The following is a 71,483-nucleotide window of genomic DNA, read 5'->3' on the forward strand; positions in this document are numbered from 1 at the left end:
GGTGTTGTTTCCTTCCAGACACAAGTACACATCTAACTATGGTCTCTTTTTCATGCTGAGGTGCACTCCCTTGATACACCAAAGCACTCATCACCTCCCAGACAGGAGGCTGGGGGTCTGGAGATGCCCACCAGCTCTCTGCCCTGGGAAACCCTCCTGCTGGGCAGACAGGGAGGGTGGTTGCAGAGTTGCCTGTGTCCAGCAGGTGGGAGCCTGCCTGCACTGCTGCCTGCCTATATTTCTGCCTGCTCAACCCAAAAAACACTTGCCTGCACCGCTGGAAACCAGCGCTGCTCCGGCTGCAGGGAGCTGGCAACACTGGCAGGGAAAAAAAGTACCAAGTTGGTGTTCTGGATGGAAAAGCACAGGAAAAATAGAGTGAACAATATTACAAATTCCCTCTTTTGTTTTGTTTTGTTTTGTTTTGTTTTGTTTTGTTTTGTTTCCTTCTCTATTATGCATTTATACCCCAATGGAAATGAAAATTGCAGATGATCCTGACTGTGATTATAGGAACAGTCAAAAGGTTTGGTGCTGGGTGTAAGAGCCATATCCCATCCCCAGGACCAGTGCCATAGGGGAGCAAGCAGCCAGCACTGCTGGCAGAAGTGGGGTGACTTCAATGCAGACATGTCCTGGGGGTTGCAGTGGAGATTGCTACTCAGGGCTGCATTGTCTTAAAACTGAGATGGTAAAGAGAGGACAGACACAGGAAGAGGACAAATGAGCAGAAAGCAACGATGTGAGATCGCACAAAACCCATATTCATTATTTTAGGGCATTAGTTGAGGCTTTCCTCTTTTATGGGTGTGCCTAATAAGTCTTAGCTCCACCATTCTGCTAGTGTGCTTGAGAGGAAGGGAACATCCAGTTCTCTATTTTATGTGGCAATTGAGCAATGCGAGATAAACACTGCCTGACAGACCTTTTGTGCCCCAGTTCCCCCAGCACTGCTCTCTCATACACTCCAGTGGCTCTGCAGTGGCTTCAGCATGTGACTGCTTTAGTCGGGTGTGTATAGATTCATATGACTGGCATTGACCTGGTTTGGAAGGGAAAATAAGAAACAGTGGTGAAAACACGTGGGTCAGTAGAAAGAAAAAAAAAAAAAAAAGAGTGTTTTTTCTGCAACACAGCTCATCTACCACATTACAATCCCAACACCGCAGCTCCTTCCATTTCAACATCTGGCACTCTATTTTTCTGTGCAGCTTTTGCTCGTGGCAGGTCAAGGCCTCTCTGCCCTTGCTGAGCTGGCTGTCCCCTGCTGAATCACTGCTCCCTGATCAGCATGGGAAGCGCTGCTTCGCCCAGTAATGGTGACAGAACATGGAGAAGGCTTTTGGAAAAGGCTTTTTTGCTTTCCATGAGGGACAGACCCACTCTCAGTGATGCTCAGCAAGAGGCAACAGTCGTAAGATGCAGCAAAGGAAATTCCAGCAAAATACAAGGAAAAAGCTGCTCACGGAGGCTGTGGAAATGCCACCCTTGGAGGTGAAATTCAACTGTACAGGGCCCTGAGAATCCTGGTGTAAGTTGAAACTCTCAGGTGTAAGAGCAGAAAGCATCCTCAAGACTTTCTTTTAGTAGATCATTCAGGAGAGCCTGTTGCTTGTATACTGATCAGAGAAGAAATGCAAACATTAATACTTCACCTTAAGACTCAGTTCATACTTGTATGAAGACTCAAATGTTCTTGCAGACCAAATGGAGAAATTAAAACCACAGCATGGGATAAATACATCTGCTCTAGACTGTGGTTACTTCAATAAATTATCTGACTCCAAACAGTTTCTTGGAATAGCAAGAAACCAGCTTCCAAGGCTGATGGTTTCACATCAAAGCCCCGCTGCTTTATGACATTGATGTCATATCAAAAAAAAAATCTGACTAAAACCACAATATTTTGTGCTGCAAAATGAATGTCAAAATTCTACTGATAAAAAATTGTAAATGAGATGAAGACCAAAATTAATAAAAGTTCTGTTCCAAGCACAACTCCGTGACACCACAGAGGCCTGAAGTGAATAGCTGCTTCTGGTCATGCAGAAATGACAGGATTAAAAATCCTGACTTGTGAGGTCAGCTGAACCCCTGAAAATCCCTGAGTTTCTCCTGAGAAAACTCAGCAGCCTCCATGGAGGCCCTGGGTGAAGAGGAGGCTGAGCCAGGCAAAGGATCCTTACATTTAATAGGGTTGTGTGCTCCTCTCCCTTACTAACAGGACACTGAAAAATTAAAGAAAGAAAAAAAAAAAAAGATTCTAAAGAGAATAAATGATATACCAGCAGGTACCAAGTGTCTTCCTTGGTAAAAGTAGGAAATATTATCACCAGGTCTAGAGCATTTGGTAAGACCTCACTTCCAACATTTTGTACAATTCTGGTTAGTTATGTTGAAGAAATATGTATGTGAACAGGTACAGGGATAGGGAAGGACTTCTAGGATGGTTAGGGAAATGGAAAGGCTGTCTAACAAGGAGAGAATTAAAGAGCTTTTCTTGTTGAGCCTTGCAAAATCACAGCTGTGAAGGCATATGATTTCTGTCGGTGAACACTTCAGGGAGGATAATTGCCAGACAAGGAGAATTATCGGTGTCAAAGGGTAAGCTGGTACAGGTTTATATGAATTGAGCTCATCATGAATAATGCAAAACTGGAAACTAGAAAGCTTCTGACCATCAGTAATATTGAAGACCTGCATTACCCACCAAGGAGTGAGATCAGAGAAGCTGAAGTGTTCCAAGATGGGGCTCGATGAGTTTATGGAGAAGAGCTTGCAGGCTTTGGGCATCCATTCTCTTGGTTTCTGTACAAGGATGCTGCAAGGAGGGCTGGTGCAAGGGAAGCTGATGGGTGTAAATTGTTTGGATCACATGGATTTAAGACACACACTTCAGTATTGAGCTTGTCACCTTCAAAGTCTGGGACACTGCCGCACTTGCTCTTCTTCACAGGTGTCACTTGGGTGACAGAAGGGGCAGTGGGTCTTTGTCTTCTGATGGTGCTGGCCCCTGAGGAACCCCCTCATTCTGCAGAGGGACAAGCAGGATGCTCTAGTACTCCAGAAGCTCTACAGATATACTAAGCTTGCTCATTTGCAATGGCACTGATCTCTGTGCTACATAATTGTCTGCTGATTCCTGCACTCTTGCAGTCTCTTGCTGCGAAACAAGACCTCTCATTAATATTTTATTTCAGTTAATTATTATGATCAGACTGATGTTTTACTAATTACAGTCTTCTGTCTTCCCGTATTACACCATATGCTATCTGCAGACAAGGAGATACAGGAGCAGAAGCTAAGCTGGAGGAAATACACAGTGTGTTTCACTGAAGATCCAGCCCACCAGTCATATAGAGACATTAACAAGAGCTGGAAGCCAAACTGGGCAAATGAATGCTTCACTAAACTGAGGTTGTGGGAGACAACAAAGCAGGCAATTCGTTCAGTTAAAATAAATAATAATAAATCTAAGCTCAAATCCAAGCGATATCTGGCATAAGCATTTCTGACAGGAAATATATTGGTTGAGAAAATAACTCCGGGACAGAGCCATGGCACTGCAGTGGGGTTACGCTTCTTGGCAGCAGGCTAAAGGGAGACACAGCTGGGCACGTCTGCTGTGGCATTTCTGTTTCGTTACACATCTGAAGACCGAGGACTGTTGGTACCTTGAGTGCCAGAGGCAGGAACCAGCTGTGGTGGTGAAACTATCAGACAACTTTATCTGTGCAATTTGGTAGAGTCTTTGCATCTGCAATAGCACATCCAGAAGCTTTTAGAAGGTGGCCATAGAAATCAGAATGGTGTGATATAGATTTGTGGTTCCTATTTGCTGTTCTCCTCCTATTTATGCCATGCTGGTGTGTTTCTGTGCAGTTTATAATACACTTCACTTCTTCATTTTTTTTTAATTGCTGCTTTGAGACATCAATGTTATGGTGATGAAGATCGGTAGCAGAGGAGAAGGAGCCAACTGGTAATTTTCCAAATGACTGTATAATTCACAGAGCTTCAGTACATCCAAGTGTCAGACTAAAGCCATTTCAGCACAGAAATTCAAGGAATATTGCTGTTAGAGCTGCCCAGATCTGCAGTCATACTCCAACGTCAGTCCAAAACCATGAAATACCTCAGAATTGACAGAGCTGGAAATGTTGCAGCACATTCACAGTGGAGAACAAAAGCTGCTGGATTTCTTTGTGCCAAGAGCAAAAGTCTGCAGTGACTCCAGAGAGGGGAAACACGTAGGAAGCCGCTGGGACGTATTATCCGTGGACATTCAACATCTGAGACTCCATGAGAACAAAGCAAGAATAGAAGTATGTGACTTGCTAATGTTAACCACACACGTCATAGACTCTGCCCATTCAGAAAATAAAAAAAATAATAATAATAAAATAAAATAATAAAAAGAGTAAATAAAATCTTTGCCTAGCTGTTAGAATATCCAAGCCTGTCTTAGGCTTGCAGGTTTTTGGGTTCAGGCTGGCTCTTACAAGTGCCCGAGGAGGAACCCATGGTGCAAATATTTGTGTGGCAGCCAGCTGCACCTGGCTGATGTCAGACAGCCACCTCCTGATACAACGTGCCGTTTCCTGGAAACTCTTCCCCCTCAGCCCTTGATGGTTGGCTTGGATGTAGCTATCAGCACTGCAGATAGGTAATTTGGACAGATGAGCCACTCCATGGTACAGGCTGGGAGGTGCAGAGTGCTTTGGATGCAGTCCAGAGGCTGCCAGTTGACTCTGTCGCTCAGAAGTGTCTCTCTCAGTTGTCCCATTCATGTGCTCATGGCTGATGTTATGCAGACGGCTAGTGTTCGACTGAAAAAGTTAAAACTGATGCTGAAGCTGCAAGTGAAATGAGGGAATGCTAGGAGTGATGGCCAGGCAGATTTGTGGCTGGTTGGTGGGTCTGTCAGATGGATGTCCATGAAGTGGGTGATTCCAAGGTGATGGTGACCCCAAGGGAAGTCCTCTTGAGACCAGATGTTTAGACAGAAACTTTACATTGACTAAGGAAAATGATTGCAAAGATTTTAGAAAAAGAAACCATACAGAAGCAGATGGGAATGTATGTGAAAAGCTGGTGGATTTTGGTAAAAACAGAGAGCTGAAAGTTATGTTATGAAGTCCAGGCAGCACTGAATGAATTACTTCAAAACCAAACAGGTTTCCTATAAGCACACAGACTGTGTAGAGAGTGTGTTCTTCTAAGGCTATATTCAGGTCATATAAGAGTATTTTTGACAGAGCAATTGTAGTAAAATTACCTAGTTATGTTCTGCACAAAGCAACAGAAAGCCATGGAACTGGCAAGGTGCTCAAAGCTTGCTGGGGATGTTGGTAACAACACCGAGTTATCCAAGAGGTTTCACACAGGGCACATTTCAGGACACAGCTCTAGATCATGAGAGCCAGCAATGGAGAGAACTTCTGTGCAGGCTTTCAACAATTATCACTACCAAATTCAGCAAAGATTGTCAGATCCGAACAAATTTGTCTTTGAAAAGCATTGCTATGATTTGCCACATTAGCTGGTGCCAGTAAAGAATTGTTCTGAGCCTGGCTCGGTGACTGCTTGAGCACCCAACCTGCTCGTTGCTGCATTGCCTGCTGGACTTCCCTAGATTTATCCCTGCCTGAGAAGCAGCCCATGTCCTTCAGAAAAGTGTACCATCTTCAGTTAAAGAACAAACTGGAAAAAGGGGGGAGTTTTCCAACAAATTCTCCATTGATTTTCAGAATTTCTCCTCCCCGTGCTGAAATGATAAGCCACATTCTTGTCTTCTAGATGCATAGATCAGGAGGCTGTAGCCAATGACACCACCAGTTTCTGGACTCCTTCAGTTTTTCTGGTCTGCTTTCTGGTACTGTAGGCTTAGTCAGGAAGCAGTCCACATTTTATTCTTGCTCATTGACAAGAACAGAATAGGATAAAGAGCCAAATATGAAGATATTAACTTTCCTTGATGAAGATTTGCCATTTACAATCACATTCAATACGTATTTTTATCCGGTTCTAAAGTATTTTCATTATTTTATGAATAACCTAATATTGATACTGTATTATTGTTGTTCTTTAATCAAAATGCCATATGGTGCAACATCAAATGCCTTACAGAAGCATGTTGCATAGATTCATTTCCTCCAGCAAATACATTTTAAATTAATTGAAAGAGAACTAGCTTGGAAAGATCTATTTTCTTTAAAGCCATGCTAATTGGCATTAATTAAATTGCCCTCTAACTCTTTATTTATTGAGTGTCATATCGGCCATTCCAATATTTTGGGATCAGTGTCAGGCTGAGAGCTGTAATTACTCTGGTTGTTCACTTAATCCCCTCCGAATATTGGCAGAACAACTCTTATTAAGCACTTCTGCCTCCTCTGAACTGCTGCCGATGGTTCTGTTGCTGTTATTTACACCTGCATTAGCTTCTGCCTTGAGATTGCTCTGTCAGTGCCTGTGTTTGTGGTATAAGGATTTCTGATGCCTCTTGTTTTTAATTCCATTTCATTGCTGTCTAAAGCACTTTGAATTATTTCATGATGGAAAAGCAGGTGCACTGAGCATAATGCTGAATAAATTCTGGATGGAGGTGATGCAGATGGGCTGTGAGTAGAGCAGAGGAAATTGAGAAACCCTTTTAGCTAGAAATGTACGTACTGAAAAAAAAATAAATAAATAAAAATAAAAATAAAAAGGGGGAATGGTGTGGCCTCCATAGAAGAGCTGAAGACCAGAATCTAGCAGTCAGAGCAAAATTAGTCCCTACCCAGGTTGTGCAGAGCATAGCTTCAATCCAGTCTGAACACTTTCATCTCTTTTAGTTCTGGATCTTCCAAGGGAGCAAATCTGGCACCCTTTAAGGGTACTGACCCTCCTGGTAAATGAGTGTGTTGTACACTCCGGGGATGAGGATGTATGGGAAGTGCTGGGGGAATCCTTAACACTCAGCATCTCACCTCTGCCTCCTCCTAGCATATCAGAAAATATCACTTTCCAATGGGCTGTGTTAGGCAATGAAGTGCCTATTTCACTATTTTAATTCAGCCCCTTAAAACTGCTCAGAGCAAAATATCTTTTTAAAAGTCTCTTTTATCTATCTTTTACCTCTTAAAGAGCCTTCCCCCAGTTTGAGCAGCAGAATCTCTGTATGAAAGGCCCGGTGCCCACTGCCAAGCGCTCACGCAGCCGCCTAATCCAGCTCCAGGAAATCACAGGACGGCCTGAAACAAAAGGGCACGGCTCGGCACGCAACGCACATAATCTCTCCAACAGAGTGTAGGACCACAGAAAGACACTTGTGAACTCCAGCGGGTCTCCCCAGGCACAAAACCACACCGTGAGGGGAGAAAAGAAAAGCATTGGGTGGACAAAGACCTCCCCGAGCAAGGAGCTGCAGTGAAGCGGGAGCGGTATGAAGGGTTTGCCTCGCTGTGGTGCTGTAGCATCGTTATTTGTTGAGCAGTGAGGAACAGCAGCCAGAGGCATTAGTCCCAGAGCACTGCAATTCACTCAAGCACATTGTTTGCTGTAGCCTTTCAGGTTTCTGCCCAGTGCAGGCTTGGCCTATTTCCCTTTCCTTTTACACAGTGCACAATCCATTTAGGGATTTATAGCGGCTTAGAGGCACATGTACAGTGCCTTGCCTCTATCTGATTTTTATTCTGTGATAAGAAGGCCTTGGGGTCATGGGTTCATTGGCACTTCTTTCCTCCCTGCCATTCACATCGTGTTGAAACCTAATTATTCATTAGCGTTATGATTTCTTGAGGTCCACCAATGTCCTCACCACTCCCTGCAGAAGTCCCAGTGTTGGCTATGAGGGACATGGGAGCCTGCTCTGATGTGTTATAAGCAAGGTGCAAGAGAGACAGGAGCATAAAGACAAATGCGATAATAAAGTGCAAAAGCTATTCATGGTGAAATCCTTTGCGTCTATACAATGTGTCATGATCCCAACCTGGTGAACTCCTATGCTATCTCATTTACTGCTCTTTAACACTAAAAAGCAAAATCTTCCTCTTAGGACATTCCCAATGCACCACTCTGCCCAGCAGCTCCTGGTCTCTGCTCCCCACAAACACAGCCCATCCAGTTACAGATTGGAAAAGAGTGCATTTGCCTCCTGTGCCTGCAAAGGAAATATTATCTTCTTTCCCTTTCTGCACAGGCTCCTTTGGTTTTAGTCACCTCAGTGTACACAGGTGTATTCATACTCCTCTCATCCTCTCAGCTGTCTGGAGAGTGTGATTTCAAGTCGTGCAGAGAGCACACTAATGCTGGGAGCACTGTGGATAACCAGCACCTCTGCTGACACCACCATAGTGAGATGCACTGTGGATACACTACCTCATCCCCAGGTTGTCCAAATTTTGTTTGGTGTCTGTGCTTATATCCTCTTGGAGCTGGTCCTGTATCCAACAAGTACGAAGTATCCAGCTGATGTATTTCAGCTTAGGCAGGGTGAGCACATATCTCTTGTGAGGGACCCGAAGGATGGAATACACTTGTTAGGAAGAGGCAAGGGTAATGGCTGCAGAAACCCCACTAACCTCGTATTAAGCCTGATTTTGAGAGTCTCTGACAACATCCATGACTGAATCCGCTGAAGAAGTAACAAACAGTACTCTGGCAGTGTGCCCTGGAGACACAGAGTGCTGTCTCTGAAAGAAACAGAGCTGCACAGGGTAAATAGCTTCCCAGAAGTCAAACAGCATCCTATCAATCACTCTGGTACCCTCCTGCTCCTCCGGCTATTGCAAAAGTGAATCACAACAGAGGTACCACGACACATCCACCCGTGTTTGCTTTAAAAGCTCTTCGATAAAGGCAAGCGCCCATTAGGAAGAGGTAAGAAAATGTAAATGTGATGGGGTCTTTTACGTGTGGCTGTTGCAGTCTGGTTATAGCTCCAGGGATGTTGTACACTGCGTATTCTGTGCATCACTGTGCAATTTGAAGCTCTGTGTAATTAAAGACGAGAAGGCCGGGTTCATGATTTGGGTAGAGCTGTCACTGTGTCAGACACTTACATCGTGTAGTTCCTTGACCTCTTGGGCACTGAAAGCATTTCTGGTTTCCAGTGGTGGCTGCTGGCTCACAAGACTGCTCTTCAGACTGGATTCCTACTCCTGGCAAGGTCAGGATCTCGGTATGCAGCTGAGTCAAAGGAAAAAGGAAAAAAAAAAAAAGCTCATTTTTTTGGTCTGACTACACTCTTGTTTTGAAGATAGGCTGGTTATAAATAGAATCAGGCAAAGAGTTGGCTTTTCTTTGACCAAATGGAAAAAGTGGGTAGTGCTAAGCATCTTTAGTTGGCCCACAACTTGTTGATTTAACAAACCGGAATAATGTAGTTGGGTCAAACAGAATGAAATATTTACTTTTCTGACATTTCTTATCATTTGTTTGCGAAAACCCAGGAAACACAGGATTAGAGTCCCAAACAGCCTGTGAGGCCTGCACTTAGAGGCCTCAGTAACTAAGTAAAAGCCCAAGGTCCCACTGAACCCCTTTGAGGACTGAAGGTACTGAAGTGATAAAGCCCCCGAGCAGGGGCTGCGAGTGTCGAGCTGGTCCCTGAGCTCCACAGGAGCTTGAGGCTGCATCCCCATGGAGGCCAAGCCTCCATCCATGGCACGGCTGCTGGGATCTGCCCTTCCCTTGGGCTGGGGATGGGCCTGCAGGGCTGCATTGCTCTGGAGGCAACGAGAAAAATAGGAGCAATGCATTTTCTGCTGCTTCATCCCTCTGGCCTGGCTCAACACTCAGCCCCGTGGGGAAAGGGAGGCAGAGCACAGCCACGTGAGGACATCAGCACCCAGCAGCACCCACCGACGTGGAGCTGGGCCTTGGGCAGCCCAGGGCTAGGGTGGGAGCCAACACCAAGTATTCAAACCATATTCATTTCTGCTTAGGCAAGAACTCTACATTTTTTTAACCTCTCCTGTTCAGTTTCATTTCTTTCAGCTGCCTGAGATTTTTTTTTTTTCTAGTAGATTAGCATTTGCATTCAGCTCCTACTCTAACCCAGATAAAGTGCTGAAGTATCCAACTTCAAGCACAAAAGTATTCCAGGAAAGATGCCTTAAAAAGGGAATAAATGGCCTTTCCTGTTGTCAACCTCAACTTTGCTCACTTTTCTTCATCTCTACAGTCCGCTCTCATTCCTTGATTTGCTCCTGGATCAGCTACTGACTGTCTACAAGGGATTTGGTGCAATCAAAGTCAAGGGCATTGCAGTTTTCATATGACATTTAAAAAATTTCCAGTCAATGTTGTCAGACGTGGGTAGATGTTTAGTTCTTGTACTCACGCTACTACGAACTGGGAATCTGGAATGCAGAGGATGTGTTTAATTTTATATTTGTGAAGTCATTTGATGGGTGAACTGGAAAAAATGCATGGGATTATCAAACCAAGTAAAACTAAGCAGTGGTTCGCGTTTACAAGGTTTTGTTAGGAATCCCTAGGAACCACTCCCCTCCCCAAACACATCAGATGATAAACCTAAATAATAAAGTCTTTTGAGGAAACTGCATTCAGTTCACAGATAATCTACATGTTGTAAAGACAGATTAATTTGCTGAAAATAACTGTTCATTGAAAATTATACATTCGTTTCTGGTTCAGTATTCACGGGATTTCTAACTACTGAATGAAAATAGTGCTGTATCTTTCATTTTTTTCTTAGTCTCATAAAGAAAGCAGGCAACATTAACTCTTCATCTACTGAAGCTCAAGGTTGAGCAAAATTTAAGGATAATATTTAAAAATATATTTCATTTGAACACATTTTTTGGCTTTCTCGATATCTTCTCTTAGTAAATTCCCCCTGTTAATCAGAGGATGAAGGTTTCCCTGTAGCACCAGGTAACCTCAGTGGATTCCTGGTTCCTGAATCTCGGTTGATGGAAAGAAACTATAGTGGCTTTCGATGTGTTGTTTCTGTGGATCCCATGGCAGTGTAAATGCTCACTGGAGTCAATAAAGCCACAGCAGCTAAGATCAGGTAGAAATCTCCCCAGGGTTTTTGGAGAAGGATTTTCATGAAAAGAGATGGGTGACTTGACAAACTGCTCTACAAGAGAAATCCTTGGTTAACAAGCAGAGGAAGAAGTGCCTTGTCAGCACGGGGATGGATGGGACAAGGCTGGTGGTGTTTGCAGAGTTCAGGGCAACATCTGTGAAGAGCAACCAACATGAACATTGTGACAAGGCACAAGTGGGACTGGGGTTGTAAAGCCTTGCAGGGAGACACAGAGGAGAAGGAGAGAAAACACGAAGCTGTGGGCTATACAGCAAGGGGGTGAGCTCCAAAGGAATGGACAATGTGGCTGGCTCAACCATGTGTTCCTGCCCATGCCATTTGATTTTCGGTAGCAAAAATGAGAATTTTGTTAGCCACATGGGACCCAGCACATCAGCCCTGGAGCTCTCCTGTGGCTCAGGCATAAAGCAGCTCTGCTTTGACAGGATCCTCCCAAACAGCCCTGTGCTCAGGCTGTCCTTCTGTCCCTCTGTGTCCCCAGATGCTTTCCACAGACCCTGCTCAGCAGTGAGATACCTGGCACAAGCCCTGAGGGCACTGACCACTCCAGCCACGGTACCACTGTTTATTAAAGTAATTAGAAAACCACAGAGGATCAAAGCTCGCTCTTGCAGAGCTAAATGGAAACGAAGACTTCTTGCTGCAAACCCATATGTCTATTAACACTTTATAAATCTGTGGAACGCCTGTAACAAATGTCACCACAATGCAGATAAGTTCAGGGATTACAAAATGACTTATGACACCTGTCTGATCAGCTGCACCCCCGCGGTTAACCAGACAGAAATGCGTATCTGCCACTTCTGGGAGGCACCAGAAGAGGGTTCAATTTAAACCAATTAATAAAATAGCCTGTTTGGGCAAAAAAAAAAATAAATAATTGTTCTCTGAGAATACATGCATTCAACACTGCTAGAAAATCCCTGCCATCTGACGTAGAGGGATTTATAGGTTTAGTGGAAATTGCTTTCCCCACTGTCCAGATTAAATACTGCAGGATGATTTTTTGTATGAGTAAACATCCTTCCAATAACGATCAGACCGATAATGTCTTAAAAAGAGAAACAGGATCTACGTTTTGCTTTTCTTCTTCTTGTATGGACTATTTCTGGATACAGAACATTCAGGTAACATGTTGACTGTCCATAAAATGCATTTTAGCATCTTCCTGCTGTTGTGGGGATGGGTTTTATCCACTGAATGCAGAGTCCACCGACAAGGAAAAGAAATACATGAGGCGTACAAAAAAGGCAGGTGAGTTTCTTTTTTTTTTTTTTACATTCAAATAGCTACAATGTGGAAAAATGTAATGCTTCAGATCAAGATAAATGTCTGTCAGACAATTAGTTTGCATTTGCAGAGTGTGATCTCTCAGTCAAAAATATTTTCTTGTCCTGTTTTTGCCGATGAATAATTCTTAATGCATTTTCTATAGTGAAAACCATTTTCCCCTCCCCCTCCAAAAAAGAAAGAAAAAAAAAGTGGGTTTGTGAGTTATCTCAAAGTTTGGAATGAAAAGAAGCATTTTATTATATTTATTGTGGTCGAAATATGCTGGAGTATTTACGTGAGAGTGGAGAGGAAAGTGAGGTCCTTGAGGACTGTTGTATGCTATGAGGATTAGATTGACTGGAGATGTGATTTGAAAAGATTCAGAATTTATTTTCTTATTCCTTTGCTGGTTGTTTATAGAGCTTCTGAGAGTAAAAAAAAAAAAAAAAAAGAGTGTCTCTGCAAGCCTCAAGGCTATGGTCAGTTAACAGAGGAAACAGGGAGAGCATGCAGGATATTGAATGGAGATATTCAAAGTGAATGGAAATTTTCAGTCTGTTCATCCCTTCCCTCTCTCCCTCTCTCAAGAAGGATATGTGATGTTTTTCTCCTTCTGTCTTGTAGACAGCCATTTTAGGAGGTTTTGAGTTGAGGAAGGTTTTTTTTGCTACAATTGGGCAATTGAGTTATGATTACTTCTATTCTGTTTGGAGACTATTTGGAATTTTGTAGGAGGATTTTTATATTTGGGCACATCACAAGGTACACCTGGAGGGAAACCCCTTTGTTTGTGTCTCTCTGTTTTTGCTCTGTTTTGAGGATATAGCTGACACATTTAGATCGCTGTTCAAATGTTGTGTACCTCTGCTTGTGACAGACCGAACCTATGCAATTTCTGCTTTGCTATAGTCACTGTTTCTGTTCTTTTAAGTGAGGAAAGCATGGTCCTTTTTAATTTTCCAGTGTTCCCTTCTGCCTACTGCCGAGGAAAGCAAGGCAGGGATACAATACAGAGTGATAGCAATGTCATGGTGGCACTTTTGGGTCCCTGAGACATCTAAAACATAGGAAATGTCTTTAGCAGAGACACCACATTCCTGGAGGTGTAAGTGGCAAAATGGATGCAGCCACTTTGCCTGTGGTCAGGGCATCCCCAGGGGATGCCCTGCCAGGGCCAGTCCGTGTGTGGGACAAGACACAAAACCCCTGTTTTCATAGAAGATTCATGGCAGTGGCAGTAGAGGTGACATGCTGACTGTTGCAAGGGGTGAGATGCAGTGGTGCAATTAAGTGGCAATGTAACAAACTACAGCAGAAGTGCTAAAATTATGTGAAAATGGGAAAGAAAAACCTGTTCAGTTCACGCAAGAGCTGCCTCTTTACCTGCTCTTTGTACATGCGGTGTCACTGTGCCAGGACAAGCCCCTGGGGCAGCCCTCTGAGGGCCTGGGAGGTCCCTTCTGGCCTATTTCTGTCTCAGCAGCACGGTGCTGATGCTGGGGAGGGCTGATGGGGAGAGAGGAGCAGCACTGGTGCGTGGCCAGAGGTTGTCCATTGGCAGTACACTGCTCACTTTCCCTGTGATGGGACAAGCCATGTCAGACCTCTGGTTTAACAGCCTTAGCTGCTGTCAGATCAGAAAGGATGATTCTGGCCACCCATCTGATTTGCTTCGAAGCTCAAGCTTAGATATCTCCTCTTAGATATGTTCAGCTCAAGCTTCTTAAAGTTCTCAGTGTAGGATGTTTCCCACACCTTGACTCTGCCCCTTCACTGCTTTCACAGGGCTGACAGCAGGACTGGGTGCAGTGTACATTAAAATGCTGATCAAATGAGAGAGCTTTGAAGAAGGCACGGTTCCTTTGCATTTCAAAGTCAGTGCCTTTTCCCATTGCAGAATTAGAGCCTGGGAGAAAAACAGGGTGAGGGGGGATCCTATATAACATCAGAAGAAAACTGTAGTGAAGATTGCTCCTGAACAGCTCTGCTTCCCTTCCCTTCAGGACTCAGCCCTGAGTATCCATTATGCAGAAGAAGTTATAGCAATGTATTTCCTTACTTCTCTTCAGGCACTGCTGCCTCTGGCTCATAAGGCTTGAGGCAAGCACCAGGATGGAAATCCATCCCTTCACTGCAGCCTTTGTCTTCTGCAGAGGCTCACTGGAGGCTGATGGAGGAAATCTATCTAAAGGCAGGCTCCACACGACCACAGACTGCTCAGGCTGTCTCGGTTTGCACCCATGGCCTTTCAAGCCTCCAGAAGCCCTCTGGGGGCGTGAGACCATCCACTTGCCCTCCTGCCAGAGCTCAGTGCCAGCCACCGGTGCTGGCAGGCAGAGTGGGCATCTGCTGTAGGGACCTGTCACCTCGGGTGTGCTGCCAGCTTCCTGCTGTCCTTGAGGGAGGCGTCCAGCTTTGCTCCTGAATCTCGTGGTGCAGCTGATGGAGGAGATGCACTCTTTTGGCTTGTCTATTTGGATGGAAGTGCTAGGTTCTTCCAGCGAGACTCTCTGTTTTCAAATAAAAGCTCACCATTTTCTCAGCAGTTGCAAGCCCCAGGGCTTCTCCTTTCATCTCCCCAAATCCAGTTGATCCCACAGTCCTTGTGCTCCTGCTGATAGGGTGAATGGGGTGGATGGGAGACACAGTGTCAGACACTGCCACAATTTTTGGCACTGCACATACCCCAAAGCAGCCATTCTAGCAAGAGACGGGACAGCCTTGAAGAAGGGTGGGGTCCAAAATAATTCTTTAAATATAGCTGATGAGGCTTTGGGACACAATTTGGAGTGTGACAAGAATATGGCAAATAAGAACAGGTGAAAGTATGCATACACAGTGAAAGCAGCAATGTTGAGAGCTTTATTGCATGGGACTTACTACAGAGCCTTCCGACCCTCTATTTCATTGTAAAAATGTCTGTGTGCCAGTCAAAGACTCGGCTACTGATTTTTGCTTATCTCCAGGACAAATCACCTCACAGGAATTTCACTTTAAAGAGCAGCAATACACAAACAAAACCTTTTGCACCTTGCAGACCTGCTCGCAGTTTGCAGTCAGCCATGTGCAAATCCTGTAGGGTTTGCAAAGCCAAATTCAGGCCCGCAAGGTGCACGGTGCCAAAACTCCTACAGGCCCAGGCTGCAACCCTGAGAGCCAGCACGAGGGCTGTCTGCTGCTTTCCCAACTGCTCTTGGAGAGCCACCAGGCTGCGCGGGGATCACGGCAAGGACAGCATAAAGGCCACAAAATCATTATGTCAACAAAATGGCCAAAGCCTGCCTTGCTAATTAGACTTGCAGAATCTGCTAGAGAGGATGAGCAAAAGGAAAAGAACTGGCCTGGAGCAGAGCCCAGGTTGCTTTGACAGAGCTAACTGCTGGGAAAAAAATCTCCTTTAACACTAAAATCTCCCTGGACAGCTTTATAACCACCTTTCAGACAAGTAACTCTCAGCAAAAGAGATTTCACTGTACAAGATTTACGGCTTGTGTTTGTTTAATCTTAGCTGAGAGACTGGCTTCACGTTTTTAGCCATGTCCCTGCCATTCCCTGCCTGCATTATAATCATTTTGCCTCCCTCTGGTCTCCAAATAGCAACTTGTTTCCCAGTCTTCCAGATCTATCTCTTTACATTTCTGCCAGTGAGAACTATCTGTTCCAGCAGTTGGTTGACATCCTCTACAACAAGCCCTCTGCTTGTCGTCACAGGGTCCCTCTCACGGCCAAGGATCTTTATGACATTTTCTGATGCTATTGCCATTAGTGGCACTCTTCCTAAGTGAGGGGAGCCACTCTGCATCGTTACAGCCATGGTTCCCTCCCAGTCCTTTCTCAAGGGCTCAGCATCAGTAAATCACACGTAGCTCTCCTGGTACCCTCACTACACCTAGGGCAGCTCCTACCTTCATGGCTTTCTCTGGCCTCATAAATTCATCCATCAGCCCTAACAGGATTCCTTTTCCTTAAGCTCTTCTCTTGTCCCAGAGTTTTGCCTTTGTATCTTATCTTCACAATTGATCCTGAAAGCATTTATTTGCATAAACAAAGCTTACTAACGCAAGCTGTCTTTAGATCAGATCTTGAGTGCATGATAAGCCTGTGAAATGCCCCATGAAAGCACTGACTATGCGAGCACTTTATCAGCAGCGAGCCAGGCCCAGCAGAGCTCCTGCAGCTCCCGAGGCACCGAGCTTTCAGGCCAGCAGGTTGGGCTGTGCCCTGACACCACAGGCACCGGCAGTGCCTTCAGAGCCCAGTGTGGGCTTCAGGCCAGCATGACTGAGTCTCTCCATCTCTGTTGGTAGCTTGCCTTTCCCTTTCCTCCTTTCACCTCCATCTCCTGTACTCCTTTTGCTTCCCCCATGCAAGCTTCCTATTCTTCAACTTCTCTTTTATTTTGCCGCTGACTTCCTCTGCCCTCCTCTTCACCTGCCTCAGCTATTTGCCCCAAGGCACGTCCAATTCCTGTCTCCCAGCTCTGCCAGGTTTGCTCCTGCTGCTTTGATCCAGCATTGTTCTCTAGCTTCCTCTTCTCCCTCAGCAGCCTGTCTTTCCTCTTCTTCCACTTGCCAGAAATTTTTTTCTTCTGTCCAACAGCACTCGTTTTCTTTATTTTAATATACATTATCTTTTTCTTCATTATTTCTTTGCTATTTCTCTCATTGTCCCTTTCCACACATTTCTCTTTCAAGTAACTGCAATCCTGCACGACAATTTTCTTGGAAGTCTTGTGTATTTTTCTCAAAACCCAGCCGAAAGTGTCTTCTCTCTGCTTATCATTGCAAACAGTGCTTCTATGCAAACGGTATTTTCTCCTTTCATCATTATCACCAGCCTCCTTTCATCCTTTCCAGTACTTATTTTGGGTCTGCACTTCACATAGCTTTCTATCTCTATTCAGGTGATTCGTGTCAGAAAACTTGTCTTTACCAGTGTTTCTGTAGCTACATTCACATACCCAGGTACTGTGTGCCTCTTTACTGAGTGATTAGTGATAAAATCTCCCATCAATGTTGCCACCGTGTTACTTGGTTAGGATCGGCAGCTTCATACTGACTTTTGGCCTACCATTACTCCAGTGGGTTTTATGACCTGGCGTGAGGAGACATAAGAGGCTCCAAAAGCATATCTGCAACCCAGCCTTACAATGAAAACCAAACCAAACCAAACAAAAATATAACAGCAAACCAACCCAGAGGTACTGCAAGGCAGTTTTATCCCTCCTGACTACACATAAATTGTTTGATTTTCCGATTCAGGGGTCGGATTCACATTAGAAATGATCCTTCTGGTCCTTTTCTGTGAACAGACACCTTTCCAACTCACTTCCATTTTTAGCATTCTCAGCCCCTGGTGAGAGTGAATTTCACAGTGACACGCTGTGCTTGTCTACTTCCTTTCAATTTTCTTCTTATTACGTGTTATGAAAAGCCGTCAGCAACAAATTCCTGTTCACCTTCACCATTCCACTCCTGATTTTATATAATTACGCCCTACTGCTTGTCAGTTGTCACCCTGCTGATCTGGAGAGCCCTGTTCAGGCTGCCTGGAAGCCCTCCACACCTTCCAGCTGCCTGGTCTCCTTCCTCTTCCTCCGTCTCTTTTTTTTCCCTGCTATGGGCATTGGGTATGTGAGATGTGGGTGTGCTTGATGTTGCTAACAGCACTGAAATGCTCAAATCATTTACAAATTTATTGAATGACACAGATCCTATCACAGATTCTCAAGAGACTATAATGACAACCTTTCTTCATGGTGAAAACTCTCTATTATTCCTTTCGTTTCTTATTTTGTAGTCATTCACGTCAGTCATTCCCTCTTCCTGAATTGCCAGTGTCTCTACCAGCCTCTGGGATGGTCCTGTCAACAGTTTTTTGGAAACTCAGGTGTACTGTGTCATCTTGATTGCAAGTACATTAACCTTTTGGAGAACTCTCTAAAAAGGACATAATATCCCTCAAGAAAAGTCAAACTGTCCCTAGCTCTTTTTCAATATATATTGTATTTCCCTGATGTCTACTATTGGTGGTTTTTACTACAATTGTAGGCAATCTGTCCGGTGGAGGTGCCCGTAGCTTCTCAGATTCTACTTGGAGCTCTTTTCCGAAGTGTAGAGTTGTCACTCTTGTGACACCAGGGTCAATTTAAATGCTAATTCAGCACTTTCTTACTTGGCTTTCTTCTGGGTGGAAGCCTGGTGCCCTCTTACTCTTCGGTCCATTTATTTTAAATCCTTCTCTGGTCCTATGCCTGTATGAATATTTCTTAACGCTGTCCCAATGATGGAATCATTACAGTCCTGTATTTTTTGTAGTGCAAACAAATCCCTTAACCATTGATGGTTTTGATTGCCCTTATGAAGACAGAGAGATTTCCCTGTATGGAGTTAAGACAAGCGTAGTACTGCTAATTGGCTGCTTACTCCCCAGCCTGAATTTGACCAATTAGTTTTCTGTATTCCACAGTTCTTTATATATATTTTTTCAAGCTGAAATTCATCTTATTGATGCTGGACTGCTTTGATGCTGGACTACTGTTGGTGGACTGATGTTGGGGCTGCTTTGGATTGCATTCATAGACCCCAAAGTGTCTGTATCCCTTTCAAGCATGCTGTCGTGCACAAGTTTTCTAGTTCTGTCATCTGAATTATGATTGCACATGCTGGCTAGTAGTTCCCAGGATGAAATCTGTGAGATGTCATCTAATACATCTCCCCAGCCTGACAGCAAGGTAACGCCAGTTGCTCTAACCACGGTCGTTCAACCACGCTCAAAGTCACAGTTTCATCTACACCGTACTTCTCAGGTCTAGTAATGAAATTTTAAAAACCTCCCTCAAATCTACTTTTCTTCTTACTCACGCTAAGGCGGCCAGTTACATTGTCAGAAGGACATTAGACTGCTTTGACGTCAATTATTGTAAAGATCTGCATTGAGTGATCTTTATAATCTCATTATCCCTGGGGGGGGCATACAAATGGATCATGAATTTGTCCCAGTTTCTTTCCAAACATCAGAACTCCAGCATCCTTATTTTCATCCCTGCTTAAAGCTGTGTTTTGTGTTTGTATTCACCTTCCCTCAGGGATATCTCCCGGGTGTGAGGAGTCCTCAGAGGTACCTGCTAATGGATTGGAGACTCCATCAGCTGGTACTCCTGGTGCTCCGGGGGAAGTGCCATTGGCATGAGTTGATTTAAATACCCCCAGCTTACCTACACGTTCCTTAACATGCCCTTCCCTGGTCTGCACTGTGCTCACAAGTCAAAAGAAGTCTTTTCTTCAAAGACTGGGGCGGATGTTGAACCTTTTGGCATTGCTCCCCTTCATCCTCTCCTCCTTTTCACCGAGCTGAGCCCTGGTGCTGTGTCTGCCATGAAACCCAACAATCGTACACCCACTGGATGCATGAGGGGAATTTCATTGCTGCAACCTCAGGCACAGTACCAGGATCTCAGGTGACATGACTTTGCTGTGAATAATCAATAGGTATAGGTTTTTTTTTATTTTTATTTCTTTTGCCATAGTTCATGACCAGGGAAAGAGCAAAGGAAGCACAAAATGTAATTAGTGCCTGTGTGTCTTCTGCCTCAGGACATTTTGAATCTTACAACTGATCTATATTCAAGAAATATTGCGTTAAAATGGCATTCTCATTGAATTTTCTATGTCATTCAAAAATAAGATGGTAGAACAGCTCTGAATCACACTATTTCTCAGACTTTGTGATGTGAATACAGAAAATAGCTCTCTCCCCCCATTTCTTTTCAAAGATTTAACCACCTGCAATAGCAAGAGGTGACCTTTCCGCACCACCTTTAAACCTACTAATCAGGACAAATGACCCAACATAATTACAGGCAAACAAGAGCTTGCCAAATGCCAAGCTGAAAATATTTGTTGTGATTACTTTTCCTCAGTTTTTGTGGCTTGTCTACAGCTCACAACTTTGTAACTCTCCCAGTTTAAGTAAAAAATTAGTGTGCTTTCATGACCATTTTATACATTTGTCCACACCTCCATCAGCCCCTCCTGCCTCTCCACCATGTCCTTGCCCAGCACCCCTTACCTGGTTTCTGCCTGTAACATGATGTGGAGATGTTGGTATGAATGAACCCTGGACATCTCATATATTTCAGCAACTTCCCTTCACATTTTTCTTGAGAAAAATACTCCAAATTTGTTTTTTTTCCTGAAGAATTGGAACTGGTTTTGTATTTTTTGTATTTAATTCCTCAAGGAAGAAATGTTCTCAGATCTTAATAAGATTATCATAATAAGAGTGTAAAATAGGTCACTGTGTATACGAGAGGTACAATATACAATACAATAGAGGTATATTGCCTCCTCTGGAGAAAACAGAGTATGATTTATAGGTGGGAAATATGTCCTGTGTAAGTAATTACAGACCAAAATGCTAAGATGCGTAGGGGCTTCTATCACTTGTGTTCCCTTTCAGAAGCTCTTATTTCAAAGCTGAAGAATATTGTGGGTCGTCTGGTGCACAGCGTGAACCTGACACTCCTCTGGCACATGTCCTGTGAAGCCAGGCATTTGGAAATGCTTGCTGTGTCCTTCATATGTTATGTTTGGACGTCTCTTCTGAAAATCAGACATGGTTATCCCTAACTCTGCAGCTTTCTTTGCTGAGCTGGAGGGACTATAAGTGCCATAGTAAATCTCAGACTTCTTTTAAAAAGAAGTAACTGCCTTTTGCCTTGTGTATGTAGCACTTTTCCTGAATGTTTTTTTCCCTGGAAGTCCTAAGGTTTAGTCACGTAGTGGGGGCAGCTGGTGGGACTTTGGAAAGGCTGCATCACCCAGGTGCCACCAGAGGCCTGAGAGCTGCTCTAGCAACGCACAGGGAGAAATGAATAAATGCCAGCCTGCTCCAGTGATGTTTTCTGCTTTTTCATAAAGCATCTCAGTGAGCTTCATGAGCCATGAAATGCCTTTTGGCACTATAACTGTTAGGAGTTAACTATTGACATTGGTAAAAAAATAAATAAATAAATAAAAATTGTTCTTTATTCTGTATATTTTACCTCCTGAGCGACTGATTAGTTTTGAAGACTGCCTGTCATCCAGACGGAGGCAGGAGCATTGCCATCACACTTTGTGGCCACGCTGGCAGGCAGCTGGGCTGAGCAATCTGTGAGCAATGTCTGGACTGAAACTCCTGAGTACAGTTATCTGCTGCAAAAGCTCAGGGACAGCAGATGTGCTAGAGGAAGGCACAGCACCTTTCAATTGATTCACAGCCCGAGCAGGAAGGCAAATTGGGTCTCATAATGTGGCCGCCACTGATCACTAAGCCAGCAGAGTATTCCCCAGAAACCAGAACAGAAAATATATGCAATGAGTAGAAAGAGATGGGGCTTCACATCACAGCAACTGGGGAATGGCTGGCAACAGGTACGAATGTTTTGCTGCTACAGGAGGAGGCAGAAAAGCTGGGGAAGCTCGGTAACCTCAGAGCTATGGACAAGGGGAATGAGATCGGTGTTAACAAGTGAAGGAGATGAACACAAATTAACCTGGTGTCCTGCAGTAACTGGAGCATGGGGGACATTTTATGCTGGTTTGTGATACAGAAATAAAGCTTAGTTTAGGGGCTGTGAAGAATCACCTGGAAGGAAGAGAAAAGAGGAACCATATGGGTTTGCCACTTGCAGAGGACGGGGAGTATTTGGCAACGAATCCTTGGTGGCCATGCCTTGAAGGCTCCCTTGGCAGCTGAGATAGGGTCAGGGCCAATGTGAAGCATTAGATAAACTCCATAATGAGTAATGGAAATTAGAAATAGCAAAAATATGGCTTGCTTCATCCCTGTTTGAACACCTACATTACTCCTAACCAGCCAGGAGTTTACTAGGGCACTTTAAAGTCATTTTAGTAGGTCAGCTCATCACCAGAATCTGCTTATGCCCAAAACATGTGAAATTACTTCCTGACAGCCAGCAAACAAGAAGCAGACAGCAGCAAGACACGTCAGCAGCAGCATAAGGGCAGATCAACCAGGCAGAAGACTCCATAAAGTGCATTTTGCTGCACTATGTCTGGGTTCAAGCACCAAAGAAGCTTCTCCTTGCAGTAGCAATGGTGCTGCATGGCCCAAAGCTTCCCAAAAGAGTGGTCTGCATGAGGATTTATTTCCAGTCTTCTTCTACTAAACACAACAGATTCTGGCAAGATACCAATCTCACTTGGCAAATGTTTCACTTCAGGGTGAGCCAGTGGTGCAGCCCAGAGCCCACTGCTAGCCTGGGCAATATGGAGATTGTCTACTTCTCTGAAACACCAGCAAGATGCATCTCCCTACAACACCATCAGTGTTTAGAGAGTTCCCAGCCCAGGAAAAAAAAAAAAGACAGCCCACAAAATGTGGGGTTTGGCCACCTCTCACTCAAGGGGCAATGGCACTCGGGTGGTGACAGTCATTGCAAACAGAGCTTCTCCTCTGCCAGTCTCAAGAGCAGGACTTTAAATATATGTTAATGGGTGAAAAGTCTCATTAGTAGAGTTGGTTAGAGCTAGTGTTTATTTCAGAGATAAGTACATTTTTTAAAGTTTTAATTAAAGATGAGTTGTGTCAAGTATGTTTAAAATTTTGTTTGTTTGTTTGTTTTACTCAAGCTAGCATGATTCTAAAAGTACTGTGTTCCTTTAATGATAAAATAAAACATTTCCCAAACACCTGAGAGGAGCAGGGACTCTCTTGACAGACAGCTGGGAGACAATACAAAACAGCAACAAATATTTATTATAAATATTTATTCCACCACTGCCCCAGGCAATACTTTGCAAAGGTTTTCTTCTCATGAAACTATTCAGCTCTCTCAGCTGAGTAGATGTAATGCATTAAAAGCGCTGTTTACACACACTTTCTCCTATTCCTTTGTGGCTTTGAGTACATTACATTTTATTTTTTTGCCAGCTTGTGTACATCTATCTATAAAAGTCTTTCCCTACGTGAGCAAGAAACCAAAGACTACCAAGCAAAGCTGTTAATGCGTTGCACTGTTTCCTTAGCTGTCAAGCCAGGATTTATGTGTTTAATGGGCTCGTTGCTTGTTTTGTCCCACCAAGACCAGTAAGGCAGCAGGTCCCCTTGCAGGGGACACTACTGGGTAACCCCCACAGGGTGTGACATGGTGGGGTGGGACTGGGCCCTCCAGGGCTCCCTGGATGAGGCAAAGCCCCTTTTGCTGGCAGAAATGCCCCAAAATGTTTTCTCTCACAACCCACCCATAGCTCTGCCCTCCTCTCCCAGCAAAATGGCAGCAGGCAGAGCAGCCATTTCTTCTGGCCTTTGGCGACAAGGCACAACCAGGTAAGAGCCTGTGCTACAACAGACAACACCACAGACCCAACCATGTTTTCCTCCTGATGTTGTTGAACTGTGTGTTGGTGTCCCAAAACCAGGCTGTTTCATCTCACCCTTTTCTTGTCGTTTCACTGCAGCCGGCCCCAGCGGCAGAGACGGGAAGCCCACGGCGAGGCGCACAAGCAGGGCAGGTAGGCGAAGTTAACGGGGTCGAGCAAGGCCTGGGGGGACGCCAAGCTCCCCTTGTGGAGCCAGAGCTGGATGCCACAGCCATTTTGTGCGGCCCTTTGGCTTCGCACTGCAGTGCTGCGTGATTTGTGTCAGGCGCGGGGCAGTATTTAGGTCACGTATAATCCCCTCTGCCCCCGGTCACTACTGCAACCACCAGTGCCTGCCTGGCATGGCCAGACATCCAACAATTTGGGGCTGTCTGGCCAGGACCAGACAGTGCAGGGAAGCAGCACAGTCCCAAAACCCATCCTCCTTCGGAGCTGCAGAGCCCCAAACCTCCAGTACAACCAGCCTGACTTCCACTGTCACCTCTGGGGCACGTTTCCCTTTTCAGAAGTGAAAAAACTGTAAATTGCATCACTTTGGGGAACAGCCCTCCCCCCAGCTTATTTTTATACTGACCTACCAGACTCAAGACAAATCCAGTTGTTTTACTTGAAAGACATTTTGATTTTTTCTGTACTTCAGTACAGAAGCAAAATTTAAAATAATAATAATAATAATTTGAAGTGGAAAAAAACAACAACACAAATCTTCAGAAAGGAAAATATTTCAAATTTAAGCATGATTTCTGGCAGGACAGAGCATTTTCTTCTTTTCTATATTGATTGTATTTCTGGGTTCTTCACCAAGTTGAAAATGTGAAAGTTTCAAAGGGAGAAAAAAAAAAGAAAACCAAACAATAATAGTGGTTCTTTTTCTTAAAACAAAATAAAAACTATTGCTTTAACAGTTTTATTTTAAATAGACATTGACATTATTTTTTTTCTCACATTTTTCCAAAAATTAAAAAGTAAAATCACTACTCAAGATTAAAATATTTTCTCTTATCAGCTTTTTGCTCATATTGGAGTTTAAAAATTTTCAGAATGAGCCACTGTAATAAAGGTATGGCCAAAAAATTAAGATGAACAAAAATGATCCCCATTATCACAGCCATAGAACCACAGAATCACTAAGGTTGGAAAAGACCTCCAAGATCATCTGGTCCAACCATCCCCCTACCACCAATGTCACCCACTACATGGCATCATGTTCATAGTTCAAAACTGAACAGTCAGTTTCAGTGACAGGAAAATATAAATAAATTAAAAACAACCACAGCCATTAAACATAGGAATAAGGACTGGGAATGCAAAAAGCCCTCTTATATGCTCCCAATAATGCCATTCTTGCTCATATAAAAGGACACGTAAAAAGTTAAGTGACATGTAGTCCTAAAAGATATTCCCCTTATATCTCCAATTAAACTATTTTTAGGAAGGTTAATTATTTTTTTTTTTCCAATTAAACTATATTTAGGAAGGTTACAAATGTGGCTGACAAAGGCCAAAGTGCTGATATGGTAGAGTTAGGTGCCCATGAAGTATATGGTGAAGACTCAGGAGATATGGCTAAAACTTACCACTAGATAGTATGCAAATGAATAACATATCCACTGTAAACAGATTAAATACAGGGGAGTTGGTGTCTCAGAATCTCGTTGCAGATGTAAGACTATTTCTGAGCAAGCAGTTTAAAATAGAAATGTGAAGAAATGTATTATCATCTGCTGTTATTCAGTATCTTTAGTAGCTGATAAAACCCATGAAATGATTGCTAGTCAAGGTTACGAAGAACACAAAACAGTGGAGAGGCAAATAGTTGTAGGATTGGTCAGTCATCCCAAATTACCTAAGCTATAGACAATTTGGGCAATATGCCGAATGCATGTGCCTGGACGTGAGGTTGTTAGGCATGAAATGTGTAGGTCCCCCAGGATGAGGAGGTATGCACTGTGGAAGGAAGCTGCCCATGAAATGCATCATGTATGAGCACAAATAAAAGTGGGGGGCAGTGAAGTGTGCTTATCACCTTGTGTGAAACAGGAGGAGAAATGTTCAGTCCCTAAAAGCCAGTGCCATGCTCCTTCCCTCTGCATGGAGCCCTTCTGCATGGCTCTCCAACCCACTGCTCGCCCTTCCCTCTGCTCATGTCAGGGAGAAAAGTGCCTTTCTGAGCACCGATGATCCTCTTGAATGTCAGAGGTCTTGCCAGTGACCTGGTAATAACACTCCCCTGTCTTTTTATTTAACAAAATAAGGGCAAAATAGGGGGAAAATGCCGTGCGAAGAGGCTGAATTAAACAAATTTAAAGTAGAAGCAGGGATCACCTTTTAAAATGCATTAGGGGTAAGCAGTGACTTTAAGAACTCATCAGTGGATGCAGATGAATTTTAACTCCTAGAAATTATTAAATTGAAATTGACCAGGTCTCAAAAAAGCTCAGGGCTTCAGGGAGGAGTCACTGGTAACACCTCTGGTCCCTGTTAGGAGATTGTTGTGTTGGTTTCTTGGGGTACAACTGCCTATGAGAAGTACAGCATGGTTAGGCAATCTCATTTGGGATGAGCTTTATCACAGGAAAATATTCCCTGCCAACTTTCTTTGTTTTTCTGGGTTTGTTTAATCTATTGCTGACGTGTCTTCTGCGTAGTCAGACAAGTGCCTCTTGGAACATAGCATCTTTTCTCAAGCTAAGGAACAGCCAAGCCTTCCCTCTGGAGCTCTCTGTGAGCTCTCTGCTGCTGTGTGGCTGCTGGGAGCGCAGGAAGGCTCCTCACACGACTGGGCAGCAGAAAAGGTGCTGCAGCTTCTGTCCCAGCCAAAGGTCTGAGGAGCCAAATACAGCTTTTCAACCCCAGAAGTGGATTTGGAAGAGGAGCAGAGCACCCTCTGCTCACTGTTGAATGCAGCTCTAGCAGCTTCCGCAAGGACCATCCTAGACTCTAGTCTTTAATGCTTCTTTTTATCTCTGTTGGAAATCTGGAGCAGGAGCTAATCATTTTATCCCCAGTTAGGGGACGGCCTGCCTCCTGGCCTGGTTCCCAGCCTATCTCCATTTTGTTCCTGGGCAACGGCCAGTAGCTTATTTTATATATTGTTTCCCTAATTCCTGGCCTGTCAGAAATCACTGTCAGAAAACTTCCTCCTTGCTTTTCATTTCCCCACTTAACCACACGCGCACTACTTCTCCAGCCCATACACGTGAGTGATTGTATCCAAACTGTGTGATAAGCCCAGCCGATTTCACAGACACAAACCAAATGTCCTCGCAGGGTGCCAGAGCTACCACAGGTGCCCAAGCATTCTGTGTTGGTTTTGGGGACGTTTTGTGATCACAGTTTTGTGAACTACTGCAAGCACTCGCCTGGCTGTAGCTTAAGGGGTAAATGAACCCAGGCAGGTTCTGGTTTTAGGACTGAAGTGGGTGTGTGCTTCTCACAGGCACCATGCTTGACTTGCTACCTGTGTTTCTCTCTTCCCAGTAGCCCAATCCTGAAACGAAGCCCTGACATCACCAAATCTCCGCTGACAAAGTCAGAACAGCTGCTGCGAATAGACGACCATGACTTCAGCATGAGACCAGGTTTTGGAGGTATGACACCTGCACGTTTGTCATTGTTCCTATTTTACACCAGCACTTCTTTTTTAGCATGTAGTCAGGCCAACAAGCAGGCTGACAAGCAGAGCCTTTTCCGTCTCTAACTTTTATTTTTGTTGTGAATTCATGACATGCTCAAGGGGACAGATGTACAGGAAAATAGCCATCTTCCTTGGATGAACAAATAGCTTAGCTGAATTAATGGAAGTGTAGTTAGAGGCAATTTAATATTCCTGGTATTCAGAGACACGTTCTTCTGACAAAATCTACAAATACACCTTACATGTGTTCCTGGATGACAGGGAAATTCTACAAACCTGGCTTCCTATGGCAATTTGTATGCACAACCAAATGAGGTGCCATGCTTGCTGACCTGGCTATGTCATTTATAACACAAAATAGAACATTTTGACCGCTGTGTGTTAATGCTTGCTCACAGTGTTGTGGCTGTGCTGTACAGAAAGCTAAGCTTTCAGGGAAAAAGGATGAGGGGGAACATGCTTTCTTTCAGCCTGTGGATTAGAGAATGTTGTAATTTATCTACCCTTTCTGGCTGACAGATGGTCATTCAAATCCAGGCTACCATTATATACTCTGATGGAAGAAGGTTTTATTGCTAAATGCTCAATATACCAAACACTAACACGTTCAATTAATTTAAAAAGGTTTCAGTTTCATAGCAGTCCACTAATGTGAGTATTATTTATCTTGACAGATCTCCTGTACTGTAATTGCCAGAGGTATGTGGGGGGCTAGTCCAAGCCTGGAGGAGGGAAACACGAGGTCACAGCCAGACATCTCTCCTCCTGGGAGCCCCAGGTTCAGTGCACACACCTGTGTGCTGTAAAGCAGCCCTGTCCATCACCCTGTTTTTTCCACAGCTAAGCACTGAGTGGTGTGAAAGCCAAGTACACAGAGCAGTTCTCAGGGGTGGCATTAGCCTGAGAGGGGAGCAGAGGATGTGAGGGAAAAATTGGAGTAACTCTCCCACATCCCCTTAGCTGTGCCATTGCTGCTCTCTGTGTGAATGGGAGCTCTGCAGGGCATCCCTCTGGTGAGCTCTAGCCTTTAGCACTAGAGACATTACTCTGAAATTTTGAAGGAATATAGGATGTAGCAGTAAAAGAAGTAGGTCAGACTCATTGCTGATTTTGATTGTTATTAGTTATTTGTTATGAATTCCAATCGTTTCTACTTGTAATTAGTTTTCCGTTGTTTCTTTATCAGACTGGACATCTGATTTAATTTCTAAGATGTGAGAGGCTGAGGACTACTTTTTCTCACCAAGTTTATACTTTCTCAATTCTCGTTTTCTTTCCAGGCCCTGCAATTCCTGTTGGGGTGGATGTCCAGGTTGAAAGTCTGGACAGCATTTCTGAGGTGGATATGGTAAGTGTCACAGAAGGGCTGAGGCTGGATGGGACAGACGGAGACCATTTAGCCCAAACTTCTGCTGAGAGCAGGGTCAGATAGAGTGGGCTTTTTGAGGCTCTGCCTGTTGGGCTTGAATGCCTCCAAGGATGGAGACTCTGCTGCCTCCTGGACACATTATTTGACTTGAATTTGCCAACAATTACTTCCACTGACTCAAGCTATCATTTCATCCCTCTAAATGTCTTGAAGCAGAAGGCATAAAAGCTAATCTGACATTTTCTTTTCTCTAAGACAAAATGATGTAACACTGCCAGAATTGCCCCCAAAGGATTTGGATTTTTACATTTTCTTACAAAGTCAAAGCATATAAAAGCTCTGAGGAGACTAATTAATGTGTTAGGTTTAGGGCACTTTGATACACTGCAGATGAGCTTTCACGTTGACCATGCTCTGAAGTGGTCAGGGCCCAGCTCGCTCCCAGCCAGAAGCCATACAGACATCCTAAAATCTGCACTGGTTCAGACCGGTAAGTTCTGCTTTCAGCAGAATGGGCAACAGCATAGAAAAATTCATGAGAGTGTCTCTCTCATGTGGCAGCACCACCATGAGAACAGAAATACCCATTTCAGCGTCTCCTCACATCAAAAGAACGGTTACCCCTTTCAACAAGTTACCCATCTCACTGGGAAATGTGTGCTCATAAGAGGGCCGGAGTTTTCAGAGAACAGAATTTTCTCCAGAACCTGCCTTAGGCTCATTAGCAGTTGTGTCACCCCTGCTGTGTGCTGGGGACCAGCGTAAGGCTTTGTCAGTCTGTCCTGAATCTTCATGCTGATGCTAAAGCAGCATTTCAGGGGCATGCAGGACTGATGCTGGCACTCTACACAGGTTAAATCCACAACAACAACAAAAATCACCTTTTTTTTTTTTTAAGCATTATGATTTTGAGGTACTTCTCTGTTTGTTGAATACTGTTCCTGCCCCTCATGTACCATCAGGCTGCAACTCGCAGCAACATGGGGAAAGTGCTGTGTATCACATTGGGTTTAGAAAAATCATTCAGGGTCAGCCTGGGCTATTGACTAAATAATGACGGAAAATACGTTTTATTGCCAGAATCGATTATTTTTAACTCGTGCAGCTTTATTTAAGAGACTATGGTAATATATTACATTACGCTCTAAGCTAGCATGCTTATGTGCAAACTTGTGTTTGAGTTTATCATCAGATACATGAGGGGTTCCCTTGAAATAAGTAAAAAAGCAAACCCAAACCCTCAGGAACAGCGCTTTGTACTGTGCCGTGTGTACCAGAGAAGAGAAATCATTGCTATGCTGATAAGGCATAAGCTGTGACACGAACCTGTTTGTTGCAGGACTTCACCATGACGCTCTACCTGAGACACTACTGGAAAGACGAGAGGCTGTCCTTCCCCAGCACCAACAACCAGAGCATGACGTTTGACGGCCGGCTGGTGAAGAAGATCTGGGTCCCTGACATGTTCTTTGTGCACTCCAAGCGCTCCTTCATCCACGACACCACCACGGACAACGTCATGCTGCGGGTCCAGCCAGATGGGAAGGTACTTTATAGCCTCAGGTAAAACTGCACTCGGTCAGTGTGAGCTATTAGTGGTGTGGAATGGAGAGTGCTTTAATCGATTCCCGTATTTCATTTTTGCATGACTTCACACTAAAAAAAATTACAAGTCTGAATGCATTGGCTAGCCACCAACATCAGGAAGAACAGGCCCCATCCTTCATCACAAGAAAAAATGCTCATGTACCACAGGGAGGACAACTGGCCATGGCAAGAAGCCAGCTTCTGTGCCAACATTGCTGGTTCCTGCCACAGGCATCCCTTCACCTTCACTCTGTAACAGTCTCTGGGCCTAGCAAAATGTGTAATTACTATTCTTACAGATAATTATGAAGAAGTATAAATCATACTTTTTCCCCCAGGGCTCGGTACTGGGGCCGGTCCTCTTTAATATCTTCATCAATGATCTGGACGAGGGCATTGAGTGCACCCTCAGTAAGTTTGCAGATGACACCAAGCTAGGTGCGTGTCGATCTGCTCGAGGGTAGGAAAGCTCTGCAGGAGGATCTGGATAGGCTGCACCGATGGGCTGAGGTCAACTGCATGAAGATCAACAAGGCCAAGTGCCGGGTCCTGCACCTGGGGTGCAATAACCCCAAGCAGAGCTACAGGCTGGGAGATGAGTGGTTGGAGAGCAGCCAGGCAGAGAAGGACCTGGGAGTGATGGTGGACAGTCGGCTGAATATGAGCCAGCAGTGTGCTCAGGTGGCCAAGAAGGCCAACGGCATCCTGGCTTGTATCAGAAACAGTGTGACCAGCAGGGCTAGGGAGGTGATCGTCCCCCTGTACTCGGCTCTGGTGAGGCCGCACCTCGAGTACTGTGTTCAGTTTTGGGCCCCTCGCTACAAGAAGGACATCGAGGTGCTTGAGCGGGTCCAAAGAAGGGCGACGAAGCTGGTGAGGGGCCTGGAGAACAAGTCCTACGAGGAGCGGCTGAAGGAGCTGGGCTTGTTCAGCCTGGAGAAGAGGAGGCTCAGGGGCGACCTTATCGCTCTCTACAGGTACCTTAAAGGAGGCTGTAGAGAGGTGGGGGTTGGCCTGTTCTCCCACGTGCCTGGTGACAGGACGAGGGAGAATGGGCTTAAGTTGCGCCAGGGGAGTTTTAGGTTGGATGTTACGAAGAACTTCTTTACTGAAAGGGTTGTTAGACATTGGAACAGGCTGCCCAGGGAGGTGGTGGAGTCACCATCCCTGGAAGTCTGTAAAAGACGTTTAGATGTAGAGCTTAGGGATATGGTTTAGTGGGGACTGTTAGTGTTAGGTCAGAGGTTGGACTCGATGATCTTGAGGTCTCTTCCAACCTAGAAATTCTGTGATTCTGTGATTCTGTGATACTGAACACAGGTTTAGCTTTATGATAAGCAGCAAAACACAGTGTCCTTCAGCACATGCAGTGACAAGTTCCCTTCCCTTCCCTTCCCTTCCCTTCCCTTCCCTTCCCTTCCCTTCCCTTCCCTTCCCTTCCCTTCCCTTCCCTTCCCTTCCCTTCCCTTCCCTTCCCTTCCCTTCCCTTCCCTTCCCTTCCCTTCCCTTCCCTTCCCTTCCCTTCCCTTCCCTTCCCTTCCCTTCCCTTCCCTTCCCTTCCCTTCCCTTCCCTTCCCTTCCCTTCCCTTCCCTTCCCTTCCCTTTTTTCCACAGCACTGATCTCAAGTTTCAAACACAAAACAGATGTCTCAGTAAAGAGCTGAACATTGCTGACCATAAGTCTGAAGAGTATTAAAACAGGATTTTTTTCTTTCTAACTGTTACTTTCACGCTTGGAGGCGCTAAGTGAGGAGCATCTGTCCATCTCCAGAAGAAACTGAAATCAGTACTGCAGCTTTTCCTGTCTGCAGCTCCATTCAGTTAGAAAACAAGTACTGCCAAATGGCCCATAAAAACCCACGAGAGAGCAAATTGCTGTACAACAGTCTGATGCAAGACTGTCATCATCAGCTCCATAGCAAAGAAACAGCAAAATATGTGATAAATAAACCAAACAGCAGCTAGATAGCATATTCTGAAGGATGAAAAAGGAAGGAAAATCTGGCTGAGAGGGGGGTCAGGAGCACCAAGATGCATGGAGTTAACTTCAGCTAATGATAAGGCTGCAGAACATGCTGCTTGGGATGGTTGTGGAGGCCCTTAAGGGCATGTTAGACAACATCCTTCATGAAGGGCAGAGCTGAGCCTCATCTCCTCAGCCTACCAAGGCATCTTTCCTTTTATGAAAGGAAACACTACACGAAATTGCCAGGCCTGAGGGTATTGGTGTGACAGGAATTTTCTTGTTCTATGATATTTTTTATCATACTGTTTACTGCGAGTCACAGCCTGGGCAGTGTCAGCCTTCTCGTTATTAAAGCTTTTTTCTTCACCCAGCGTGTTTGACTAGGTTCAGGTGCTCCTCAGGCCTTCGAAAAGTTTGCTCAGGTCCTTAGTATGATAACAAAATGATGTAATAAAGCAATGCAACATTCAGCTATACCACACATGCCTATACGCTCTCTCATTTAGCTGCATGATACAAGTCATTGGCACTGAAAGCATTTTATCTGTCTGACAAAGATGCAAAAAGAATATCAAACTACTCAGACGCTGCCACACACAGACTTGTGCTTAAGCAGATCGCTTATAACCGCCCTGCACAAAACAACAGCACTTTAATTTATTCGGTTGTGACTGCACGTTGGAGTGCTTTATGGATGCTGGGGAAGTACGAATACTTAGCAGCAAACAGGTCATTGCTAACCGACTGTATATTTTGTTTTTTCCTTTGGTGTCTGCCTTTTTAAGGTTCTTGCCAGACGTTGTCTTCTGTTTTCTTGGAAAACGCTGTAGACCTCGCTGGCACCTAAGCAACAAATCTGTGCCAAGCAGTTTGACTCTGAGACAAAACACAGATAGGAAAGCAACATCACTGTGAATCCACACACGCAGAAAGACTGCTAACATAAGGGGCTGCATCTTGTTTTTATCGTTCTGTGACAGATGTCTGTCTATCTTTAACCCTGTTATAACTCATTAAGTCTCTCCCCATTACAATTTATGTTTTTCTTTTCGTTTGCTTCCCCGAGTTCCAGCCAGTTGAGTCAAGATTTACGGTAGCTTCCAGTGCAAACACAAAATAATGCCATTAAAAACGACATAATCAGACTGTAGCAAGAGCAGAGCTTTTGATGTACGGAGCAGAGCATGTCAGCCGTCTCGGTTGCTCGCCAGCCCCAGCCCGAAGTCGGGGTACTGCCTGTGCCCTCTGGTGGCTGGCACCCATGGGTGACCACCGGGCTTTCGCTGAGCTGCTGGAAATCGTGGGGCGTGGAGAAACCCACCTGCATCCTTCACACCACTAGGATAGCTTTGATAAACCTAAGTTAGTTTATAATACAAAGCATCTATAGAAAGTACAGATCTCTGCAGAGAGGTATTTGCTGGCAGACAAAAGGGATAAAGTGCACTCTCTGTCCTTTCCCATTTTCATCTCCAATATTTATCTATTATTCCTAGAGTTACAGTAACAGCAATGTGCAACATGGATTTCAGTCGCTTTCCCCTGGACACACAGACGTGTTCCCTGGAGATTGAAAGCTGTAAGTAAAGTGCAGGCACAGGGGAGTCAAGTGCTGCACCCCGTGGTGTATTTAATTATATCAACAAGCAACTGCCACATTCGTGAGAGCTCTAACCAAAGTCAGTGAGCTCCAACACCAAGAAAAATTTCCTGCCTGAATTTTTCCACTAGAATTAGACAGTTTTTGCAACAAAGCAGTGTTTGCAAATGCCAGCTGTGAGTACCATTTTGCCAGTGTCCCTAAAAGCCAGCCAGGCTGCCCTGCTGCCAACCCATCCCCAGAGGGCATCAGGATACTCACCTGTAGGTTGGTGGTGTCCAGAAGCACCCCCCTTGCCCAGGTACCTTCTTGCACCACAGATCTTAAACACATAAATATAAGTGTGTTTATACCTATGTGATAGAAACCCAATTTATCCCCACAGGTGGCTCCTTTGTCCTCTGTCTTTTATACAGAGGCATTTTAAACTTCGAGCTTTTCAGGAGGTTTTTCTTCTTAAGTTTGCAATATGGAATTATAATCTTAATTCTGTTTTAATACGGTTTTTATTACACCTGGGCTGCAGGTGCAGTAGTGGCTGGTTCAGTGCACTGCACTGAGGTTTGCTCTGCTCCCTTAGATGCCTACACTGAAGATGACCTCATGCTCTACTGGAAGAATGGGAATGACTCCCTAAAAACAGATGAGAGGATATCTCTGTCCCAGTTCCTGATCCAGGAGTTTCACACCACCACCAAGCTCGCCTTTTACAGCAGCACAGGTGGGTACCAGAGGGCCTGGCAGAGAGCAGGCCGCGGGGCAGGGCTGAAGGCTCTTGGCCTTGGCTGCGGAGAACTGTCCATGGGGAGGTCCTCGTGGGCCCCACCAGACCTGCCTCTTTTCTGTGCCAAGGTGTCCCCTGCAAGATGTCAGGGATCCCTGACAGAGACGTACATCTTTGTGGTGAGGTAGTCTTGGAAGGCAATACCTCTTCAAGATCATACCAGGCCTTAATTCGAGTCCCTGAGTGTACAGGCTATATTATATTCTCTGAAGGTCTGATCCTGTCGAGATACTTTGATAGTTGATTCAGTGAGGAGTCTGCTTCTGTAAACTGCAACAATCTGTGGTTATTAATTGTTTTCTTAAAAGCAAACGTGGCGCTGCACCCCTGGTACATCACGTTATCTGAAAGTAGCTTGATGCTGGTGTGGTGTGACTTCTGTGTTTCCTTCTCCCTGTCCTACAGGATGGTACAATCGCCTCTACATCAACTTCACCTTGCGCCGTCACATCTTCTTCTTCTTGCTCCAGACCTACTTCCCCGCCACTCTCATGGTCATGCTGTCCTGGGTGTCCTTCTGGATCGATCGCCGAGCAGTTCCTGCCAGAGTCCCTTTAGGTAAAAACATTTTTGGACTCAGCACACCTAAGAGGCAGTTCCATGCAGTTGTGGCCTGGGCCATCAAGACAAAATCACCTGTGCTATGCATGCCCCTGCACTGCCTAGTGGCACAGCTGTGTCACACATTCCTCCCATGCTGGGGACTGGCCTGGGTACCTCTCTCCGTTTGCCCTGCAGTGCCAAGAGAATTGCTTTCCCTGCTCTCACGAGTGTCAGCTGCACCTGGTGCAAATCAGGGAGCAAATGTCACGCTCTTGTCTTATTGCTGTTAGCAGATACATGGGACACAGAGAGCCAAAGTGCCAGTATCCTTCAGAGACTTCAGTGAGCGAGGAGGTGAAAATCGCTATTAGCAGCCCTGAAAAATTTCAGTTTATTGATTTTTTTTCTGGAGGAGAGAGGGTGGAGGTAACATAGCAAGCCAAGCTGCGTTCTTTAACTTGTTAAATAAGATTGCAGTGCAGCATGAGGGGTACAGCATTCCCTCCTGAAGCACCCTTCAGACAGATGAAGCCATATGCCAGAGGAGTCGCCACGGGAGCAGAACTATGTTATGGACTTAGCTCTTCTAAAGAGGAAGCTTTGCCTTTAGCAAAGTGCAATTAGTATATGTGCAGACTTTGAGTCCAAGCTGGCTTCCATTTGTTCCAAGCAACACCTCTCAGGGCTTTATTTATTGTTAAAGCTATGTTCCTCAGTGGAGAGGGAACAGACATAACAGAGACAGCAGTGGGCCACAAGAAACAGCATCCATTGCCTTGAGACATCACTGAAAGGGAACTTAAAGGTTTGGGCCATGGCTTTTTGAGATGTGGGCACTGCCTTGAGCAGAACTTTTAGCACCAAGGTCAATTAAGATGTCAGGAAATTGTAATGGCAGCTGTATTTGTGATGAAAAGTCAAGTTTGATCACGCCTTATGGTCTCTCTGCTGCTGTGTTCCCAGGGATCACCACCGTGCTGACCATGTCCACGATCATCACGGGGGTGAACGCCTCCATGCCCCGTGTTTCCTACATCAAGGCAGTGGACATTTACCTGTGGGTCAGTTTTGTGTTCGTCTTCCTCTCGGTGCTGGAATACGCGGCCGTGAATTACCTGACCACTGTGCAAGAGCGGAAGGAGAGGAAACTCCGGGACAAGGTGAGTTTTTCTATTTCTGATGCAGCATTATGCCACTGAGAAAAAGTGTAGCAAATGTTTGGAAATGTAAAAAAAAAAAGGCTACTACAGTGCGTTGCTCTCGGCTGCCTTGGGAGAATGCAGTGCATGCAAGGAGACAGCAGCAGTGAAGCATTCCTGGTTACAGAGATTTGCTACAGACACCTGACATCCAGGTTCAATCCTCCTTCTTCAGGACCCAAGGGCATTATGTCCCTCAAAGTGTAGCCCTCCACTGGCTGTATAAATGGGAGAGGTTTTAGGTTTGTCCCTTTACATATTTTTTTGTGCATTGAACATCCAAACCTGTGGGTAGCATCACACAGATACCGTGTTTTGGGTTTCAGATAACATGGCAGATTTCCCACATCTATCTCCAAGCAGACTCTAGACTTACACACAATGGTCCAAACTTCCTCCTTCTGCCTTAAACTACAACCACCCAAAATTCAGTCTAAGCTCTTCTCTTCAAAAGGGCCAAGCCTGATACATTCCTCGTTGAAGGTTCCCTCTGCCCTCTTCTCTGCTTCAAAATACAGATCCAACCTTTATTCATGCCCTGGTACATGTGCTTAGGACAAAGGAACTTTTTAACAGACAGCCCTGCTTTCTCTGTGACCGCGTTGTGTCCAGCAGGCATGAAATTACAAGAAAAAAAATTACAAGAAAAAAAAAGGAAAAAGCTGCTGCTCAGCTGCATTATCTCATTCTCCTTTTTGTGTCCCAGCAGCCTCAGTTCCCCAGGCATGTCTCACTTGGTAAGGAGCACTGGGATGCCTGTGAATACCGGGACATAACTCAAAAGCATTCTGCTCTGACCTGTGTCCGCAGCTTCCCTGTGCGTGCAGCCTACCTCAGCCCCGGCCCATGATGATGGACGGCAGCTACAACGACGGCGACGTGGGCGAGCTGGGGCACTACGTGTCCGAGAACGGCGACAAGCAGGACAGGATGATGGTGCAGCTGGCGCTGGGGTCCGAGAGGGGCTCGGGCAGGAGGAAAAACCAGAGATACGTCAGCATGCGGATCGACACTCACGCCATCGACAAGTACTCCAGGATAATATTCCCTGGTGCATACATTCTATTTAATTTGATATACTGGTCGATTTTTTCATAAACATCTGTAACTTCCATAGTCACGGTGTACTGCCATGGTACATGAAGGTACTGTCTCATAGGTGAACAGAAAGAAAATAGAGATTGTTTTAAATTTGAAGGAAGGAATATCACAAATATTGATTTTTTTCAGGATTATATTTTTTTTTTATTAGATGCAACTCATCTGTGGCATAAATAACTGTGCAAGTTTCACATTTCAAATAAATATAGGATATACAATCTAAAACCTTATACTTATTTGAAGCTGTGCTATGTTCCTTCTTGTGCCTCACAGGCCACTGTAAGCTATTTTAAGAAGTGACAGTAATTGCCAGCTGCTTATGTATGGTGCAGGTTCCATTGTGTGCCCCTGAAATCCTAATTCTTTCAGTACTTGAGCACATGCAGACATCTCTGGACTCAGCAGACTTACAACACTCGATGCCGATGAATACAAGGAATATGCAAATGGTTGCGTGTTTTCAGGATGAGGTCAGAAACAGCTACTGCAAACACGAAATGCCCAGTACTGGGAAATGCTTTGGCAAGGTTATTGAGGGCCAAAGCTTGCTTTCAGTGCTTAATGCCTGCCATGCTAGCAGTACTGCACTGACAGAGCCAAGCAGCAGTAGACTTGTGCTATGTCTGAATTGTATTTAAAACAAAGAAGCATTTTGAAGCTGTTTTGGTTAACCTTTTGAAACATAACTTGCAATGTACATTTCCTAAGGAATCTCGCAGTCCGAACAAAAGTTGGACTTTCTGTGATGCCAGCCAAATCCTCCACAGGACCTCTCCTTGGATCTGCTTATTCAGGTCAGTGGGAGTTTTGCTCTTGAGTTTCCTGGGAGAGGAAAAAGATTTCTCTGCAGTGATCCAGCGACAACAACCGGGTGTCTACAAAAAGAATGAAACTACTGTAGGAGAAGCCACTTCTCACATCTCTGAGATAGTCCAGGTGCTACAGGAGAGCTCCGTACAGCCCGAGTGCTGAGACACTGCTGAAGCCTGTGAAGTCTCAACCCTGCTAAAGCCACTGGTGAGTGCACTCACTTCCAGGAAAAGCCTACTCTGTCCAGTTTTAGTAAAAACATAGCAGAAGGGTGCTCAGCAGGTCACAAAAGCAGCTGTAAGGACTTCATGTCAGAATTACTAACATAGCTATGTTAGTAGAAGTAAATTTACCATGATGAAAGCTTTGGAACGAAGTGAAAAGGAGCCTCCACCATGAGACACCTGACTCAAGTCCATCTAACCAGCTCTGCTTTCATGCTGGATGCTTCTCCTGGCACCTCACAGCCCTCCATGCCCTTGGAGGAGGCTCAGTACCTTCCAGGGCAGGAGCAAGAAGACAAGGCTGGCGCTGGGGGCACTCTGCACTGACTTAAGTCTCTACTTGACATCACGGTTCCTGCAAAGCAGCCAGCTGTAATGTAGAAGCAGTAAAATATTTCAGGAAATTACTTCAGGAAAAATAAGAGTTGGTTGAATATAATCAGGGGCCTTTAAAATAATGGGAGTTTTGAAGGTATCTCACAGAAAAACTGGTCTTTCTGTGGGTGTGCTGCTAGGCGTTACCCACCTACGTCTGTACAGCTGACTGCAGCTGCAGGGGTAACAGGACCTCAAACATCCGCAGGCTTTGCACAAGGCTATGAAATTCTGCAGGAACATGTTCTACAGCAACAACGCTATCCCTTACACAGCAGATGCTGTTGTCTTTCATGCGTGTAGCTGCTCCGAGAATAAAACCAAAGCAGTAGTGTCTCCAAAAGGAAAGCGAATCCTCTTACACAGAATCTGCCCTGGACTATCTGATCTGCTACTACAGGCATTATGCTTTTGACACTGACATTGCAGCTGCTTGAACACTGCTGATTGTTGCTTTAATTTCATATGTAAATAAATTTCATGTAAAAAACAAAAACAAAAACAAACAAACACAGCATTTCTTACAACTGCTAAAAATCAAGAAACATGGAAAGTACCTTTGCTGTACGTGTAGCTTACACTCCAACAAAATCACAAAAATTACAGTAATTATAAGACAAAACCAACCACAAGATAGCTTTACTACTGATTTCTACACAGCTTTTTCTTCACATATAGATACCATCTTAGCTTCTTTCTACCGTTTCCTTCTTGTTATTCTCCGGTGAGATTTTTTTTTCACGAGATAATTAAAAATACATATATTTTTTAAACCATAAACAATTTAATCAGATGAAAGTAGAAAGCTCACCATGGCAAAAGCATCAGCAGTGGCCACCCTCCGTTATTCCGATGGCACCTTAGCCCACAAATAGCTCCAAGCTTTCTTGGGGACTGCTTGCACAGGAATGTATTTAGGTCCTCAGTGTTGTAAGAACCCATTTGTCTCCACAGTTATAAGCATAGCATGAACAGGAGTGCCAGATTTTAGAGTAAGCCTGACATGTCTTCCTGAACAGATTCCCCAATGTCTGGATTTACATTGTTAATTTACTTGTGTTTTATTTTGGAAACTCTAGTGCCTTTTCAGTCTTATATAAATGTGTACATAGATGTATTCTATACAGACAGGACATGCCATATGCAGCCAGTGTTTGCTATTAATGACTGTAATCATTAAACATAACCACATATACAGTTTTTGGACTTTTAACCTCGCAGTGTATGGGTTTGTATCCAGTCATAAACACTCTGCTCCTTTTCATTTCCGCAATAAATCAGAGTGGTTTGGTTTTCATTGAGAAAACCATGAAATTTTCATGAGCATTTCATTGAGAAATGCTCAAAATCACAATAAAACTTCACATTTGTACAGCATCGTGTGGTTTTTACCTTCAAAAGAATGATCTCCGTGAGTTTATATGTGTATGTAAGACCCGTTTGCTCCAGTAGTCTGATCCAGTCAAACACCAAATGTCCTTAAATCCCACGACCCTGGGATTTCACAGATAAGAAGCCTGCATGCAAAGTCAAAATCACAGGGGAGATGACACAAAGCGTTCCCCCACTAGACTGTTTGGATGCTACAGGCCTCACTCTTCTTACTTAGGGTGGTATTTTGTGATATAATTAAGACAATTTCTCAGAGGTTAACCCAACTCCCAGTCTGGGCTGCTGCCACCTCTAGAAGTTGAGGTGTATTGGTTGGGCTGTGTGAATCCTGCTTAGACACCAGTTCTGCCTGGGAGCACATCCAGATGAAAAGCTCTGGAGATGGAAGCCTTTAATAGTCTCTAAAGACGTTGATAAGTGCTGAGAGGGTGAAGCAACAAGAGGAAAATTCAGCCGGAAACAGGTAGAAGAATGAGAAGGCATGAAGAAAATTCAATTTTCTCTTTTCTTTCCCAGTAAATAGGATATTTTCATAATAATAATTAGATTTTGGTTTTCTACATCTCATGCCTGAGTGATTCTCTCAGTACGAACCAGAACTAAGCTCCCTGCAAGCCCTGAGGATTGAGTAGAAGCCCCTGGGACTCCCCTCTCCTGTAGTTGCTCTGATGGCAAGGTGGGATTTGATGGAGCTCTGAAGGAGCAGCAATGAGAAAGGAAAAGCATCGCTGTGCGCTCCCATACAGCTTGTTCCACAATGGGACATAACATGCTCAGGGGAGCACAAGGCACGAGGGTTGTTTAGAGGCTGAAACAAATTTGTGAAAGTCAACAAAGTGTAGGTTGTGAAGCATATTTCATTCTCCGAGGACTGACAGTAAATGTAAACCATATATCCTACTACAGAGTTTAGGCAAGAAGATGGAAGGGTGTTTTGTTCCTTCCATAAAGCCACTGATACCTTGCGCAGCAGTTATGCCACAGTGGCACACTGCAATCTTGCCGGGCTGGCCAGTAGAGGTGAGGAAACCCCACTAATAAAAACAACAAAATGCAGGCGCCAGCAGCGAAGAACCAGACAGGCTGGCAGACAAAGGCTTTGTGGAAGGCCGCTGCTTTCAGGACCAGGAAATATTAACCATTAGGAAAAGATAGGATATCATATAAATTTACTTCTTCTTCTTCTTTTTAAAGATTATTTAGTCCTAAATTTGGTTTGAAGGATGCCTGGATGTCACAAATTCAGTGTTCCAAGTCTTACGAATTCTTCTGGATAACAAGCAACTCACAAAATCCCTTTCATGGTTTTTCTTTTTTTAAACCATGATGATTACAAAGCTAATATCTTCCACTGTGAACATTTCCTTAGCAAGCATTTGTTTATAATGTTTTACAGAAGCTATTTCTTTTATATACACCATCACACGTCTACAAAAATGAGTTTTTGATATTTAAAGCCAGCTTAAGGAAATCTTTGCAAATACTTGGGAATCCAAGGCACGCATACAAACCTCAGGATTAGTATGTATAACATTTCTAAGCAAATGCAGTCGACATTTCAGTGTAGAGAAAGAACTGGTGGATTGCAAAAATATTTCCACCAAAAAAAAAAAAAAAGCCTTAAACCCTATAACTCTACATCTGCTGCTTTGTTATGAGTAAAAGAAAGGTGGAAGTGCCTTCATGGGCTTCAGAAGTTGCTTACAGTACTTCACCGGTATTGACCTGTTATTTCTGAGGCACATATTCCTCAGCAAAAGTAATTTTGAAGGGAACTTTGCCTCCCACCTTCTCTCTCAAACCTAAAACCTACAGCAATTCCCAACCTTTCCCTTTTCAACCCAGTGCTGCGAATCCTCCTTAGGCGTGAGCAAGGCCAATAGTGCACTGCAAAGGCCTCCGGATGTAAATTTTGAAGGCCTCATCTGTTAAAGAGATTTAAAAACACAATTACTGGTGATTTAGTTTTAAATCACCTAGAACTACCATTGATCCTGTTCGTTGGCATCTGTGCTAGGCCACATTCACAGGACAAAAAAGTCTCTTCTGGTGTTCAGGTTGAATTTCATGGTTTTTAATTTGCGCTCATTGCCTCCTGTCCTGTCACTGGACACTGCTGAGAGAAGTTTGCCTCTTCAGGTATTTATACACATTGCTAACATCCTCGTGAGCATTTTCCACTCTCAGCTCTCAGTATTTCCTCATGGGAGAGGTGCTTTAGACCCTTAGCCATCTGGACCCTTATTTTTTTTAAACTTCGTGCCTTCTTGATGCATTTATTGCACAAGGACTACGTGGTTATGGAAACACAGCTCACAAGAACATAAAGGTTACTCCCCATTCAGCATTTGATGAAAACCTACTGGACTTTCATACACTGAGCAGCTTAACTCAGCCAACTACAAGCTCTCTCCCTCAAGTACTTTCATGAAAAGAAGTCTATGGCTTTTGTTTTAAGTCAAGCATATCTTCCACTCATGTTCTAGGACAGACTAATGAGGGAACTCCGTAGCTTGGTAGGCAGACACAGGCTTGAAGTTCTTCACAAAATTTGGATGTAATCACTTCATCCTCAAACAGTTGTGATTCGCTATCAGGTAGTCTCTGAATCCTTTGACCAATGAGCTTTATAGACACATTTTGATTCATTCCCCAAAATACTATTCTTGACAAATATTCAAATATTCTCAAATTACAAACACAGTTTGGTTGTGGTACAATTGTGGTTGCTGCAACTTGAAGTTGCCAGGTATTTTCATATACATTGTGATTTATGAGCACAGATTACTGAAAATCAAGGTTTATTCCCATGGGACAAATTCTCTCTATTCAAACTCTTATCATTGTAATTGGGAATTAAGAATTTTACCAACTGAAGAACAAATGTTTTGGAACAAAGCAGAATTAACACGACTGTGGAGGCTGAAAAGCCTCTCCCCCTGGAGGCTTTCAGGATTGAGCAGATGAAGCCAACCTGACTTGATCTAGCACTGAGTTTAGCCTCACACTTCAACCTGGAGGCTGGGCCAGGTACAGCCTGAGATCCTCCGGAGAGCCATCCCAAACAAGTTTCATATGAATCTAGGAATTTTATTAAGTTTAAATAGTGGAAACAGCCCAAAGATTATAATACCATCATATTTCAAGAGCAGCATTATACCCCTCAAAAAAAAAAAAAAGTTCACTGGCTAACAAAAACGGAAATGGAAAGCTCAAAAAAAAAAAAATCTCTTGCTCTTTCAGAATTATACCAAACAAGAAAAAAAATAAACCTGGTATTCAAACCAAGTAATGCAGCACACCAGTATTAATCACAGGACAAAAATCAGTCACAACTGCATTGTTTTATTGGTGTCAACTCATTTTTAACCAGTACATCAGACAATTTTAATTTCAGCGATGATTGCAACAAAGTTAGAATGTGCTTTTATTACAGAGATTTCAGTGATCTTGGACGTGACCAACAGCTAGTCTGGACAGAGAAGCGAGCAGGCAGTAATGCACATCAGTGCTGCGCATTCCTGCCACTGGGATCCCACCATTACATCTCAGAAATAGAGAAGCAGCAAAGAAACAAATGCAGAGGGAGCAAACAGTTTAAGTACAGGATTTGTCTCTTGTGAAGCTAGAAACAGAATTTAGTAATTAATAAAATATAAATTCTGATTAGACTTCTAGAGTTTCCCGTTTAGAGATCTGTGCTGTTACAAACAATGCTTCTGAAATTACTTTGGGTTTATTGACTTCTTGGGGTATAGTTTGCCTGACTTTTTTTTCAGAAGCTTACTATAACACCTATTGTTTAGGAAAATGTCAGCCACCAGTAAGCTGCTTTTCATTCAGCATGTCCATTATTCTCAGTAATTTGTATCTGATAAAAAATTAGTTCCTCTGTGTGTTCATATGATCCTTTAATGAGCCAACTAAACATTCTTAACAGGTTTTCACACATGGAACACCCCCTAAATAAGGCTTGCTGTTTTAATTTGTGTGAAGTCGGGTAATAAGGATTAAACAAGCTAACCACACACCACACAGAAAGGACAACTGGAAAGACTTAACAGATCTGATGCTAAGGATACAGGAACAAACAGTTTAGAGAAACCAGTTACTGCACAAGCAATCCTCAGTGCAAGCTTCTCAGAGCTTACTATAGGAGCTTGCACGCAGCAAGTTAAGGTTACCTTCATTTACTGACTCATGGTACCACATTTGCACCTTTTTAAAAAAGCACTTCCACTAGTTTAGCTACATTTATACACTTTCTTTAGATCAGTTAAGCTAGTGCAACACCTTGTGCCCTACACTAGAACACATACAAGCTACTGTTCAACATATTTAGTTGCTTACTGTTTCTTTTTTTTTTTTTTTGATGACCCCTCCACAATACCTCCAGAAATTTGTAAGGAAGGTGGTCAATGCTTTTCAGGACAGTCAACCTTTAGAGATCCTGTTTCTGTATAAACACTTCCATCAGTAGAAGCCACCATCATCAAAAACAGGCATGCCTCCAAACATACATATACCCTTCTCTCCACTGAAACCAGCTCAGGCTTTAGAAGTCTGTCTTGCCCCAAGAAAAAGCCAGACAGAAGTGCTTCATAGGTCAGAATCAGCCTGTGATCAGAGTGAATAATACTTATTTTAGAAGCTTCCACATAAATGCCGTATTTATATATAAGGAATATTACTATTGCAGAGAAAATCACTTACAGGGATCTAAAAACCCATTCAGGAATCCCAAATAGGGATCTAAAATCACTTACAGGGATCCATCACTTATTCAACACTGCAACTGAAAGACAACGTATTTGAGATCTCTGAAATTTACCACAATACTGAGTACAGCAAACATTACAGCTACATGGAAGTGCACATTTTTGAAAGCAGTGATACTATTTGATTCTCCTAAAGTCCCTAAAGCACAGGAGAAGATTTTTCTTCAGCTACTCGCCTACCCAGCCCCTCCTGGGATTCAAATAGTGTCTCCGTTAAGTCACACTCGTTGAGATGTTTAATGAAGCTTAGCATGATGCACATGCTCCTGTGTCAGCACCAGATTCTTTGCCAGGTTCTGCTGGATTTAGTTGCCCCTCTTCCTTTAGCTTCACTTGTCTAAAGTCTTCTCTGACTTGTTCTAAAAGATCTGGCTTGAAAATGACATCGAGTGCTGTCATTGCCAAAGCTTTTGCTGTGCGCAAAGCATAGAACTGAGCATTCTGTGACCCTATGGAAAAAAAGCAAGAGAAATTTCAAGCCACATTACTAATATTAGATGCAAACTACTAAAGCACCACATAAAGCATATTTTATAAAATAAGATCCTGGAGTTTCAATTACAAGTAAGAGATTCTCAAAAATCCAGCTGCATTAAGTATGACTATCTTCTGATGCCTCAAAACAATTTTTTACACGCAGGTGCTTAACTTTCTATTGTCGAGGTAAACAAGATGGAAAATAGGAAAGCAAATGTTCACGCTTCTTTTTAGAAAACAGATTTAAAATGTTATCTTTATTTGCAGAGCACTGTGTTTTATGAGTAAAAATTACTGCTATCTTTTGACTCATGTTTAGAAACTCCTCAAAAATATGCTGCCAGGGCTAACACTTCTAACTTCTTCAGAGTAGGCAGTATACTGAAGAGCAGTCTGGCTTTTAGTGTAAGGAATGGATCATCTTTCCCATATACATTTAATCTTAAATACAAAAATAGAAGTTAGAGAAATTGTCAGTTGCAGAGCTGCAGAGAAAAGCTAAGTCAATTGTTTCAGGGTCCACATTCAGCTCGGATCTTGTAATGCTCGAGGAAAGCTACTGCACTTCTGGATAGCTGTTTATATGCAGCCACTTGTGTATCTACTACTTAGACATTCACACACTTACTATAAAGTAGCTCTGAACACCACAGCAGCATGGGAAAGCTTTAATCTTGGGCAATTCAAAATATCTAGTTTCTAAATACACCACCATGAAGAGTCAGCAGCCAGACTCCGCAACACCTACAGGTTCTAAGCATGAACCTCTGTTTTCCACTTCCACTCACCTGCAGCTTCTGTGTACTGCTCAGTATGATTCAATGCATCAGAGCCAATATAAAAATAAGGATGAATCCCAGGGACTACAAAGGTAACGTTTCCAAAGTCCGTGGAACCTAGAAGCAGCATGAAAATTCTCAGTGAATATGTGCTGAAGAGTTTTAAACGCTGTAGGAAAATGTACGATAGACATTATCTCCATCCCAAAATTAAAACAGAATATCCTTTGTCCCAAATACTAAAATGTAAGCATTTCTAATTGTTCATTATCCATACAAATATCCCCCATCACAGAGCCAAGCTTTTCCTAACTAGCCATCTTCAGATGCTTCTCTCCAGTGCGCTTCTGAACAATAATCTGTTCCTGGACTGCAAGAAAATGCTATCAACATGTCCCTATTCCATTTAGTGTTAAATTTTCATCAAGCATCTCCTGATAGCAAGGTGTAATTCAGAAAAGATGAAAGCTCCAAGCCTTGGAGTTTGGCTCATGCCAGCTATTTCACACCCTGGTACAGCCCCTAGAAACTAGGCCCAACAGTTACCCTTATCACTAGTATGCCAATGTTCCACACAAGGTAGGGACTCAGAAGAACAAACAAGCTATTTTTAAACAAAGACTGAGGACAACTGTTTTCTGGTATTTTTTGATTGTTCAGTTATGGAAACATTAACAGCACAAGTGTTCTTGAAAAAACAAGATCAGAACTAAACTCCAAACAAGAGAAGTACTTTGTAGATGTCAAGAAATCTTGATAGCAATGCTGCAGATTTTAATGATTCTTTCATACCTAACACTATCAGTAGGACAGTAACTATCCCTAAGTACTGCACTGTCCCTTTAAAGATGCCATCCAGAGGTGATGATCCTTTATAGTAAGTCATCCAAGAATCCACAAGTGTTTTTCTTTACTTTAAAGCCAAACAGGCAATCCACTCAGTATTTAAAGTCAAGTTCTCCTCTACTGTTAAAAAGATGTTTAGAAGCTGGAGAAAGCGACACACCAGTTATTGTGAAACTGAGGTACCACAGAAGGCATAACACGACCTTGTTTCATATGGGGGTAAAAAGGGATGACCCCAATTAACTTTTTTCAGGTCAATCAGAATGTTTTTTTGTTTGTTTGTTTTTTTAGAGAGAGCATATGAAAGGACTCTTCCAAAGATTTAAAATTTGTAACACATCAGACAGTATCCATATCATGACATCTTTGTAAGATGATAGAGAAGGTATCATGCCTTAAGACTTAGTAATTAATCAATTGCAGATTATAGATTTTATGTGGAAACTTATGGTTATTAAAAGTGAGTCCACAGAGACTACATTCTCCAACCTATTACCAGTTCCAAGTTATTTTTACTGAATGTAAGTTATTTAAACCAGGCATTGATGGTTTAAAAGATGAGAGTTTGCCAAGTCAAAAGTCAGACAGTTTTTAATAAAATTGTTAGAGTCAATTCTTCCTATCAGAAAAATGTTAGGCCCTTAGTAACAACCTATCAGCATGTCCCAGTAGTTTCCATACAACCATCCAGAACTGCATACTTGCTAGAGATTTACAGATCAGATTTCCAACTGGAAGCATAATAGCAGTTATCAATACGATACACAGATTCATGCATTTTCAACAGAAGGGTATTGGGGACTCCAGCCTCTCAAAAAATATCCTGAAGCAGACGCTGAAACCTATTCAAGTCACTGAGCACATCATGGAAGCCAGTTATTACCACAAGCATGAGAACAGGAGAAAATGCATCTGATTCCAGGAAGCCTTAATATTCAGCCCCCGACTTCAAAAGCGTATTTTCAAAACATACTGGCTCCTTATCAACTATGCCTCGGCTATCCACAGGACACCAGCAAAACCTCTGAACACTAAAAATGTTGAAGTTATCACAAGCAGGGGTGCCTCAACTAAGGCTGGGCCATCTGCTGTGGGAGGTCATCAATACCCTGAAGCAGAGCTATCTACCAGCAGGAGGAACAGCTCGTGGCACCTTCTCAAAGCTACCTCATTCTGTCACATCCTTCTGGTTGCGTGCAAAACGAGTGGAGCATGCCATGAGGCAGTGTGATTTGAGAGACTAAAGGAATTCTTCACAATGCTTAGCTGCCTAGAGCGATACCTGTAAGCAGACCGATACTAATACCCATGTAGAGGTGGCAGCGAGTATGCTCATCTGTTAACGACTTTTCTGCTGCACAGACATGGAGAAGCAACTGAGCTATCTTCCTTCCCTTTCAACAGAAGAACCTGATATCCTAAAAGAAAACATTGAAAACCATATGAAAACTAAACAGAAATGAAAGGTCTTGAAAAATATGAGACAAAACACTCAGCCCTCCCCCAAACAGGGTTGCAGCACACGAAATTCCGCTTCTGTCTCTGGAGACTGCACTTTATTACTCCTGACCCCCCCCCCCACAACCATTATTCACAGGAGAAGCTGTGGAAAGAAAAGTCATCAAAGGCCCACAGCAGCATGCAATAAAAATTTAATTTCTCAAGTATATTTTGACATTTGACAGGCAATTTAAGGACAAAACAGACATACAAGGAGTTTCAGTTTAAGCAAGTTTATGTTTAATATTTAATCTATCATGTAACTTACCTAGAAAAGCACTATTAAAAGTAGGTGTTTATGCCAAGTTCACTGAAAGGATCCCCAGTATTCATATTCACAACCTCCTGAACCCTTAGTACAATGTTTTGAGGGAAGGAACCAAAACAGCTCCAGAAAATTTCACTACAGTAACCGTTCTAAAATAAGATCCCTCACGTAAGACCCGTTCTTAGGTTAAATGAGCAAAGTCCTAAAACTTAAATGTACCATACTGAAGGAAGAAAAAACTGCTTTTCATTTTAATCTGATTTTAAATACACACAATAAAAACAATTGGAGAAAACATTATCCAAATTTGGAAGGGAAGTAGCAAGTAGAGGAAAACCAACCAAAATAACACTAGATATGTTGTGGCCCCCCTCCAAAAAGTTTGGAGAACTGCCTCCAAACATCAAGATCTCAACTGCCCAAAGATGATGTGCATTTAATATAGGGGATATTAGTAACATGATCAAACTAATGAGAATAACAGTTTTTTACTAAGCACCGCTGTTTCTTTCTGACCAAAGAGAAAGACCTTTAACACGAGTGGCCTACAAATGTTTATATATAAAGCTACAAACAGTAGTAAGTCTTCTAAGTGCTGCTGATACTTAAAAAGAGCTCCTGTAGAAGATTCAAGGAATGAAAAAAACATAAAGGGTAACGAGAAACACACCTAGGCATTCAAGAACTCACCCTCCAATTACAATAGGCCTGAGAGACCAAAAAAATGTAGTTTGAAACACGGTCAAGACCCAAAAGCGAGCACCTACTTGAATCACCACCTTTTGAAAACCCATGTGCTCAATTTGTGAACTAAAATTAGAAGCATAGGATTATCTGTTAATGGAAAGAGGTTTTGATTAGTTCCTGAGATACTTCCACTTAAAAATCTCTTCAAAAAAATCTAAAATTTTAGTTAGATGGTAGTAAACTTGTTTATATGTAAGTTTGGACAATATTATTAAACAAGGTTTCTAGAAGCTAGACCTCATCTCCACTCATAGCATAAAGCAGGATTCTGTATGACAAGCCTCAATTCATTCCAAGTCTTAAGTGTTTCATATTTGAAATATTTTCCAAAGATAACAGAAAAGGATTACAGCTTTTCGTGTGCTGGGGCTACTTCTGAGCTTCCAAACCACACAAAAACAGGCCAGAGGCACGAACCTCTTACACTACTTCAATTTTTTAATTTGACCTTTTCCTCTGACCCATTTTGTTTAACTTAACTCTAACCCATCATTTCAGACACTTGGAAGCTGATCAATCTAACCTTAAGTCACAACAACAACCAAAAAAAAAAAACAGATTGAGTTACCTGACAAACCATTCAAAATAGAGTCTTCTGATATAAATTCTATTCCAAGCTTCTTTCCATTCTCCTTGTAAGCCTTCTCCAGGCTCTTATTTGGAAGCACATTGTAGTAATCATTCTCTCCACCTTTTATTTCCACCTAGTCAAAAGAAACAAGTGGTTAGACATTTTTCTCCAACCTAAGCCAGTTTAATGTAAACAATCACAAACAAGGACTGGAGAAGTTAAACACGTGTCCCTGTTTCAGGCCCCTATCAAAATGGACTTAAGTGCTAAGTTTATTTTAGCAATGTAACATTCAGCCAAACATTGGCCTTGATGAAAACAGCTTGTTTGCTGTCAAGCTTGCACTAGACAGCCAAGTTCCAGAAGCACAGACTTCATAGACTGCATCTCTGCAAACAGCAAACAAAAATGACCTGCAATTGTTTCTAATGATTTCCACTGCAGGTACTATTAAGTTAGGTCAAAAGCAATTTAGTCTTCCACCATTTTTTTTATTTATTTTTTTATTGTTTTTATATTTAGATCAGTTCTAATAATCACAGCCTCTTTGTTTATGAAGCAGTCCATGGGACCAGGTGGGTGTATCCAAGCGTGCTCAGTGAGAAGGGGGCAGCACTGCAACCAAGGAGCTATAATTTTGTAAGTGTCACTGAAGTAGAGGGATGTTCCAGATGACTGAAAGAGTTAAAAGTGACATTTACATTGAAGGGCCACGAGGATCTTGGAAATTACTGACTGTACCATCATACTGACATTACCATCTTGTCCTCAAACTCCTGGAGAGATTACAAAGCAAATCCTACATCCAATACCCAGGCACAAGAACCACGAGGCAGTTGAGAACATCCAGCATAGATTTACTAAAGAGCAGATGGTGCATAACCACACTTAGCTTCTCATGACGATGTCTGGCGTGGCAGACATGGAACACATTGAGGTTCAAAGGTTTATGATCAGTGGCACAAAAACCCAAGTTATCACGTTTCTTGCAGTAAATTACTGGTGTCATTGCTGGTTTAGTGTTTTTATTATCATTACAGACAACAGGTGAGAGTGCACGCAGCAAGTTTGCCAACTATACCAAGCCAGTGGGGAGCAGGTGAAAAGCTGGAGGGTAGAGGCAACAGATAAGCTCAAGGGTTGACTATGTACTATTCAGAAGGATGTCAAGAGGCCAAAAAATAAAAACAGGTTGACAGAAACCTCAAGAAACCTCAGCTGAATAGCAAACAGTATCACAGAAATTTACATTTTTTCCAGCCAAACACCATGCAGAAAAATGCTGGGCCTGAACAGGGAATATCTCATCTCCAGTGTAACAGAAACACAGGACCATGAATACATACTTACTCTGCATCCTGTGGCCAGTGCTGCAGCTTTGAAGCAGTTCTCAACCTTCTCTGTCAGAACAGAAAGATCTCTCATTGATGGGGCACGCAAGTAGAACTCCAGCTCAGTGTAAGAAGGAATAATGTTAGGTTTCACACCACCATTTTTTATTACGCCTGTAGAAAGAGAAAAGCCATGTTAACAGTGTTAAACCCAACTGCTTGATCTTCATCCCTGCCATGAAACTCTTCGCTTGAACTAAATACAGACAAAACCAAAACATCAGCTCAGCATGAAATACAAAATGCCAAAAATGTAGCGCATGGACAAAATTTCATCACCACATTAGATTAAGTGGGATGCGTACATGCTTTCCAGTGTGATTTCATCCTATTCCTTGGTTAGACATCCATTATGAGCCTAAAACCAAACCAAACTAGCATTTATAATTAATCCCCTGGAATCTGATGCATCACAATTGTAAAGCAATCTGTCTGCCATTGACAAAAGAGCTGTTATAAGGGCTACTGTGGATTCCACCTTTTAAAGGTTTCCACATCTAGGATATTTCCAACTTCTTCTGCCAGCTTGGACAGAAATTTTATTAAGCTACATTTGTCTGCAATGCTGGAGTAATGGGCCTACTCCAGGGGACAAAGTTTGTTAGACTCCTCATACCAATTCTTTGGAATATTGCAGTGTGTACAACATGGACAATTTTATTCAAGGGTGAAGTGCTCCCTCAAGGAAACAACTATATAGCTTTCAGTTATGGCATCAGAGACATTATCATAAAATACCATAGCATTCAGCTATTTTAACAATAAAAAGTTGTAGACCTCAGTATCACATTAGATTTTAATGCAGTAACAGCTAGCTATTTTACACAGGCTGCTTTTGTTCCTAGGTCTCCTACCCTCAATTTACGTATGTCAAAAACAACTGGTTTTCTCTAGAACCTGAGAAACTACCTTTTCTGCTTTAAATGGAAATACTGCACAAAATTACTGATGGGTAATTTAGATGTGTGTCACTGAAGCCTTAAAAGACAGCGCTATCAGAATGCAAATGGGCAACATATCTTTACCTCTGGTACAGAAAGTCCATAAAGACTAGGAACTTCCACCCCTTCAAGTAGAGCTTTCTTGTCTTGAATACAAAGTAAACAAAGCACTGAAACACCAGTCAGTACTGGTCCATAAAAGGAACAGCTCAGGTGAGATGGACATCACAAAAAAGGGAACCAAGAAGTCAGCAAATAAGTAATCACACGAATCTACATGACAGGACACATTTGCTCAAAACAAGTTGCTTAATGAGCAAACAGCTTCCCCCTATCTTCAATGCACTTGTGAACTGAACAGGACAGGGTCTAGCAGCATGCAGTCTCTTCAATATTGATATGCAATTCTGAATGGAGAGATGATCTTAAGAAGTAGGCTGTCTTACAGATCGTATCCTGCTCCTAGGTGGAACTTCTTTTTTGCGAACTGTTTAATACTGCTTGAAAGGAAAAAATATATATTCCTGTTTTTCAAAGGGCAATGTTTAGTTGGAAGTGGAGAAAAGAGAATCCTATCAAATATTAGACAAACAATAACATTGTTCATTTACATTAAAAACTGCTCAGGGATTCTAGACATGAAATAATGGCAACTATTTCTGTGTTTGTTAGTGGGTTAAGACTAAGATTTTTAGGATCACTTAAGACAACCAGTGATGTTACTGAAGGCTGCAACACAAGACCTCCAACACTGCTGTAAGTAAAGAGTTCCTAAAATTAAGCACCATTCTGGTTGCTTACACCTTCCCAGAAGCATTTTAAAATCAAGTTTATGGCAGCAATTGTATCAACACAGCAATTTAAGTTTCACTGTAGTTCAGGACGTGCTACCCCTACAAGGTTTGTTTAGATAGTTTTTGCATATTTTACCCACGTGGCCTTTAGAAACTAAGAAGAAACTACCATTTTAGGCTCAAATCTGATAGAAGACTTGGACACCTTTAACTTTAATCTTAACCTGCAACAACAGTTTCATACACCAAAGCCTGTAACTGTATGCCTTGTCTCCCACAGAGAACTAAGGCTGTGCCCTCTGCAGGAAGTTCACTTGGGCAAGCTGTACAGCAGAACTGCATACATAGCCTCATCTACAGCGAAAAGGATTTGGGCTTCCAGATTCCATTTTGATATCCTGGAGAGAAATATGCACAGGTATTACATAGCACAAGCAGCCAAAACACAATGATCACAGGACTCCTGGAAGTTTTGTAGCTCACAGAATTTTCCAAATAGTTCTTCATTCTCAAGTCTTTTTAGAAATGGCCCTATTTCTTAATTTAATAATTTCTTAATTTAACAACTTTGAAAAAGCTGTGTTGGGTGCAGTAAGGGAAATCTGTGTCTACCGCTAATGGGCAGCTTCCACCTAAACTTCTGCGACTTTCTCACCACACAAAAAGAAATGCAAGGTATTCAAGGTTAAGTTAAGCTTAACAGTTAACGTATCTTACTGCAGAAGGAACATACATTTCTACCTGAAGCTTTACTAGGTATTAAATAATAGAATCCAGCACACATCCGACTGGCCCACTATTCAGAACTATAGACTCCTGCCATTGCTTGTTTTTAACACCTCAGCAAATAAATTTCAGTCACAGGACCACTATACCTTTACATAAATGTCAACATAAATTACTCTTAATTCTTGGAATGCCTACTACAAATATGGTGCAGAAAGTAATCATTTTTCAGAAGCATTTAATCTTATCCCTGTGCAAAAAGGCATACACTGGCTTTAAGGAATTCCAAGCCCTGTAACAAAGACTTAGCTGTTTCATTCTAAATGGCAACATCAGGTGCAAAGACTTAAGATTTGTCCCCTATCTACTTACATACAAGTGTCTGCTTTTGAATCTGACCCGTAAGTCCATTTCCAGCAGTTAATTCTGACACCAACGTGATTGTAAAAATTACAGACAAACTACTTCAATTAAATAGTGCAATTTCATAATATTTGAGGTGACACTAGTCTTTTAATGCAATAATGCGGTATCTTAAGTTGTGGGATTTTGTAAGTTAGTATTTGAACAGCCTAAAGTCTTACGTGCTGGACGTCAGATTTAATGAAGGTCTCACCATGAACTCTCCAGGTTGGTTTCATTTGCTGTCTTAAAACAGACAGATTGTTGTATGCAAGAACAGCAGCATCTAATGCATTAACTCCTTCCCAAGGATAAGCAGCAGCATGAGAAGCTTTTCCATAGTATTTCACAGTCACGCTAGGAAATAAAAGGCATTGCTTACTTGCTGTTCGTTTATTTACAAACCCTCTAAAATACAAAGTTCCTTATGTTCACACAATTACATTTAACTTATGTGCAGTAGAACACCAAACAATTTACCTAGCACTACACTGTTGCAAAGCTAAGCTGTATTTGAGTGCAGGACAGTCCTGAAAAAGTTCTAGAAAACTAATGGAATGGAACAACAAAGAACCAAGTGGGCAAAAGTTCCCATAATGTACAGCCTTTCCCATGTATTGAAGGCTTTAGATACTAATTGAACATCTCCACTTTTCTGCCTATTGCCTATTTACGTCTGCCTATTCTGAGACAAAGCTACTAATATTCTCTGAGGATAATAAACTTTTTCCAATTCAACATGAGAAATTGATTGTCCTAGTTCTTGCTAAACTTTTACACATGTGCTGCACAAAAGACAGCAAAAGCACATTAGTAAGATCACATACAAACCATGTCTAAATAAAAACAAGTTTTAAGTGTAATAAAAATACAACCTAGTATATAAAATATACATACCATGCTACCTCAAAGATGTCCTTTCCCTTCACACCTCAAAAACGCTGGTAGAAATGTTTGCAAAGATAGAGAAATGTAGTGCAGAAGTTGTAAAACTCAAAGTACTGTACCTAAACATACCCAGTAAGATGAAGCCAAGCATGAATTCTTATGAGTGTCACTTCTTAGGTTTACAAAGTAATTTATGTGGTGTTTTGAATTACATGCAAACGCATTACACCGAATACTTACATCTATATAAAGTATTACCATTTCTCAAGCGCAAATACTGGTTTTATTCATTCTAGGGTTTGATCTCAAAACCCAGTCCTGTACATATATCACTCCATCCTCGGCCCTCCGTCTCCACCAAGACACACACCCCACTTGGCCCTCACCCAGCCAGACACAGCCCTGCTGGGCTGTCCCCGCCTTGCAGACACCAACTTAGCCACTTATCCCGAACTGACCCCTCATGTCCCGAGCCATGGCACAGCTGTAAGTCTATAGCTGTACTGAAATACTGGAGAGCAAAGAGGGACACAATGGAGTCCACGCTTGAAGTGATCAAAGTCTCCCTCACAGATGACTGCAATCCAAATTAAGGTTTTGTAATGCCCCTTTCTTTCCACACAGGAATCTTACATCCTGCTGAGTTTTAATTACAATTATCATATATGTAATCAAGAAAACTTATCCATTAACATCCCAAGCATTAGACTGTGGTCCCTCAAATCAACTTGCAAAAAAAGAAGGCAGGACAGATTCCTAGCTATTCTCCAAAAAAAATGGAGAGGAGACAAAGCAGAAAGTCATGTTGCAATCATTTTTGTTTGCAAGAACCATGGGCTGCTGAACAAAAATTGTTCTTTCAGCATTCATTTTCTTGTAGCCTCTATTGCTACATGTCACATTCAGAATAAAAACACATTTTGGTGAATAATACAACCCTGAACAAATTGATGAGTATCAGCAGAACAACATGGATCCTGTTTGACGAACAAAAAAGTAGGTTGATTAGGTGAAGAGTAACTGACTAAGAATTGGCAAGTTATGGCACACATGCAAAACAGTTGTCCCACTATGTTAATTTGAGTTCAGGCACAAGATAGCCGAATTCAGAGTTTGCAGCTACAGTAAAACTAATAATGCAGTGATCAGTAATCCTTAAATTCCTTGGGAACAACCAGAAGGCCAAATGCAATGCATGAAAACAGTCTTTGTACCTCTGGAATCTCATTATTACATAAATCATGGCATAAGCTGAGTATTTCAAGCTGTTTCACTCAGTGCTTCAGTTCCATGCCTCCTCCGTATTCAAGGTTTAAAGGCCATGTAGGACTTGTATCCAGCAGTAGACTATCACCTCTGAAGGGAGATCCCTAAATCTTACTGTATCAACCAAAAAAGGTCATTACAAGAGATGAAGTTAACAGAAAGACAAATACATCCATGAAAATTGTATTTTGAAGATTATAGTCTTAAGGGACAGCAACCAAAAGCCAAGCAAAGCCTCAAAAGGACACTGCAATAAGAACAATGAAGGCAAATATGAGGACTAACTATGGAAGGATGACTAGTTCATGCCAACCCTGTCAATTTTTACCATTGAACTAAGCAGTAACTGAGGTAAATTATTCACCAGGAAGAGCACTGACAAAATTAAAAGGACCAATAAAATCAAGCACATAGGCATCTGGAAAGTCACATGTTTGACTAGAGTCATGCAATACTTGTAAAAAACACTCAACACAAGAACTCCTTTACACTGGAGGAAGTTACTAGTAGAGTCCCTGCAGGTTCAGTCCTTGGGATCGAGCATCACTATTAACTGTGGAGTAAAGTGTTACTAACAAAACCTGCTGGTAAGACTACTGCTGGGACCCTATGAAAACAAAGGAGGTTTCAAATACCAAAAGAACAGCATGACCCTGCAGACCAACATATCAGGAATAGAGTTAAACTCAAAAATACTTTAGAAATCATGCAGTTCCAGACAAAGCATGTCTTTGCACATTGCTTGCTTGAAAATGACTTAAGTGGAAAGTTCATTAGCTGTCTATGAAATAGACCTGTGCCTACTAAGGTAGGCTGTTGAAAGTCACATCCCTCTAAGATGCATTTATGCTGAGATTTCCAGGAAAGCAGACACTGTGGCTCCAGCATTAGCTCAGAAAGGTCTAATATAATTCCCCTGGCAGAACTGTGAACAGTTCTAGTTAGGAACATCCAGCAAGGAGCACTTCAAGATGAGTCTCCCTGAATACAAATGAAGAACAACCACCGAGAATAAACACTAGAGCTAATGAAAAGATGGCAAGGCAACGTCCCCAAAGAGCTATCCGACAAAAAAAAAGTAGAACAAGGGTATGACTGCTGCCTACACACATACTGGGGGTACACATGAAGTAATGCCAGGAAATAATTTGGGCAAAGACAAAGCTGTTGTTAAGAGCTAATGGATACTGAATGGCCATAATTAAATTTAGGCTAAAAATTAATAAGGACCCAAAGAGCAGTCAGGCTTAGCTGGTTAGCTGCTTCCAAAAGTAGGAGAAAAACCAAGCACTTCCACAGCTGACTAAAATATACAGAGAACTACATGACTTGATATCCAGGAAAGCAAGAAGCTATAATCAATGAGATGTCCCCTCGTATACTTTTTTTTTTAAGTGCTTTTAAATGATTTTTTTTAGAGGCAAAGGATTATCACATGCACATATAAGAAAGTCCAGAAACGTAAGAGAAAATGGCCTGGGGGGGGACACAAGATTATCCCTGAGCAGCCAACTATGTGAATGCCATGCTGAACGCTGCACTTTGCACTGCTCAGAGTCCAGAAGAGGGATACGGCTCCTCAGCTGACTGCAAACACCTTGCCTGCAGGGCACCTGCGAGGTCCCCTGCCTAAGTTCAGCCTCTTCCAAGCAGCAACCCCGTTCGGGGAGGGGAACCAAAGCCAACAGCAAGACACCCCTTTCCACGTGAACCCGCTCACTCACTCGTGCTCAGCCACATCAGGCAGATAGGCCGCGTTTTCTTGCGACGGGTGCGCCATAAACACCACATCCAGGTCGTCAAACGCCCCGGCGTTTATCAGGTCAATTTTGCCACCTCCTTGCTCCTCCGCAGGCGTCCCCAGCACGGCGACCTGCAGCAGAAACACACCGAGTCAGGAGCGGGCACCGACCGGGGGCACGAAGGAGGCACGAAGGGACCCTCAGGAGGGCTCCCACCTGCACGGCGCTGGGTGCGGGCTGCGGCAGGCTCTCCAGGGCGGCTTTAAGCCCCAGGGCGGCGGCTGCCCCCACCTCGGCGATGAGGTTGTGGCCGCAGGCGTGCCCGATGCCGGGCAGCGCGTCGTACTCGCAGAGGAAGGCGATGCGGAGCGGGGCGGGGGGTCCCTGCGGCCCGGCCGTGCCCCAGTCGGCGCGGAAGGCCGTGCCCAGCTTGTAGCGGGGCCGCACGGCCCAGGCGGCGCCCGGCAGCTCCCCGCTGGCGAAGAAGCGGGTGAGGGCGTCGTGAGCGTGGTGCTCCTCGTAGGCCAGCTCGGGCCGGCTCCAGATGCTGCGGCTCAGGGCGCCCAGCCGCGCCGCGTTCAGCTCCACGCCCTCGCACGCCCGCTGCTTCAGCTCCTCCAGCAACGCGTCCTGCGGCCTCATCGGCACCCGCGGCTCCTAACGGCTCCCAACGGCTCTCAACGGCTCCCAACGGTCACGCCGCGCGCACCTGCCGAGCCCACACTGCGCCGCCCGCCGCGGCCGCGCCTTTTATAGGCTCTGCCCTGCCGCGGGGCGCGCTGGGAAATGTAGTTCTCGTCGGGGCTCGGGCGCCGCCGGCCATTTTGGGAGTCCGAGGCTTTGCTGCCTCTCAGATTTTTTTTTTTTTTTTTTTTTTTTTTGGTCTTTCAACATCACATTTGTTCCCCAGACATTTCCTTTATTCCACAGTCCCAGAATGGCTGAGGTTGGCCACCTGCCCCGTACCCTTCCCACATGGACACTGCCCAGCACCACGTCCAGGTGGCTTCTGAACATTGCCACGGAGGAGGCTCCACCACCTCACCACCTCTCCGGGCAGCCTGTGCCAGTGTTCAGTGACCACACAGCACAGAAGTGCTTCCCAGTGCTCAGACAGAACCTCCCGTGTTTCAGCTTGTGCCCATTGCCTTGTCCTGGCTACAGGCACCCCTGAGATGAGCCTGGCTCTGCCCTTTTTGCACCCTCCCTTTGTGTATTTCTGTACATTGAGGAGATCCCTGCTCTTCTCCAGGCTGAGCAGTCCCAGCTCTCTCAGACACTCCACATAGGAGTGGTGCTCCAGTCCCTTGATCACCTTGGTGGCCCTCCGATGGCCTCTTTCCAAGTCTCTCTTGTATGGGGTGGAAGGGAGGGAGTCGTTTCATCAACCAGAAGTCCTGTCTGCTTGCAGTTTGCTCCCCCTTTGACATGTCTGTGGGATTTTTGGCCCGAGTGCTTGAAGTCTCCATATGGTTTGGCTGACCAAGCAATGGTGGGTCCAGATCTCCCCAAGCAGCATATCACCGACCCCACAGCCTATGTCCCAGCCTCTCCACTGCAACGTGAATTTCCTGCTCCTTTGGGACAAAGGCAATGCACAGCTGTGAACCTGCAGCAACACCCAGCATGGATGCTTTCCTTGTTGCAGCCCACAGCACAGAACGCCAAGTGTGTGGGCTAAACATCTGCACAGCCCAAGCACAGACAGTGTGACGATTTCGGGAAGCCTTGGCCTTGCTGCCAGTATGCTGCGTGCACCATGCTGCTGCAAAAGCCCAAGTGATTGCCTGTGGCCTTGCTGACTTTCATAATGAAATCCTGATGATCAGATGCATATTTTTTTTCTTCCCCCTGGAGCTGTTGTGCAACACAGCTTTTGTTTGAAGTCCCATGTGCACTTATAGCTAATGAGGACTCACCAGTAGTTGGAATGGGTGTGAAGTGCTCATCATGGGTTAATATTAGCTACAAGCCAGATAGCAGGGTCCTTGCCTATCTAACTGATCAGTACCTGACAAAGTTGAAGTCAGCAGAAAAAAAAAAAAAAAAAAAAAGAAAATAGAAAAAAGAAAAAAAGAAAAAAAATACTAATTCTGGCATTTTTCTTGTATTTACTGAAGTAGTGAAATTTTACTTTTTGTTCAGCTTAATGGACAAAACTCTTCTCCAGTCTGTTTATCAACTGTTTATCAACTCTGCTCCACAGTGTTTCTGTCACCTGGAGAAGTGCTTTGGCATGCTGAACATCAGGTTTCCCTTCTCCTTTTCCTGGTGCCACCCAAACTTTGCATGACCCTCGGTCACTCCAAGCAGAGCTCAGGCACTCATGCCCCTTACGCAAGTGTTTGTCACAAGCTATTTTTACTCTTGTAACACACTCCAGCAAATACCGTGGTTGTGGTCTGTTCTTTCCCTCAAATACTTTCAAGCAGACAAATGCCTCCACTCAGAAACACACGCTGGACTTCCAACTGTCCCATCCATACTTCCAGTCAGTGGTAGACAGTGCACATACATAGCAAAAGGGTCACATAAAGTCTTCTTGCCTACTGATTTTGAGGGCTGGGAGCCCTTTGGAGCAGGCAGGGTGTTACCAGCATGCTTCAGCAACAGCCACTCCAGGCATCCAGCAAACCCAACCACTTTTGCACTCACTTGTCTGCATTGCTGAGTGGCTGTTCAGAGGAGAGTAGATCACACCTAGGGAGAGCTGGCTCACACTTTAAGTTGTAATAAGGGGAATACAAGCAAACAAACAAACAAAAACCACAACTTTTTGTTCCTAACTACCCGGTTCCCCAAGGCAGTACTGTTCACCCTATAGTTTCATATTTCTTCAACCAAAGCAGGGCTGTGCTCATCCCCTTAGATCGGATTCATCCTGTACCCTGTACAGCTTTAAACACTTGATCTTCACCCAAAGGCGGGTGCTTTCAGTAGTTTTAAAACTTGTTCATTGGAAATGTGCACGTTCTGTGGTGTGACATGAAGTGACATGAAGATGATTCCTCAGGTGGATTAAATCTAGGGTGTGGACTTTGTCCATTTGCTCTAACAAAGCCATAGCCCTAGTTTTCCAAGGGGAATAGAAGCAGAGAGAACCCTGAATTGGGTTTCATAGGTGTTTGCTGCCAGTGGGGAAAAGGTGAGGGGCAGATGGGGACTCAGGCCCCATTTCAGCGCAGAGGAGGAGTATCCTCCACAGACCACAAGCTCTTCAGCCTCTCCTTCCCCAGACATGACCTCCTTCTCTTGATATCCTATCTGCATCTGCCCAGTGCAGAGAACTGGAAGCCAGGAGCTTTTTGGACAAGTGAGTGTTCTGCCAGGTTGCTGCAGTGGCTCCATGGGGATCAGATGAGAGCAGTCAGAGACGTGCCAAGGCAGGGCCAGGGTGACTGTGAGCGAAAGGGCAGAAGCAGGGAGGAGGCCAGTTCACAGATTGGACCCCGTCTAGGACTGGCTTAGTCTGTCTTGGAATCACAGCTCAGATACATCTTAGGCCTCTAAGTCTGTCAGATGGCCTTGACAGCATGTCAGTAGTAATGATAGGTGATGACAGAAAGCATTGACAGGATAAACCCAAAGAATACAGTAGGAAAATTATATGAAACAGACCAGAGTCTTGACATCCTAGCAATTAATCAAAGTAGAGAGGCTCCAAGGGGCTTGACTATCCTTCACAGCAGGGAAATCACACCACAAGTGTCTCCTTTCTCTACAAGGAGCAAGCACACCAAGAGGCCCATCAGTGCACGCCTGAGGGTGCTGTTCCCTCAGAGGGCCTTGCTGGGCTCCCTATCTCCTTGTGCTTTTCTTTCCTGGGCATTTCAATGAGCAAATTAAGTCAGTGAGATGCAACTCAGAAAAGAAAATAGTGTTTTTTCAGCTGGCTACAGTTTCACGAGTCACATAATATATCTCTGCCCCCCATGGGTCTTCCCTAGTTCCACCATGATTTTCCCTCTCCCAGACAAAAACTCCTGAACTCCTGCCATATTCTGTCTTTGGTATTTATTGGATCTGTACATGAGTGGATGTAATTCACTAAAATGGCAGGAAAAAAAAAAACAACTTTGCAACAAGTTAGGAAATTTCTTTCTGATATAGTGAGATAAAGTGTCTTGGGCAAAGGTCCAAAATGTGCCAGTGCTGGGACTGGGATGGACAGAATTGCCTGGCTAGGGGCAAGGGGTATCATGAGACTAATGGTGTGGGGGCAGTGAGTTGTTGGTTCAGCTCAGCTCAGAGAGTTGAGGATTAGATGAGAATGGTCAAACCCATCCTGGCAGAGCTGCTGGGAGCATCCCTGCCAAGGCCATCCAGCAAAAAGAAAATTAAACTACATTTACTGCTCTGGCTCATTATCAGAGGAAGGGGGGATCTTGGCTAATAGCAAAGCATGGGAACAGTTTTGTATAAAGGAGAAGAGTAAGCAAGACCACAAGAGTTAGTTTTCTCTGTCACAGTTAAAACAGAGATGTGAATCCTGAAATCAGATCTATTTAGGAAAGACAAAGCAAAAGGTGTAGGTATTTTTAGTTGTAAGTAATGAATGTATGCCAAGTGAGGGCTTCTAATCCTGTTATACAAAGCCCTTGCCTTCCTACTGTTGTTCCTATTGTGTCTTCTCCTTGGTGTGTGTTAATTGTTTGCGTGGAAGAACTACTGGATATTTACACCAGAGGTGTGATGGTACCTATCAAATCAAGCAATAATACTTTTGCTCCTCATATGAGAAAACTTCAGTTCACAGTTGTTAGACTATCACAGTTTTCCGCTATTCTAGAAGAAGACACTAGACTTATAATATCTTGTGCACATTCTAAAATTCATTGATTTACACTGCTAAAAAGAAAACATTTCTGTTTACCAGTTGCATTTTCTATAAGTTGTACATTGGCTTATGATTATGAGAATATTGTAGTATAGATGACATAAATAAGAAATCTACAAAATAAAAAAAATATACAAAACATGTTGTTCTGATTTAGTAGACATGTATGAGTGCATTTTTTAAAAACAAGATCAAAGATATCATGCTGATATTTCTGTTTTGCTAAACAAATTATAACGCACTATTAGCCTGCTAAAAATACCATTACTAGACAGATGAAATGCAATCCAGACATCATCACTGTTGTTTCAGAAAAGCAAGAACCATGCATATATTTATTTGTAAGTAAACAAAAACAAACTTCGCAGCTGCTGATTCAATTCATATTCCTGGAACCAAGCTGTAAACAAATACTTGTATTTTTGTTTTAGAGGGTGGATGAGGTTTTGGGCCTTTCCATTGGTCTAAAGGAAGGAACATCTGTTGTGGCCATAAAAAACATGATGATCAAGTTTACCTCATCCCACATTAGCAACATTAGGCATTTAGGTTGAAATCCAGATCTGACTGAACCCAATGAAAGTCTTGTTATTAAATTCAGGGTGGCCTGGATTTCAAGGCAAAATCCAAAGCTTTAAAACAATAGTACAGTAAGTCCTAAAAGCAAAAGTATGTTGATGCTATGTGTAGAAACTGTAGGCTGACTTGCCTAAAATAACATTCCAGCATGGTTTACAAATAGGCTTGTATTAGGAAGTACTTATCAAGACATGCAGTGAAGTGAGAGTGGATTACATGTTTAAAAAGCAAGAGTGGAAAGGGGGTCTTTGGTTAGATCACAATGGCACAATCACAATAGAGCACGCAAATTTTAAAGATCTTGAGAAGAGAGATGTCTTAAATCACTGAAGCACATTGTCTTATTTAAATGTGAATGGATAAAGGAGGCCACAATATTTTATACATTGCTTATTAAGGGAAAATAAATGCACGATAGGTGGATTCAGAAAAGCAAACCCTTCTCCCTCCTTCCATATTGTTCCCACCACTTAGGAGTTAATCACAGCATAGTCAAAATTCCATTGTCCAGAGCAGACAGAGTCAGAAAATATGATTTTTTTTTTTTTTTTTTTCCCTCAGATTTGGTCACATCATGTACAAAACTTGGAGTTAAATTGGAAATTCCTCACACAGCATTTTTATTCCTCAGGATCTTTTTTGTCCTCCTTTCCCAGTCTCCCATGTGTTAGCTATTTGACTTAATGGCTAAGACCTCACCAATTGTTCAAATGCTGTGAACCTGCACCCAAAAGGGCAATGCGAAAACTGTGCTTGGAGCTCAGATACATTTGCTCAGAAGACAGCTGTGGCTATTTGAGATGTCACTGCCCCCAGCTCATTGTAACTGCCAAGGATGCCTGCTCCAGCTCTGATGGCAGAATGAAGGACACAAATGTCTGGGAGCTGTTTCAAAGTCCAGGAGCTTAACTCCAGCTGCCCCTTCCCCCCTTGGCATTTTATGCTTTAAATGCTGGACTTTATCCTGAAGCAGCTTAGAGTTAGCTGCGTTTTCAGCCTGCTGACTCTGCTGTGTGGGTGGTATCCTCTGGGAGAGAGGCTAGAATATTGTAAACCGACAGAGTTATTTTCAAAACAATCACTTTTATGCACCATTAACCACAGGGACTGGTGGAAGCTTTGGTAGATTTAGACTGGTTCAACAGACCAGTGCTCTTGTATCTGATGCATATTTACATCTGCACTCAGAAAGCTGCGTAAATGCAGACAAGATTTAGCTGTATTCTGTATTTCTGCCATTTTTTCTTTTCCATCTGGGCTGTAATTTTTTAACAAGAAGCGTTAGCTAACTTCATGAACAGTTCATGAAGTTAACATGAGTTAAGTATTGCCAGTTAGGGAGGGTAGCTCTTTGAAAGATAGGGCTAGATAAACTCCTGTTAGTTTCTTTTGTTAACATAAAACTTACCAGCTACTATGGGGCTGCTTGAAGTTGCACAGCACAGAACATAAACAGAGAATTAATTCTCTACCAATAGCCAATACTCTTAACAAACAAAGCTTACTGACAGTTTGTTCTCTCTTCCATATTCAACCTTTGTTAGTTTTGTGATTGCAAGAAAAATGGCAAATATCAAGATTCTTGCCTTGGAGGAAACTGCCTTGAACCTTTCCCACTGCTGCAATTAAAAATCCTGCTTCCAATATGACTTTTTATTTCTTACACTGTTAAATTTACATATATATTTTAACCTCTAATAAAGTCATGTATTTCACGTTGTACTATGGGTCAAATGTTACATTTGTACCATTTCTGTAGTAGCAGCACCATTATGGTCATAATGCTATTAAAACTTGAACGGATTTGTGATGAAAATGGCCTAATCACATGGATGTCCCATCAAGACACTTAATGATAAAACAGCCCTGTTACTGACCTTGTTGTATTAGGTGCTTTGTTAATTGATTGTGCTTTAGATATTCAACTCCTTTCTACCTCCAAAAGGCAGGTTTTGCTCATTTAAAGACAGATAAATTAAACCATTCATTTCATGACAGAAAATGACTGCTTAACCCAAAAAATACAATACTCAATTTTCAGTGCTTTAAATTCCAGTTTAAATATAGAGGGAGTTTTTGTTTGTTTGTTGGTTTGTTTGTTTTCCCTCATAAAAGACTTTATGTGAAACACTCTAGTTTATTTTATTCTATACTGTTTTGAAGTTAGCAAAAATATGGTATATTTACAAAATCTTAAATGGATTATTTCTGTTAGGCATCACAGTATTACTACCAAGTACTTTGTTGTGGATTTAGTGGTGCTGAGGGGTTATTGAGACAGCAAGCCTGCAGCTTGCTGTGTCTAATTGCAAATCCGTTACCCCCAAAGCTTTCTTTACTATCTTTTTTTTTTTTTTTAAACCAAGTTATGAGGGACTGCATAACCATAGATACAACTATATTAAGTGTTGGTATCTTTCATAATACCTTGGGAATTACATTAAGAAGAGACATTGGTTTTGCTCCTATTACTGAACAGATTTGTACCAATCATGCAAACACAAACAAAACAAGTTTCATTTAATAATGATTATTTGCTTAAGTTATTCATGTAAAAATAAATATTTCCATAAACATACTTTATCTATTCACTGGGGGAATAAAGAAACTGGTTATAGCCATTATAACACAGATTTATTTTTTTTTTTAGTCTTTATTTAATTTAAGTAATATTGCATACTTTAATGCACTTACAGAATATGTTTTCACTCACCTTGTATAATCCTAGACTTACTGCTGGCAAGAATAGGTTTTATGAAACCTGACTGTCCTATTGTCCCTAATCTTTTCACAAAATGGGTGACGGAGGTGGCTTAATGTTAACAGGAAGAATAAGGGTATGCCTCAAACAGCAAGATGGCCAGGACTGGTGACTGTAATTAAAATGTTCATCATCTCCTGCATTCTCACACATAGTTCATGCACTGACAGGCATTTGTGTGCTCTGTAGTATGTTTTATGTATGTTTTATACCACGTGTGTGTGACCTCCCCATTCTTTGTCAATGCTGCTTATCGTATCACATACAAAATCTGTCCATAAGGCACTGGTTACGACTTGTGTGGTGCCAGGGATGTATCCCCTATTTCACCCATGTGAAGAGAAGTCCTTCCAGAAATCTTCCTGGGGATAACTTGCATGTCATCATTTCAATCTAAAACACTATTGGAAAAAATCACCGTTGCAGCAGCAATTAACTCCTCAAGCTTTCAGCAAGACTGCTGGAGAAGACAACCATGAGTATCTTTTTGCTGAAAGCAGGGCTTGCCCAGGGTTCACCACCAGGAAAATATCAGGCTGCATTAACTCCCCTTGAGATTACACAAAACTCTCATATATAAATGATACCAGTACTCAGTTGCTAAAATCATTTCCCAATTGAATTAACCTTAGTGATTAGTCCTCTCATTATATCCAACAGCTAGGTAGAACAAGAGGTTATTAATATATATATATTAAGCTGCAGGATAGGGAATCTGCAACCTGCTGCAACCCTTAAGCGTCCACAGATGGCACAGAGTGACCTACTTTGGGATAAATAAATCAGAAAGAGAGAATAAAGTTGCCCTGGCAGCAAGTGCCTGTACCAGTACTGGAAAGAGAAGGTGACAGCGGGCACAGGGAAGTGACAATGGGTGTCCCACGGCTGCCAGCTGCCCTGGCAGCCCAGGCATCTCCAGGACGTGCTGGCTGCTCTGCAGCCTGCACGCTGTGTGCTGGTAATTTTAATCTGGGTTTCCCAGCAGCAGGTGCTTCTATCATAAGACTCTCTAGCGTGATTGCGCTGCAGATTGGCAGAAAGTCCAAGGTTTGAGCAAGTCAGAAGAGCAAAATTAAATTTCCAGCCCTTGCAATGTCTTTTCTGGAGTCGGGCTGGATATTGATTCTACAGTATCACTTTTTACTTTCAGTAAACCCTTAACAAACATGTAACTTCTATGAAGAAAAAAATATTGTCCAGTACTTTCAATGAGCACCACAGACATAAAAAAATTGTCAGGATTTTCCATTCTCCTCTTGCTTTAAGCTATACATTATCTATTAGAACTACTGCTAATTCCAATGGGAAAATCTATTTTTTTTTCCTTATAATATCAAGTGTCTTCACTCTCCTCACCAACCATCTTCAAAAATTCCACCTATTTTCCCTATCATATCTGTCCTTTTCCAGAACTTTCATTAAACAAAGAGCAAGGAGATGCTTATGTGCCCAAGGGAGGTGCTTGGATGCCCTGGGAAGATGTTTGGGTGCCCCAAAGATGGACTTGGGTGCCCAGGGAGGTTCTTGGATGCTCTAAAGAGATGGTTGGGCACTCCAGAGTAGTCAAAGAGCTGGCTGGTGTCATCACAAGACTTACTCAATTACCTGGAGAGGTCCCAGTCAACTGAAAACTGGCAAATGTTATCCCAAATTTCAAGAAGGGCAAGAAAGCAGGCACTGGCAATTACAGGCCTGTCAGTCTGACTTCAGTGCCTGGTAAAATTATGGAGAAGATTATTTTGGGAGTTACTGAAGAACACCTGAAGGACAATGCAGTCATTGAGCACAGCCAACACAGGTTCGTGAGGAGAAAGTCCTGGTAATTTGCTTTTATGGCAAGGTCACACATCTGCTTAACCAAGGGAAGCCAGCTATTGTAACGGTTTTGGAATTCAGCAAAGCTTTTGATACTGTATCTCACAGAATCCTTCTGGACAAAATACACAGCATACAGCCACATAAACACCTGATGCAACGGGTGAACAGTTGGCTGATGGTCAGGCTCCAAGGATTATAGTTAATGGGGTCACATCAGGCTGGTGTCCAGTCACTAGTGGGGTTCTGCAGGGCTCCCTTTTAGGACCAGTTCTCTTCAATGTTTTCATAAATTACTTGCATGCAGGACTTGAATACACACTAAGTAACCTTGCAGACAATATTAAATCAGGGGGAACTGTTGATTCCCTCGAGGGTAGAAAGGTCTTGCAGAGAGATCTTGATAAATTAGAAGGCTGAGCAATCACAAAACACATGAAATTTAGCAAGAGCAAGTGACGGATTCTGCCCATGGTAAAGAGCATCTCTGGCTGTATGTACAGACTGGGGAGACAAAAGGCTGGAGAGCAGCCCTGCAGAAAGGGATCCGGGGGTTGTGGTCAACAGCAAGCTGAACATGAGCCATGAGCTGGACCTGACAGCCAAAAGGGCCAGCCGTACCCTGGGTGCATCAAGCATGGCATTTCCAGCCAGCTGGGGGAAAGGATTGTCCTGCTCTGCTCTGTGATGGTGTGGCCTCTCCTCGAGTACTGTGTGCAGCTTTAGGCACCACGATATAAGAAGGACATAAAACTATTAGACAGTGTCCATAGGAGGCTACAAAGATGGTGAAGGGTCTGGAGGGCAAGATGTATGAGGAGCGGCTGAGGCCCCTTGGTTTGTTCAGCCCCGAGCAGAGCAGGCTGAGGGGAGGCCTCATGGCGGCCTGCAGCTCCCTCAGGAGGGGAGCGGAGGGGCAGGCGCTGAGCTCTGCTCTCTGGGGACAGCGACAGGACCCGAGGGAACGGCATGGAGCTGGGACAGGGGGGGGTCAGGCTGGGGGTTAGGGAAAGGTTCTGCACCCAGAGGGTGGTCGGGCACTGGGACAGGCTCCCCAGAGACATGGGCACCTGATGGAGTTCAAGAAACATTTCTGAACTGCCTGTGGGTAGTGTAAGGGTGTGCTTTCCCACCAGTCTGGCACAAACACTCTCAAGAGACAGCAGACTAAACATCCATATGTATCGAGATGACAATTGCACAGTTAGAACACTTTGCACTAGATCCATCATGGTTTTTAACCCTTCCTGCTCATTCTTAAACATTTTCTACATTTCAGGCCTTTTAACTCAACATGAAGAAAACAGGGATAGATTGGTGTCAGACTTTACCCAAAGCATTAGGTTTATGGAGGTACATTTAAACACTCAGGCAGGGAAAAATGTGTGTCAGGAAGAAGGTAAAGGAATTCAGTCATCCATCCCTCTGCCAGGCTCAGTATGAGGTGATTAGATGTAGTCCTGCATAACCTGGTCTGATCCTGCTGTGAGACAGGGTGGTCTGACTGCACCTTCCAGCCTGATTAACCCTATAGCCAGATATTGGGAACTATTCTTTGCATTAGACTTTAATATGGGGAGCCTTAGAAAAATTATTTTTCTTGAGTGCCAAAAGCAACTTCCAAGTTTCCACTCTATAACCAGTGCTGATGGAGATCAGCTAACGGACCAGCAGCTCTCCCCCTGGTGTTGGTGTTCAGCTTATACCAAAACCATTTCAGACATCCCAATTTGGAACCACACTCCTGCCTCAGAGGGGAAGGAGCCCTTACCCATATGTGAACAACAACAGGAAATTATTTCCTCAAGTAACCCATGGATCATGAATAGATGTCCTCAAAATATACATCTCGTTTGCTACTACAGCTCTCTCCTCTCTTTCTGCTCCTTCACTTACTACACATGATCAGCTACTGCTGCTGAGTCCCCACTGGCACTGCAGCTGTGCTGTGCACAGACCTTTTCCATCAAACTGGCACAAATCGTCACTGCCCACCCATGGTAGCAGCTCTGACACCACCTCCCTGTGCAGAGAGGGGCTACTAGGAACTGTGAAGAGTTCACAAATACACAGCCTGCAGCACAAAACATATTTCCTCAACTTGCCCTTCTCGCAGGGCAGGTCTTGCCCTAATCCAAGCAGTGATTACCAGCTGTCATGTTCATCTCTTTCATGCCCTCTGCAGGATGCAAACTGCAGATTGCCCTTAGGGAGCAATGAAAACAATGAATGTGTCCATACAGTTTGCACAGAAAATATTAGTAAGTCTGGTTAATGTGCAAAATGGATCTTTTTCATGCATGGTAAGACCTTATGCATGAAGACACGTTCAGCATGTGTTTGATTTTGGTACGAATTGTCACTTCAGTAAGTCCACTCACTAGAAAAAAACGTTGAACTTGTGAAAGTGTCTGTAGAGTCAGGCCTTGGACCTTACAATTTTCTGAGATTAAATGTATGTGCCATGTTTTGTTTGGGCTTGCTTTCTCTCCAGAATGCCTCCCCCAGAACTTGAATGTCCTTGCCTGGGTACACCAGCCTACTCTGCCTGCAGAGGAGGCCAACGCTCAGTTAAGCTTAAACAGATGAAAGTTGAATCCGTTTTTATTTTCTCTAGACAGATCTAGAAAACCACTGCTCTGATATTGGTACGTTTTGTGTGTAATTCCCACAAACCAGACGTATTTGGCTTTTTTATTATTATTATTTTCTTTTATTTTTTGCAAATGTGTCTGTCTTGGTTCAGGAGACTCCCAAACACCTGGCAGATGAGCTGTTTCTGGAAAGTCTGTGGGGACAGCTCCTGACTACGTGTGGAGAAACTTACCCAGGTGGGCAGATGTGTGGCTGGGGCAGGAGACTGCTCTGCGCATGTGGTAGAGGTCCCAGGGTGAGAGGCGCTTTATCTCATTCAGCATTATAAGGGATTAATTTGTTAATGAAGCTTTATTTAGCTTCATGGCTAAGACAGCCTGACATTTTCATTTGTTAGATATCTCCTTTTTTTTTATCTTCTGCAGATTCCGTGCTCATGCAGGAATAAGCAATTTGTGTGCAAAATGTA

At 43.2% G+C, this 71,483-nt stretch overlaps 2 protein-coding genes across 7 annotated transcripts; one reads left to right on the forward strand and one right to left on the reverse strand.

The window, feature by feature from the left end:
• Window positions 1-8,166: 8,166 nt before the first annotated feature.
• On the forward strand, window positions 8,167-39,429 carry LOC137854495 (gamma-aminobutyric acid receptor subunit rho-1). 4 transcript variants are annotated; one of them, XM_068677979.1, is made up of 10 exons: window positions 8,167-8,865; window positions 23,803-23,856; window positions 27,208-27,314; window positions 28,642-28,709; window positions 30,070-30,293; window positions 33,780-33,862; window positions 34,464-34,604; window positions 35,073-35,225; window positions 36,174-36,370; window positions 37,220-39,429. In XM_068677979.1, the coding sequence occupies exons 3-10, from the start codon at window positions 27,296-27,298 to the stop codon at window positions 37,505-37,507; spliced, it is 1,173 nt and encodes a 390-aa protein (XP_068534080.1). In that variant the 5' UTR covers window positions 8,167-8,865; window positions 23,803-23,856; window positions 27,208-27,295; the 3' UTR covers window positions 37,508-39,429. The 4 variants fall into 4 exon arrangements, with proteins under 4 accessions (XP_068534080.1, XP_068534079.1, XP_068534077.1 ...); XM_068677978.1 differs by having other exon boundaries at window positions 8,168-8,865; window positions 27,205-27,314; XM_068677976.1 differs by lacking the exon at window positions 8,167-8,865 and adding an exon at window positions 10,567-12,319.
• Window positions 39,430-44,663: 5,234 nt separating this feature from the next.
• PM20D2 (peptidase M20 domain containing 2) lies at window positions 44,664-59,167 on the reverse strand. Of its 3 annotated transcripts, XR_011095192.1 has the most exons (8): window positions 58,644-59,167; window positions 58,410-58,558; window positions 54,746-54,888; window positions 51,628-51,782; window positions 50,275-50,410; window positions 48,474-48,609; window positions 46,355-46,462; window positions 45,524-45,538 (listed from the first exon to the last, which is right to left on the reverse strand). XR_011095192.1 is itself a non-coding variant. In XM_068677980.1 (7 exons), the coding sequence occupies exons 1-7, from the start codon at window positions 59,067-59,069 to the stop codon at window positions 45,336-45,338; spliced, it is 1,320 nt and encodes a 439-aa protein (XP_068534081.1). In that variant the 5' UTR covers window positions 59,070-59,167; the 3' UTR covers window positions 44,664-45,335. The 3 variants fall into 3 exon arrangements, 2 of the variants coding, with proteins under 2 accessions (XP_068534081.1, XP_068534082.1); XM_068677980.1 differs by lacking the exon at window positions 48,474-48,609 and having other exon boundaries at window positions 44,664-45,538; XM_068677981.1 differs by lacking the exons at window positions 45,524-45,538; window positions 46,355-46,462 and having other exon boundaries at window positions 47,470-48,609.
• Between the last annotated feature and the right edge of the window lie 12,316 nt (window positions 59,168-71,483).

This window comes from Anas acuta, chromosome 3 (genome assembly GCF_963932015.1).
Source record: "Anas acuta chromosome 3, bAnaAcu1.1, whole genome shotgun sequence".
Taxonomy (NCBI): Eukaryota; Metazoa; Chordata; class Aves; order Anseriformes; family Anatidae; genus Anas; species Anas acuta.

Coding starts and splice junctions, on each gene's coding strand:
- PM20D2 (XM_068677980.1), bottom strand. CDS start 59,069: ATGAGGCCGCAGGACGCGTTGCTGGAGGAGCTGAAGCAGCGGGCGTGC. Junction 54,889..58,409: donor CCTGATGTGGCTGAGCACGA/GTGAGTGAGCGG, acceptor TTTATTTCCTAG/CGTGACTGTGAAATACTATG. Junction 45,539..46,354: donor GCAGTACACAGAAGCTGCAG/GTGAGTGGAAGT, acceptor TTTTTTCCATAG/GGTCACAGAATGCTCAGTTC.
- LOC137854495 (XM_068677975.1), top strand. CDS start 12,198: ATGTTGACTGTCCATAAAATGCATTTTAGCATCTTCCTGCTGTTGTGG. Junction 34,605..35,072: donor CGCCTTTTACAGCAGCACAG/GTGGGTACCAGA, acceptor CCTGTCCTACAG/GATGGTACAATCGCCTCTAC. Junction 36,371..37,219: donor AGAGGAAACTCCGGGACAAG/GTGAGTTTTTCT, acceptor CTGTGTCCGCAG/CTTCCCTGTGCGTGCAGCCT.